General features: G+C 45.6%; 1 protein-coding gene across 1 annotated transcript; it reads right to left on the bottom strand.

The window, feature by feature from the left end:
* Positions 1 to 21,501: 21,501 nt before the first annotated feature.
* LOC137359000 (probable G-protein coupled receptor 139) lies at positions 21,502 to 60,840 on the bottom strand. Its single transcript, XM_068025146.1, has 2 exons — positions 60,660 to 60,840; positions 21,502 to 22,400 (listed from the first exon to the last, which is right to left on the bottom strand). Exons 1-2 carry the CDS (start codon positions 60,838 to 60,840, stop codon positions 21,502 to 21,504), a joined length of 1,080 nt encoding a protein of 359 aa, XP_067881247.1.
* Positions 60,841 to 72,089: the final 11,249 nt, after the last annotated feature.

Here is a 72,089-nt window from a genome sequence, read left to right as displayed (position 1 = left end):
CATGGTGTGTCATTGCGACTCAGTACCATACAGCTGGGATAACAGTATCACAGAATCACAGAATAATACAGTGCAGAAGAGGCCATTCGGCCCATCGAGTCTGCACCGATGCATTAAAGACACCTGACCTGTCTACCTAATCCCATTTGCCAGCACTTGGCCCATAGCCTTGAATGTTATGACGTGCCAAGTGCTCATCCAGGTACTTTTTAAAGAATGTGAGGCAACCAGCCTCTACCACCCTCCCAGTCGGGGCATTCCAGACTGTCACCACCCTCTGGGTAAAAAGGTTCTTTCTCAAATCCCCCTTAAACCTCCCGCCCCTCACCTTAAACTTGTGATCCCTCGTAACTGACCCTTCAACCAAGGGGAACAGAACCTCCCTATCCACCCTGTCCATGGCGCTCATAATCTTGTACACCTCGATCAGGTCACCCCTCCATCTTCTCTACTCCAGCGAAAACAATCCAAGCCTATCCAACCGCTCTTCACAGCTTAAATGTTCCATCACAGGCAACATCCTGGTGAATCGTCTCTGCACCCCCTCCAATGCAATCACATCCTTCCTAGAATGTGGCGACCAGAATTGCACACAGTACTCCCGCTGTGGCCTTACCACAGTTCTGTACAACTCCAACATGAACTCCCTGCTTTTGTAATCTATGCCTCCATTGATAAAGGCAAGTGTCCCATATGACTTTTTCACCAACCTCTTAACGTGTCCTTCTGCCTTCAGAGATCTATGGACAAACACGTCAAGGTCCCTTTGTTAATCGGAACTTCCCAGTGTCGGGACATTCATTGAATACTTCCGTGTCACATTAATCCTTCCAAAATGTATCACCTCACACTTTTCAGCGTTAAATTCCATCTGCCAATTTTCTGCCCATTTGACCATCCCGTCTGTATCTTCCTGTAACCTAAGACACTCCACCTCACTATTAACCACTCGCCCAATATTTGTGTCATCCGCGAACTTACTGATCCTACCCCCACCTCTCCCCCCGACCCCCCGAAAATAGTCATCTATGTCGTTTATATAAATGGCAAACTATAGGGGACCCAGCACAGATCCCTGTGGTACACCACTGGACACTGGCTTCCAGTAAATTAAACAGCCGTCTGTCATCACGCTCTGTCTCCTACAGCTAAGCCAATTTTGACACCACCTTATCAATTTACGTTGTATGCCATGTGCATTTGCTTTCTTGATAAGTCTCCCATGTGGGACCTTGTCAAATGCCTTTCTGAAATCCATGTAAACTACATCAACTGCATTACCCTCATTTACACACCTGGTCACATGCTCAGAACATTCAATCAAATTTGTTAGGTATGAACTCCCTCTGACAAAGCCATGCTGACTATTCCTAATCAAATTTTGCCTCTCCAAGTGGTGATAGGTTCTCCCCTTCTGAATTTTCTCCAATAGTTTCCCCACCACTGACGTGAGACTCACTGGTCAATATTTCCCTGGCTTATCACTACAACCTTTCTTGAATAGTGGGACAACATTATCTGTTCTCCAGTCCGCTGGCACATCCCCCGTGGCCAGAGAGGAATTAAAAATTAGGGTCAGAGCCCCTGCAATCTCCACCCTCGCCTCCCACAGCATCCTGGGACACAAATCGTCCACACCTGGAGATTTGTCCACTTTTAAGCCTTGCAAAACCTCCAATACCTTGGAGCCCCCCACTTTACTATCTTTTTCAGTCATTTTTAGTTATTTTTTCTTCCTTTTTTTTGCATTCCTTTTTACATTTTTGACAATTTTTTTTGCATTTATTTCATTTCATCTTAGTTTGTACAGTTTGCTTACCCACTGCTTTTTTCAGGTTGTTTTTCTTCAGGTTTGCACTTGCTGATGTTCAATATTCAGTATATTCACACCTAATCTGTACTAATGCTTTGTCTTTCAACACACCATTAACATATTGTTTGCCTTTGCTCCGTGACCTTTTGGTCAGCTATGTGGCCTGGTCCAATCTGCACCTTCTCCTTTGTTATCTCTTGCTCAACCCCCACCTCACTTGTTTATAATCTGTGACTTTTCTAATATTTGTCAGTTCCGAAGAAGGGTCACTGACCCGAAACGTTAACTCTGCATCTCTTTCCACAGATTCTGCCAGACCTGCTGAGTGAATCCAGCATTTCTTGTTTTTGTTTCAGATTTCCAGCATCCGCAGTATTTTGCTTTTACTCCAATACCTTGTCACTCCCTATGACAATTTGCTCAAGAACCTCACTGTCTCTATCTCTCCGTTCCATATCTACATCGGAATTCTGTTGGGTGAAGACAGATGTGAATTATTCGTTCAACACCCTACCAATGTCCTCTGGCTCCACCCACAAATTTCCCCCTTGGTCCCGAATGGGACCTACTCTTTCCCTGATTACCATAGGACTGATATGAATTGGCCCCTTCCTATTGCGTGAGCGGAGCTCAGTGCCACTCCAGCTGGGATTAACAATGGCTTGGTTTAAAATGACTCTTTCCAAATGTGTGAGTGGGACTCGGTACCACTTCAGCGGGGTTTACCATACGTTTGGTATGAATTGGCTATTTTCTGGGTTGTGAGTGGGACTCAGTACCACACCTGCTGGGACTGAAACAGCCGGCTTTTATTTGGCTCTATCTTGGAGTGAGAGTGGGACTCAGTACCACTCCAGCTGGGAGTAACACAGGCTTGGTTTGAATTGACACCTTCCTGGTGTGAGTCTGGCATTTAGTGTCAATCCAGCTGGGAGTAACAGAGGCCTGATTTGAATAGGCGCGTTCATGGCTGTGTGTGAGTTGGACTCAGTACCACGCCAGATGGGATTAACACAGGCCTGCTATGAATTTGCCCCTTCCTGTTGTGTCAGTGGGACTCAGTACCATTTCAACTGGTAATAACAATGTCCTGTATCAATCGGCGATTCCTAGCATGTGAGTGGCTTTCAGTATCACTCCACCTGCGAGTAACACAGACCTTGTTTAAATTGGCACTTTTCTGGTGAATGAGTGGGATTCAGTGCCATTCCAACTGGGATTAACACAGGCATGTTTTTAATTGGCAGTTTCCTGGTGTTTGAGTGAGGCTTAGTACCACTCCAGCAGGGATTATCACAAGCCATGTTTTATTTGGCTCTATCCTAGTGGTGAGTGGGACTCTTGACCATTCTAGCTGCGATTAACTAAGGCCTGGATTTAATTGGACCTTTACTTTTGTGTGAGAGGTACTCAGTATCATCCGAACTGGGATTAGCACAGACCTGGTTTGAATTGGTCCTTTCCTGGTGTGTGAGGGGTACTCAGTGTCAATCCAGTTGGGATTAATACAGGCCTGGTTTGAAGTCGACCTTTCCCATTGTGCGATTGGGGCTCAGTACTATTCCAGCTGGATCAAAATGGGCCTGGTTTGAAATGAAACTATCCTGGTGTGTGAGTGGAATTCTGTACCACTCCAGATGGGGTTAACAACAGCCTGGTTTGAATTGCTCACTTCCTGGTGACTGTGTGGGACGTAGTGCCACTCCACCTTGGATTAACACAGGCCTGGATTGTATAGGCATTTTCCTGGTGTGTCACTGGGACTCAGTACCAATCCAGCTGAGGTTAACAAAGGTCTGGATTGAATCGGCGCTTCCTAGCGCGTGAGTGGGTTTCAGTATCACTCCACCTGCGGGTAACACGGACCTTGTTTAAATTGGCAGTTTTCGGGAGTGTGAGTGGGATTCAGTACCATCACAACTGGGATTAACAGAGGCATGTTTTGAATTGGCACTTTCTTGGAGTATGGGTGAGTCTTAGTACCACTCGAGCTGGGATTATCACAAGCTGGGTTTCATTTGGCTCTATCCTGGTTCGCTGGTAGGACTCAGTGAAACTCCAGCTGCGAGCAAAAAAGGCCTGGTTTCAAATGGGCCTCTCCTAGTATGTGAATGGGACTCAATGGCACTCCAGCTGCGATTCGCACAGGCCTGTCTTTAATTGGATCTTTCGTGGTGAACAAGTGGTACTCAGTACCATTCCTGATGGGGTTAACAAAGGCCTGGTTTCAGTCGGCATTTCTTGCCGTGGGAATGGGACTCAGTGCCACTCCAGCTGGGATATACGTAGACCTGGTACGAATTATCCCTTTCCTGCTTTGTGAGTGGGACCAATACCACTCCAGCTGGGATCACGACCGGTCTGGTTTTAATTGGATATTTTCTGATATGTGAGTGGGTGTCAGTATCACTCCAGCTGGGGTTAACTCCGGCCTGGTTTCAATCGGACCATTCTTCCGTGGGAGTGGGACTCCAGCTGGGATATACGTAGGCCTGGTATGAATTGACCCCTTCCTGATGCACGTCTGGGACTTAGACACAATCCAGCTGTGATTTACACAGACGTGCTATGAATTGGCCCCTCCCTCTTGTGTGAGTGTGATTCAGTACCATTGCAACTGGGATTAACAAAAGCCTGGATCAATCGGCTCTTCCTGGCGTGGGAGTGAGTTTTAGTACCACTCTGGGTGGGATTAACAAAGGCCTGGATTGAATTGGTGTTTTCCTGGTATGTAAGTGCGACTCTGTACCATTGCAACTGGATTTAACAAAGGCCTAGATGTATCTGCGATTCCTGGCGTGGGAGTCGGTTTCAATATCGCTCCAACTGGGAATAACACAGGTCTTGTTAAAATAGGCTCCTTCCTGGTGGCTGTGAGTGACACAGGCCTGACAAAAATTGGCTATTTTCTGGACAGTGAGTGGGAATCAAACCCTCCAATCGAAATTAACAGAGGCTTGGTTTGAACTGAACACTTCCAAGTGTGTGAGTGAGACTCAGTACTACTTCAGCTGGCATCAAAACCGTCCTGGTTTGAATTGGAAATTTTCTGGTGTGTGAGTGGGATTCAGTACCACTCCTGCTGGGATTAACACAGGCATGACTTGAATTGACTCCTTCCTGGTGTTCATATGGCATTTAGTGCCAATCCAGCTGGGATTAACAGAGGTCAGATTTCAATAGGCGCTTTCATGTTTCAGTGTGAGTTGGACTCAGGACCACTCCAGCTGCGATTGACACAGGCTTGCTTTGATTTGTCCCCTTCCTGTTGTGTCAGTGGGACTCAGTACCCTTTCAACTGGGATTAACAATGTCCTGTATCAATCTGTGCTTCCCAGCGTGTGAGAAGATTTCAGTATCACTTCACCTGCTATTAACACAGGCCTTGTTTAAATTGGCACGTTTCTGGTGTGTGAGTGAGACGCAGTACCATCCCAACTGGAATTAACACAGGCATGGCTTGAATTGACCCCTTCCTGGTGTGTGTGTGGAAGTTGGTACCAATCTAGCTGGGATTATCGCAGGCTGGGTTATATTTGGCTCTATCCTGGTGTGTGAGTGGGACTCGGTATCAATACAGCTGGAATTAACAAAGGCATGAATTTAATTGGACCTTGCTGTTGTGTCAGTTGGATGCAGTACGATTTCGACTGGGTTAACAAAGTCCTGGATCAATCGGCTCTTCCTAGCATGTGAATGGGTTTCAGTATCCCTCCACCTGGAAGTAACACAGGCCTTATTTAAATTGGCACTTTTCTGCAGTGTGAGTAGGGCTCAGTACCACTCCAACTGGGATTAAGACAGGCATGTTTTGAATTGGCACTTTCCTGGAGTATGATTGAGTCTTAGTACGGCTCCAGCTGGGACTATCAAAAGTTGGGTTTTATATAGCTCTACCCTGGTGCGTTAGTGGTACTCAGTCCCACTGCAGCTGGGAATAAAACACGCCTGGTTTCAATTGGAGCTTTCCTTGCATGTGAGTGGGGCTCAGTGTCACTCCATCTGGGGTTAACACAGGCCTAGTTTGAATTGGATCTTGGGTGGTGTCTGTTTGGTACTCAGTACCACTCCTGCTGGGGTTAGCAAAGGTTTGGTTTCAATCGGCCTTTCCTGCCATGGAAATGGGACACAGTGCCACTCCAACTGGGTTAATACAGGCCTGGTATGAATTGTCCCTTTCCTGCTTTGTTAGTGGAACTACTGTCACTCCAGCTGAGATTAAAACATGTCTGGTTTGAATTGGCCATTTTCTGGAATGTGCATGGGGCACAATACAATTCCAGGTGAGATTAAAACAGGTCTGGTACGTTTTGGCCCTTTTCTGGTGTTTAACCGGGACTCAGAACAATTCCAGCTGAGATTACCCAAGGCAGGGTTAAAATTGAACCTTTCCTGATGTGTGAGTAGGATTCTGTACCACCTCAGCTGGGATCAACACAGGTCTGGTTTGAATTGGCCATTTCCTAGAATGTGCGTGGGACTCAATACAATTCCAGCTGAGATTAAAACATGTCTGGTTTGAATTGAGCCTTTCCTGATGTGTGAGAACAATGTTGGACTATTCAATCTGGGTTTAACACGGGCCTCGTGTGAATTGGCGCTTTCCTGATGTGTGAGTTGGTTGCAGTACCAGTTCAACTGGTATTGTCACATGGCTGTATTCAATTTGCCCTTTCCTGGTGTTTTTCTGGAACTGAGTACCACTCCAGCTGGGATTAACACAGGTCTGGTACGTTTTGGCCCTTTTCTGGTGTTTAACCGGGACTCAGAACAATTCCAGCTGAGATTACCCAAGGCAGATTTAAAATTGACCCTTTACTGATGTGTGAGTAGGATTCTGTACCATTCCAGCTGGGATCAACACAGACCTGGTTTGAATATTTTTTTAGAATATTACAGCGCAGTACAGGCCCTTCGGTCCTCGATGTTGCGCCGACCTGTGAAACCAATTGGCTAATTCCTGGTGGATGGGTGGGATCAGTGCCAATCCATCAGGGATTGAAACAGGACTGCATAGAATTGGAATTTTCCTGGTGCGTAAATGGGATTCAGTACAACTTCAAATGGGATTAACACATTTGGTATGAACTGGCCCTTCCCTGGTGTGTAAGTGGGCCTCTGTAGAACTCCAGCTGCGATTAACCAAGACTGGGTTAGAATAGACCCTTTCCTGATCTGTGAGTGGGATTCTGCACCATTCCAGCTGGGATTAACAGAGGCCTGATGAGAATTTGCCCGTTCCTGTTGTATGACTGGGAATCAGTACCAATCCAGCTGAGATTAACACTGGCATGCTTTTAACTGGCCTTATCCTGGTATGTGAGTGGTCTCAGTACCACTCCAGATGGGATTGATGCAAGTTTGGTTTGAATTGGCCCTGTCATGGAGTGTGAGAGGGGCTCAGTATCACTCCAACTGGGATTAACAGAGGCCTGGTTTGAATTGACCCTTTCCTGGTTTGTGGTAGAGACTCACGTCCATTTTAGCTAGGATTAACAGGAGCCTGACTTTATCTGGTCCTTACTTAGTGTATGTCTTTGGCATTCCGTACTACTCCAGATGGGATTAAGACAGGCCTGGTTTGAATTGGCGCTTTCCTGGAGCATGAGCGGTTCTCAGTACCACTCCAGATGGGATAATCACAAGCCCGATTTTATTTGGCTCTTTCCTGACTTGTGAGTGGGATTCAGTACCTCTCCAACTGGGAGTAACAAAGCCTGATTTGAATTGGATCTTTCCTGTTGTGTGAGTGGGGCTCAGTACCAATCTGGCTGGGGTTATCACAGTCCGGGCTTTATTTGGCTCTACCTTAGTGTGCGAGTGCGAGCACGACTCAGTACTACTCCGACTGGGAGTGGCACAGGCCTGGTTTGAATTGGCCCTTTCCTGTTGTGTGACTGGGGCTCAATTCCACTCCAGATGGGATTAAACCTGCCTGGTTTGAATGGGACCCTTCCTGGTGTGTGAGGGGGACTCAGTACCACTCCAGATGGGATTAATACAGGCTTGTTGTGAATTGCACCTTTCCTGGAGTATGAGTGGGTCTCAGTACCACTCCAGCTGGGATCATAACTGGCCGGGATTCATTTGTCTCTATCCTGGTGTGTGTCCGTGGGACTCAGTCCTACCCGAGTTCGGATTAACAGAGGCCTGGGTTTAATTTGCCCTTTCCTGGTGGGTGTCAGTGGGACTCAATACTACCCTAGGTGGGATTAACACTGGCCTGGTTTAAATTGGCGCATTACTGGTCTGTGAGTTGGACTCAGTAGCACTTCAACAGGTATTCACATATGGCTGTTTTCAGTTTGCCCTTTCCTCGTGTTTGAGTGGGACTCAGTACCACTGTAGTTGGGATTAACTCAGTCCTGGTTTGAATGGGCCCTTTCCTGTTATGTGCGTGGGACTCAATACCACTCCAGCTGAGCTTAACGCAGACCTTATTTGAATTGACCCTTTCCTGATGTGTGAGAGCGATTTTGTACCACTCCAGACGGGATTAACACAGGCATCGTTTGAATTGGCCCTTACCTGGTGTGTGAGTGGGACTCCACACCACTCCAACTGGGAGTAACAAAGGCCTCCTTTCCATTGGCTCTTTCCTGTTGCGTAAGTGGGGCTCAGTACCAATCCGGCTGGGATTAAAACCTGCCTGGTTTGAATTGGACCATTCCTGGCGTGAGAGTTCGACTCAGTACCACTCCAGCTGCGATTAAAATCTGTATGATTTAAATTGGACCTTTCCTGATGTGTAAGGGGGACTCAGCACCATTCCTGCTGAGAATAACCCAGGCCTGGATTGAACTGGCACTTTCCTGGTGTGTGCGTTGGTCTCACTACAACTCCAGATGATCTTCACACAGACCTGGTTGGAACTGACGCTTTCCTGAGATGTGAGAGGGAGTCAGTACCACTCCAGATAGGATTATCAGAGACCGGGCTTTATTTGGCTCTCTCTTAGTGTGCGGGAGGGTCTCAGTACTAATGCAACTGAGCGTAACACAGGCATGGTTTGCATTGCCCATCTCCTGACGTGTGAGTGGGTCTCAGTACCAATCCAGCTGGGATTATCACAGACCGGGATTTATTTGGCCCTTTCCTGGTTTATGAGTGGAACTCAGCACCATTCCAGCTGGGAGTAACACTGGCCTGTTTTGCCATGGCTTTTTCATGGTATCTGAGCGAGACTCAGTACCAATCCAGCTCGCAGTCACACAGGCATCTTTGAATTGACCCTTACCTGATGTGTGAGTGGTACTCAGTACCTCTCCAGATGGGATTATCTCAATTTGCGATTTGTGTGGCTCCATCCTGGTGTGTGAGAGGGACTGAATAGAACTCCAGCTGAAATTAACACAGACCTGGTTTGAATTGGCCCTTCCCTGGTGTATGGAACTCAGTGCCACTCCAGATGGGACTAACAGAGACCTGGGTTAACTTGTCCCTTTCCTGGTGTGTGAGTTGCATTCATGACCTCTCCAACTGGGACTAACACAGGCCTGGTTTGAATTGGACATTTCGTGGTGTGTGAATGGGAATCAGGACCGCTCGCGCTGGGATTGACGAAGGCCTGGTATGAAATGGATTTTCCTGCTGTGTGAGGTGGACTCAGTACCACTCCAACTGGGATTAACACAGACCTGGTTGGAATTTGCCATTTCCTGCTGTGTGAGTGGGACTCGTGCCTCTCCAGATGGGATTATCACAGGCTGGGATTAGGTTGCCTCGTTCATGGTGTGTGAGTGGGACTCAATAGAACCCCAGCTGAAATTAGTACAGGTCTTATTTGAATTGGCCCTGTCCTGGTGTGTGGAACTCAGTGCCACTTGAGATTGGATTAACAGAGACCTGGTTTGTTTTGTACCTTTCCTGGTTTTGAGTTGCAATCAGGACCACTCCATCTGGGATTAACACAGGCCTGGTTTGAATTGGATCTTTCGTGGTGTGTGAGTGGCAATCAGTACGGCTTCTGCTGGGATTAACAAAGACCTGGTATGAATTGGCCTTTCCTCGTGTGTGAGGTGGACTCAGTAACTCTCCAGCTGGGATGAACCCAGGCTTGGTTTGAATTGACACCTTCCTGGTGTGTGTGGGACTCTGCACCACTCCAGCTGGGATTGACACTGGTCTGGATTGAATAGAAGCTTTCCTGTTGTGTGAATGGGATTGAGCACCATCTGAACTTGGATAACTAAGGCCTGGATCAATCGGCCCTTCCTGCCATGGGAAGGGTTTCAGTATCACTTCATCTGGAAATAACACAGGCCTTGTTTAAACTAGTTCTTTCCTGGTGTGTGAAGGGGACAGAGTCCCATCCCAACTGGAATGCAGGCATGGTTTGAATTGCCTCTTTCCTGGAAAATGGGTGGGTCTCTGTCCTACCCCAGCTGGGACTGTCACAGGCTGGGTATTATTTGGCTCTCTCCTGGTGTGTGAGTGGGACTCAGTACAACCCCAGCTCAAATGAACATAGGACTGGTTTGAATTGACCCTTTCCTGGCGTGTGGGATTCAGTAACACTCCAGTTGGTGTTAACGGAGACCTGATTTCAATTGGCCCTTTCCAGGTGTTTGCCAGTGGGCTTCAGTCCTGCTCCAGCTGCAATAAACACAGGCCTGATTTGAAATGGCCCTTTCCTGGTGTGTGAGTGGCACTCAGTACCACACCAACTGGCATTAACCCAGGCCTGCTTTGAATTGGCCCTTTTCTGGTGTGTGAGTGGGACTCAGTACAACTTCAGCTGAGCTCACCCGAGGACTGGTTTGAATTGACGCGTTCCTGATGTGTGCGAGGGAGTCTGTGCCACTACAGCTGGGATTAACACAAGATAGATGTGAATTGGCCCTTTCCTTTTCTGCGAGTTGGACGCAGCACCACTCCAACTGTGATTAACACAGGCCTGGTTTGAATTGGCTCTTTACTGGCATGTGAGTTGGACTCAGTCCCGCTTCAGCTGGTTGTTTCTACTTTGCCCTTTACTGGTGTGTTATTGGGACTAAGTACAACTCCAGCTGTGATTAACACAGGCCTGGTTTGAATTGGCTCTTTCATGGTGTTTCAGTCGGACTCTGTGCACCTCTCCAGCTAGGATTAACACAGGCTTGGTTTGTATTGGCACTTTCCTGTTGCGTGAGTGGTCCTCAGTACCACTTCAACTGGGATTAACGCAGGCCTGGTTTGAATTGACACTTTACTGATTTGTGAGTGGCCTTCAGTACCACTCTAACTGCGATTAACACAGGCCTGGTTTTAATTGGCCATTTCCTGGTGTGTGAGTTGGACTCAGTACCATTCCAACCGGGATTAACACACCCCTGGTTTGCTTTGGCCCTTTCCTGGTGTGCATCTTGAACTCAGTACCACTCCAGCTGGGAGTGGCAGAGACCTGGTATGAATTGGCCCTTTCTAGCTGTGTGAATGGGACTCAGTACCACTCCAAATGGGCTTTACATTGACCTGGTTAATTGGCCTTTTCCTGGTGTCTGAGTGGGTCTCAGTACTAAGCCATTGGGAGTGACACGGGCCTGGTTTGACATTGCTCTTTCCTGATGTGTGAGCGGGACTCAAAACCACTTCAGCTGGTATTCACACAGGGATATTTTCAGTTTACCCTGTCCTGGTATTTTAGTGGGACTCAGTACCACTCCAGCTCCGAGAAACGCAGGCCTGGTTTGAATTGCCCTTTCCAGGTGTGTGTTGGACTCAGTACCACTCCCCCTGGGAATATCTTTGGTCTGTCTTGAATTTGACCTTTCTTGGCCCGTTAGTATGACTCAGTACCACTCCAGCTGTGATTAAAACAAGCCTGTTTTATTGGCCCTTTCCTGATGAGTGAGTGGGTCTCAGTTCCACTTCAGTTTTGATTAACAGAGTCCTGCTTTCAATTTGCCCTTTCCTGGAGAATGCCTGGGACTCAGTACCGCTCCATCTGGGATTAGCACAGGCCTGCTTTGAATTAGCCCTTCACTTGTGCCTGTGTTGGACTCGTTATCACTCAGGTGGAATTAACACAACCCTGGTTTGAATTTTTCCCTTCTTGGTGTCTGTGTTGGACTCAGTACCACCCCGACAAGGTTAATCACAGCCTGGTTCGAGCTTTCCCTTGCTTGCTGTCTGATTTGGACTGAGTATCATTCCAGCTAGGATTAACAGAGCCCTGGTTTGAATAAACCCATTCCTTGTGTGTACTGATGAGCTCAGACCTGATTTGAATTGACCATTTGCTGATGTGTGAGTGGGACTCAGCATCAGTCCATAAAGAATTAAAAGCGCCTGGAATAAACTGGCCCTTTCCTGGTGTGTGACCGGGGCTCAGCGACACTCCAGATGGGATTAGCACAGACCTGGTTTCAATTGTCCTTTTCCTGATTTGTGCATTGGACTCATTACTATTCAGATGGGATTAAAGCAGTCCTGTTTTCACTTTGCCCTTTCCGAGTGTGTGAGTGGGACTCAGTACTCCTCCAGCTGGTATTAACACAGGCCTGGTTTGACTGGCCCTTCCCTGTTTGAGAGTGAGACTCAGTACCACTCCAGTTGGGATTGCCACATGTTTGAATTGGCCCTTTCATTTTCATGTTTGTGCTTTGGGCCAGGCTGTTCTGTTTTTTTGTCCACTAATTGCCTCTCCGCACTAATGCTTTGTCTTTCAGCACACCATTGACATACCGTTTGCCTTTGTTCCATGACCTTCTGGTCAGTTATTCTCTTTGACCTTGACCTACCAACACCTTCTCTTTTGTTATCTCTTGCCCCACCCCTGCTTTACTTGCTTAAAACCTTGATCATTTCTAATATTTGCCAGTTCTGATGGTCACTGACCTGAAACCTTAACTCTGATTCTCTCTCCACCGATGCTTTCCGACCTGCTTAGTATTTCCAGCATTTCCTGTTTGCATTTTGAATGGCCATTTTCTTGTCTGCGAGTGGGACTCAGTAACACTCCAGCTCGGATTAACACAGAAATAAAAAGAAGAAATCCTGGAACCACTCAGCAGGTCTGGCAGCATCTGTGGAAAATAGAAGCAGAGTTAACGTTTCGGGTCAGTGACCCTTCTTCAGAACTAGCAAATATTAGAAATGTCAAAGGTTATAAGCAAGTGAGCCTGGGGTGGGGCAAGAGGTAACAAAGGAGAAGGTGTAGATTGAACAAGGCCACATAGCTGACCAAGAACTCATGGAGTAAAGGCAAATAATATGGTGTGTTGTAAGACAAAGCATTAGTACAGATATGGTGTTAACGAACTGAAGATTGAGCACGAGCAAGTATATGAAAAAAAGAAGTGAGTAAGCAAACTGAACAAACTACAATTAAATGAAATAAATCAAAGAATAAAAATTGTAAAAAATGCAAAAAAGAGAAAGGAAAAAGTAACTAAAAATAAAAGTAAAATGGGGGGGAGGGGGCGGGCCGTCATGCTCTGAAATATTGAACTCAGTGTTCAGTCCGGCAGGCTGTAGTGTGCCTAATCGGAAAATTAGACGCTGTTCCTCGAGCTTGCGTTGATGTTCAGTGGAACACTGCAGCAAGCCCTGCATAGAGATGTGAGCATGAGAGCAGGGGGGAGTGTTGAAATAGCAAGCAACCGGATGCTCAGGGTCCTGCTTATTTCCAGCATCCGCAGTATTTTGCTTTTATTATCGGATTAACACAGGCCTGGTCTGAATTTGCCCTTTCCTGGTATGCGTGCTGGACTCATTTGTACTCCAACTGTGATTATCACGGTCTGGTTCGAACTTTCCCTTGCTTTCTGTCCGATTTGGACTCAGTAGCACTCCAGTTGGGATTAATACAGGCCTAGTTTGAATTAGCCCTATTCTTGTGTATGACTGGTACTCAGTCCAATTCCAACCAGGATTAGCACAGGCCTGGTTTGAATTGGCCCTTTCCGGATGGGTGAGTGGGTCTCAGTACCACTCCAGATTGAATTAAAAATGCTTGGATTAAACTGTGTGTGTGAGCATGGCTCAGCAATAGTCCAACTGGGATTAACACAATTCTGGTTTGAATTGGCTGTTTACTGGCGTGTGAGTGGGATTCACCACCACTCCAGATGGGATTAACACAGGCCTGGTTTGAATTTGCCCTTTGCTGCTTTGTGAGTGGGACTCAGTACCACTACAGCTGAGATTAACACAGGTTTGCTTTCAGTTTGCCCTTTCCTGGTGTTTGAGATCGACGCAGTGCCACTCCAGCTGAGATTAACACAGGCCTGGTTTGAATTGTCCCTTTCCTGGTTTGTGAGATGGACTCAGTGCTACTTTAGATGGGATTAACATAGTCCTGTTTACATTTTGCACTTTCCTAGTGTGTGAGTGCAGCTCATCCCGCTCCAGCAGGGATTAACACAGGCTTGGTTTGAATTTGCCCTATCCAAGTCTGTGTGTGGCCCTCATTATCGCTACAACTGGTGTTAACAGAGGGCTGGTTTTAAATGGCCCTTTCCTGACGTGTGAGTGATATTCAGTACCACTCCAGCTGGAATCAACACAGGCATCATTTGATTTGACCATTTCCTGGTGTGTGAGGGGCATCCAGTAGGACTTCAACTGGGATTAAAACAGGCATCATTTGAATTGACCCTTTGCTGGTGTGCGAATGGGACTCAGGACGACTCCAGGTGGGATTAGCACAGGCGTTGTTTGAATTTGCACTTTCCTGGTGTGAGAGTAGGACGCAGTACCACTCCAACTGGGATTAACACAGGTCTGGTTTGATTGGGTCTTTGCTGGTGTGAGTTGGACTCAGTGCCACTGCAACTGGGATTAGCAAAGGCCTAGTTTGAATTGTCCCTTCCCTGGTGTGAGAGTGCGTCTCAGTATAACTCCAGCTGAGATTAACACAGGCCTTGATTTAATTTGCCATCTCCTGGTTTGTGTGTTAGACTCAGTACCAATCCACCTGGGATTAATGTTGGCCTGCTTTGAATTTGCCCTTTCCAGGTGTATTAGTCGGATCAGTACCACTTCAGCGAGGATAAAACAAGCCTGATTTGAATTGTCCCTTTCCTGGTGTGTGAGTGGTTCTCAGTACCACCCCAGCTGGGATTAACACAGGCCTGGTTTTAACTGGTCATACAGTCATAAAGCCGTACAGCATAAAAACAGGCCCTTTGGCTCACCACGTCCATGCCGACCATAATCCCTATCCATACTAATCCCACCTGCCTGCATTAATTCCATACCCCACTATGCCTCGCTCATTCAAGTACCTGTCCAGATGCCTCTTAAATGTTGCTACTGTTCCTGCCTCCACCACCTCCTCAGGCAGCTCATTCCAGATACCCACTATTCATTGCATGTGAAATTTACCCCTTTGATCCCCTTTAAACCTCCTCCCCCTCACCTTAAATTTTTGCGCTCTACTTTTAGTCACCCCGACCATGGGAAACGGAATCAGGCTATCTGCCCTATCTATGCCTCTCATAATTTTATATACCTCTATCATGTCCCCTCTCAGCCTCCTTCGCTCCAGGGGAAACAGACCCAGCCTATCTAATCTCTCTTTATAACTTAAGCCCTCCAAACCAGGCAATATCCTTGTGAATCTTTTCTGCACCCGCTCTAGCTTAATCACATCTTTCCTGCCGTACGGCGACCAGAATTGCACACAGTACTCCAAATGCAGCCGAACCAACGTTATGTACAACTGTAACATGACGTCCCAACTCTTGTACTCTGTGCCTCGGCCGATGAAGGCAAGCATACCACACGCCTTCTTCACCACACTGTCTACCTGTGTTGCCACTTTAGGGAAATATGTATTTGCTTGCCAAGGTCTCTCTGCTCAACAACACTTCCCAGGGCCCTGCCATTCCCTGTATATGTCCTGCCCTGGTTTAACTTCCCAAAATGCATCACTTCATACTTGTCTGCGTTAAATTCCATGTGCCAATCCCTTGCCCACTTTCCCAGTTTATCCATCTTCTTCTTCTTCTTTGGCCTACTTGTCTCAAGAGACAATGGTAAGCGCCTGGAGGTGGTCAGTGGTTTGTGAAGCAGCGCCTGGAGTGGCTATAATGGCCAATTCTCGAGTGACAGAGTTTTCCACAGGTGCTGCAGATAGAATTGGTTGTCAGGGCTGTTTCGCAGTTGGCTTTCCCCTTGCACTTCTATCTTTTTTTCCTGCCAACTGCTAAGTCTCTTCAACTCGGCACACTTCATCCCTGCCTTTATGGCTGACCGCCAGCTCAGGCGATCACTGGCGACTGACTCCCATGACTTGTGATCAATGTCACCGGACTTCATGCGCATTTGCAGACGTCTTTAAAGCGGAGACATGGACGGCCAGGGGGTCTGATAACAGTGACGAGCTCGCTGTACAATGTGTCTTCAGGTATCCTGCCCTCTTCCATGCGGCTCACATGGCCACGCTATCTCAAGTGCCGCTGGCTCAGTAGGGTGTATAAGCTGAGTACTTCTGTGTTGGAGATACGGCCCTGGCACCTGATGCCAAGTATTCTCCGGAGGCAGCGAAGATGGCATGAATTGCGACGTAGCTCTTGGCTGACATTTGTTGCCCAGGCCTCGCTTCCGTAGAGCAAGGCACTGAGGACACAGGGTTGAGGCACTAGGACTTTTGTGTTACGTGTCAGTGCACCATGTTGCCATACTCCCTTCGCCAGTCTGGACATAGCAGTGGAAGCCTTTCCCATGTGCTTGTTGATTTCTGTAACGAGAGACAGGTTACTGGTGATAGTTGAGCCTAGGTAGGTGAACTCTTGAAACACTTCCAGAGCGTGGTCGCCGATATTGATGGATGGAGAATGCCTGACGTCCTGTCCCATGATGTTCGTTTTCTTGACGCTGATGGTTAGGCCAAATTCATTGCAGGCAGCTGCAGTCCTGTCGATGACTCTCTGCAGAAACTCTCAGTGTGAGGTGTTAAAGCAGCATCGTCAGCAAAGTGGAGTTCCCTGATGAGGAATTTCCGTACTTTGTTCTTCCCTCTTAGACGGGCAAGGTTGAACAACCTGCCACCTGATCTTGTGTGGAGGAAAATTCCTTCTTCTGAAGACTTGAACGCATGTGAAAGCAGCAGGGAGAAGACGATCCCAAACAGTGTAGGTGCGAGCACACAGCCCTGTTTCACGCCACTCAGGATAAGAAAAGGTCTGTTGAGGCGCCACTATGCTGAATTAGGCCTTTCATATTCTCGGGGAATGAGGCGATGATACTTAGCAGCTTTGGTGGACATCCAATCTTTTCTAGCAATCTGAAGAGTCCACGTCTGCTGACGAGGGCAAAGGTTATGGTTAGATCAATGAAAGCAAGGTGGAGGGGCATCTATTGTTCGCGGCATTTCTCCTGCAGCTGACGAAGGGTGAACACATGTCACTGGTTGATAATTTATCTATATCCTGTTGTAACCTTAGACAACCTTCTTCACTGTCCCCTAGATCACCAATTTTGGCTTCACCTGCAAACTTACTAATCATGCCCCCTACATTCACATCCACGTCACTAATATATATGACAAACAACAGAGGGCCCAGCACCGATCCCTGCGGCACACTACTGGTCACCGGCTTTCAATCGGAAAAACAACCCTCCACTACCACCCTTTGCCTCCTATCACCAAGCCAATTTTGTATCCAATTTGCTAGCTCACCCTGGATCCCATGTGTTCGAACCTTCTGGTTCTGCCTACCATGCGAGACCTTGTCAAAGGACTTGCTAAAGTCCATGTAGAGAACGTCCATCGCCTTTCCCTCGTCAATACTCCAGGTCACCTCCTCGAAAAACTCAATCACATTTTTGAGAGATGATTTCCGACGCACAAAGCCATGCTGACTATCTCTAATCAGACCATGCCTTTCCAGATGCATATAAATCCTGTCTCTCAGAATCCCTTCCAATAACTTTCCCGCCACTGATGTAAGGCTCACCGGTCTGTAGCTCCCTGCCTTATCCCTGCTTTCCTTCTTAAATAAAGGTGCAATATTAGCTATCCTCCAGTCTTCTTGTACCTCACCCGCAGCTAACAATGATACAAAAATTTCTGCCAGGGCCCCAGCAATCTCCTACCTTGCTTCCCAGAGCATCCTGGGATACACATGGTAAGGCCCTGGGGATTTATCCACCTCAGTGCGCTTCAGAACCTCCAACACCTTCTTTGTAATGTTGTTATGCTCCAGGATATCGCTGTTCCAACCCTTGAACTCTTTAGCTTTCATGACCTTCTTCACGGCAAATACAGATGGGAAGTATTCATTTAAGACATCGCCCATTTCCCTTGGCTCCACACATAGATTACCACACTGATCCTTAAGGGGACCTACTCTCTCCCTAGCTACCCTTTTATTCTTAATATACATATAGAATCTTTTCGGACTCTCCTTTATCTTATCTGCCAGGGAAAGCTCATGTTCCTTTTCACCCTCCTAATTTCTTCTTAAGTGTAGTCCTGCATCCCCTATACTCCTCGGGGGACTCGCTCGATCCTAGCTCCCTATACCTGACATATGCCTCCTTCTTTGTCCTGAGCAGACCCTCAATATCCCTCGTAAACTAAGATTCCCTAAACCTGCCAGCCCTGCCCTTCACTCGAACAGGAACATGCCGGCCTTGAACTCTTCCTATCTCACTTTTAAAAGCCTCCCACTTGCCAGACGTTCCTTTTCCTACAAACAGCCTCTCCCATTCAACTTTTGAGAGTTACTGTCTGATGCCATCGAAAGTAGTCTTCCCCCAATTTAGAAATTCAACCTGAGAACCAGTCCTATCCTTTACCATAACTATCTTGAAGCTAATAGAGTTATGATCACTGGTCCCAAAGTGCTCCCCCCTGACATATACACCACCTGCCCATCCTCATTTCCCAAGAGGAGGCCGAGTGTAGCCCCGTTTCTAGTAGGGCCATCCACATACTGCTTCAGAAAACTATCCTGGACACACTTAACAAATTCTTCCCAACCTGATCCCTCAACACTAATGCAGTCCCAGTCAATATTGGGGAAGTTAAAATCACCTACACTTATCTGTGATTTCCCTGCATATATGCTCCACCCCTTCCCTCTGATTATTGGGGGGCCTTTTGTATAATCCCATCAATGTCATCACCCCTTTCTTATTTCTAAATTCTACCCATATGGCCTCGCTGGACGTTCCCTCCGGGATATGGCCCTTTCCTGGTTTGTGTCAGTGTGGCTGATTACTATTCCAGCTGCGATTAACACAGTCCAGTTTTCAATTTGCCGGATCCTAGTGTGTGAGTGGGAATCATTACCGCTCCAGCTGGGATAATCACAGGCCTGGTTCGAACTTTCGCTTACTTGTTGCCTGATGTGAGCTCAGTACCACTCGAGTTTGGAATATCAGAGGCATGGTTTAAATTGGTTAGTTCCTGCTTTGTGAGTGGGAAACAGTTGGTTAGTTCCTGCTTTGTGAGTGGGACACAGTACCACTCCAACTGGAATTAACACAGGCCTAATTTCAAGTAGCCCTTTCTGGGTGTGTGAGCGTGTCTCATTACCATTCCGGCTGGCATTAGCAAAGGCCTGATTTGAATTGTCCCGTTCCTGGAGTGTGTGTGTGTGGGCGGGGGGTGGGGGGGGAACTCATAACTACTCCAACTGGGATCAACACAGACCTGATGTGAATTGACTATTTCCTGGTGAGTGATTTGGACTCAGTAGCACTGCATCTGGATCTAAAAGAAGCCTGGTTTGAACTGGTTATTTCCTGGTGCATGTGTGGAAATCTGTTCCATTCCAGCTTGCCTGACAGAGGCCTGATTTGAATTGGTCCTTTCTTGGTTTGTGTCTGATCGGCAGTTGGATCATTTGACGTGCAATTTGGAATTGCCATTTTAAATGACGTGAACTCTAGCCCTTTTGTGTGATATGCGTACGACTATTTTTAGTGACAGGCAGTGTGTCCATTTTATGTGATATGCCGTGCGACTATTTTTAGTGACATGCAGAGCAGGCATTTTAAGTGATGTGCACTGTAACCATTTTAGGTGACATACACTGTGCCCCTACAAAGTGACATGTATTGCTGTCATTTTAAGTGCTATGCAATACCACCATTTTACTTGATAAGCACTACGGCATTTGAAGCAGTATGCAGTGCAGCCATTTTAAGTGACATTCACTGCAACCGTGTTAAGTGATCTGCTTTGCAACCATTATAAATGGCATGCTTTGTGCCTATTTAATGATATGCTATGCGACCATTTTATGAGACACGCATTGCACCCATTTTAGTTGACACGCCGTGTGGCCATTTGAACTGCAGCGATGTTAAGTAATATGCACTGCCGCCATTTTAAGTGATCTGCGGTGTGACCATTTTAAATTGCATGCTCTTTTGGTCATTTTTATTATTCATTCAGGGATGTGGGCGTCGCTCGCTAAACCAGCATTTATTGCCCATTCCTAATTGCCCTTGAGAAGGTGGTGGTAAGCTGACTTCTTGAACCGCTGCAGTCCATTTGGGGTAGGTATACCCACAGTGCTGTTAGGAAGGGAGTTCCAGGATTTTGACCCAGCGGCAATGAAGGAACGGCGATACAGTTCCAAGTCAGGATAGTGCGTGACTTGGAGGAGAACTTGCAGGTGGTGGTGTTCCCATGCATTTTCTGCCCTTGTCCATCTTGTTGGTAGAGGTCGCGAGTTTGGAAAATGCTGTCTAAGGAGCCTTGGTGCATTGCTGCAGTGCATCTTGTAGATGGTACACACTGCTGCCACTGTGCGTCGGTGGTTGAGGGAGTGGATGTTTGTAGATGAATTGCCAATCAAGCGGGCTGCTTTGTCCTGGATGGTGTCGAGCTTCTTGAGTGTTGGAGCTGCACCCATCCAGGCAAGTGGACAGTATACCATCACATTCCTGACTTGTGCCTTGTAGATGGTGGATAGGCTTTGGGGAGTCAGGAGGTGAGTTATTCGCCTCAGGATTCCTCGCCTCTGACATGCTCTTGTAGCCATGGTATTTATATGGCTACTCCAGTTAAGTTACTGGTCAATGGTAGCCCCTAGGATGTTGATATTGGGGGTTCAGCGATGGTAATGCTGTTGAATGTCAACGGGAGATGGTTAGATTATCTCTTGTTTGAGATAGCCATTGTCTGGCACTTGTGTGACGCGAATGTTACTTGCCACTTATGAGCCCAAGCCTGGATATTGTCCAGGTCTTGCTGCATTTCTACACGGACTGCTTTCGTATCTGAGGAGCTACAAATGGTGCTGAACATTTAACAATCATCAGCGAACATCCCGACTTCTGACCTTATGATTGAAGGTAGATCATTTAAGTGATATGCGCTGCCACCATTTTAAGTGTCATGCACTGCGTCCACTTTGATTATAGGCACTATGGCCATTTTAATTCACTGACAGTGTGGCCATCTTAAGTGACCTGTACTGAGACCAGTACAAGTGATATGTGGTGTGGCCAGTTGAACTGACATGCACTATGACCATTTTAAGTGATATGCACTGCAGCCACATGCTCCGACCCCGCTCTGCCTCCTCAGTGACAGGCCCTGTCCCCGCTCTGCGTTCATACTGACAAGCCGCGCCCCTGCTCTTGCTGCATAGTGGCAGGTCCCGCCCCTGCTCTGCCTCCATCGTGACTGGTCCCGCAGCCGCTCTGTATCTGTAGTGATAGGCCCTGCCCACGCACTGTCTCCATTGTGACAGACTCTACCACCTGGCTGCTAGTAATAGTCAGTGATTCAGTTAATCTCATTATTGAATGAATTTAACAATTGTAGTGAAGGGATATTTCAGCACATTCTTCAACTGCTCTCTGAACTGAGTCTGGGTCACGGCATAAATTGCAATGTTTGTGCAGCAACTCAGGAGCTGCAGCATGAATCCCGACTCTCGCAGAAACAGAGGTAACCGGGCCGACACAGACACCAACCACCCCATCCGGAACCATATTGAAAATATCATAAACACTGCCCATAACATTATGAAATTCCCCGAGATAACTAACAGCAAAATTATGGATTTCCTCCGACTCTCCATCTCTGGGTCTCTGCGACTCTCCCCACTGCTGTGAGCTCGCAGTCTCCTGCGTCCTCTGCTGCTCACTAAAATGTGTCTGACGGTGAGAACGTTAAGCAGCAGAATCAGCACAAATGGGAGCCCCGGGGTTAGAATGTTGTGGAGGAGCTCGATTGTTCCCCAGACATGAGATTCCCGAATATCCAATGTCACAGAACAAAACCAGGGTTTGTTCCACAGCCGATATCGACCAGTTAACATAAAATACCAGGTGATGTTTTTTAAACAACTCAGCATAGTCACTGTCCCAAGAGCCACAGCCGCTGTTTGCGCACTGCAATATTTACTTTTCAGCTTCTGGCAACAAATGGCCACAAATCGATCAAAGGTGAACGTGACGGTGAACCAGACAGAACAGTCTGTGGCTGAATGAAGCAGGACGGCGTGGATATTACACATGGGGATGGACCGCAGGAACCGAAACTGTTCCCGATAAACAATGGGAATCTGCCTCAATATCACGTCCAGGATAATGACCAGTAGATCCGCCGCTGACATGGCCACCAGGTAGCGAGTGACACATTTGGAGAGACCGCACTTTCCCCGAGACAGGATCCCAATCGTCAGCAAGTTAACTGTGAGGAAGGGAAAAAACAGAGAATTTATACATCAGGCTGGGAGCAAAGCTACCAGTTTGTTTGAGGACATATTGAGATTTATAAATGTGTTCCTGTATCCAGTGATGTATTGAAATGTTTGTGCTTGAAGAAACAAATGGGAAGTTCTGTGATACCATGGAATACAGGAGAGATTAAATACCAAAAGGATGATATTGAAATTGTTAAACTCAATGTTGAGCATAATCCTCCCCCTCCCTCCTTTCCCCGTCTGATTTAAAAACTGTTCCATCTCCATTCTCTCCCAGTTCTGATGAAGGGCTACAGACCTGAAACATTAACTCTGTTTCTCTCTCCACAGATGCTGTCAGAACTGCTGAATATTTCCAGCTTTCTCTGTTTTTATTTCAGATTTCCAGCATCATCAGAACTTTGTTATTCTATAGAAAGTTAAATGTTGGACTGACTGACAAATTCTGTCTCAATGTTAGTGGTGTGATCGGTGTTTGTGTGTGTGCGTCTATCAGACTCAGTGTTTGTGGTGTAATGTGTGTTTGTGTGTGTGTGTGTGTGTGTGTGTGTGTCAGTGCTGCGGTGTGATCTCTGTGTGGCTCTGTGTGTTTGCATACATCAACATTCGAACATAAGAAATAGGAGCAGGAGTAGGCCATTCAGCCCCTCAAGCTTGCCCCACCGTTCAATAAGATCATGGCTCATCTGTCCCAGGCCTCAACTCCTCTTTCGGGCCTGCTCCGCCTAATCCTCAACTCCCCGTAATTTCAAAAATCAATCTACGTCCTCCTTAAATATATTTACTGACCTAGACTCCACAACTTTCTGAGGCAGAGAATTCCAGTGATTCTCCACCCTCTGAGAGAAGAAGTGCCTTCGCATCTCAGATTTAAATGTGTGCCGCCTTATTCTGTAACTATGTCCCCTAGTTCGAGATACCCCCACTACTGGAAACATCTTCTCAACATCTACCCTATCAAGCCCCCTTAAAATCTTATATGTTTCGATAAGATCACCTCTCATTTTTCTAAACTCCATTGAATAAAGGATTAACCTGTTTAGCCGTTCTTGATAGGACAGGCCCTTCATCCCAGGAATCAGCCTAATGAACCTTTTCTGAACTGCCTCCAATGATAGTATATCCTTCCTTAAATACGGGGACCAAAACTGTACACCGTACTCTAGGTGTGGCCTCACAAACACCCCATACAGTTGTAACAAGACTTCCCTATTTTTAAACTCTAACTCCCTAGCAACAAAGGCCCACATTCCATTTGTCTCCCTAATTATTTGATGCAACTGCATACTAACCTTTTGTGTTCCATACACATGAACATCCATATCCCTTTACACTGCAGTATTTTATAGTCTTTCTCCATCTAAATAATAATCTGCCTTTTTAGTATTTGTACCGAAGTGGATAACCTCCCACTTTCCCATATTGATCACTATCTGCCAAGTTTTTGCCCACTCACTTAAACTATCTATATCCCTTTGCAGATTCTTTGTGTCCTCATCACAACATGCCTTCCCGCCTATTTTTGTATTGTCAGCAAATTTGGATGAACTTCACTCTGTCCCTTCCTCCAAGTCATTCATATAGATAGTAAATAGTTGACGCCCGAGGACGGATCCTTGTGGCATCCCACTAGTTACGGCTTTACAACCTGAAAAAGACCCATGATCCCGACTCCCTGTCTTCTGTATGTTAGCCTGTCCTCAATCCATTCCAGCACATTATCCCCAATATCCTGAGCTCTTATTTTGTGCAATAACCTTTTATGTCACAAGTTATCAAACGCCTTCTGAAAATCCAAAAACACTACCTTTACTGATTCCCCTTTATCCACTCTGCTTGTTATATCCTCAACGAACCCTAACAAATTTGTCAATCGTGATTTCCCTTTAATAAAACCATGTTGACTCTGTTTGATTACATTATGTTTTTCTAAATGTCCTGCTATTTCTTACTTAATAATGGACTCCAGCATTTTCCCAATGACTGATGTTAAGCTAACTGGTCAATAGTTTCCTGCTTTCTGTTTCCCTCCTTTCTTGAATAGGCATGTCACATTAGTGGTTTTCCAATCCGCTGGTACGCTACCGGAATCCAGTGAGTTTTGGTATATTATGACCAATGCCTCCACTATCTCTGCAGCCACTACTTTTAAAACCCTTGGATGCAGACCATAATGTCCTGGCGACTTGTATGCCTTTAGTCCCATCAGATTGTCCAGCACCTTTTCCGGGGTGATAGAGATTGTTACAAGTTCCTTCCTCCCATTTACACCTTGCTCATCTGCTATTGTTGGGATGTTTGTAATGTCCTCCACCGTGAAAACTGATGCAAAATATTGGTTTAAATTATCTGCCATTTTCCTGATCCCTGTTATTAATTCGGCAGTTTCATCCTTTAAGGCTCCCACACTTAATTTAGCTACTTTCTTCAGTTTTTATATACCCGGAGAAGCTCTTACTGTTTGCTTTTGTATTTCTTGTCATTTTATTCTCATAATCAATTTTCTCCCTCTTTATTAGTTTTTTAGTCATCCACTGCTGGTTTCCAAAAAAAATCCCAATGCTCTGGCCTACCACTCGTTTTCTCCGCATTGCATGCTTTTGCTTTTGTTTGGATCCCATCCTTAACTTCCTTTGCTATACATGGGTGGTTCATCGTTCTCTGCGTTTCCTTCCTTCTGACTGGAATAAATGTTTGCTGAGTGGTATGAAATATCTGCTTCAAAGTCTGCCACTGCTGATCTACTGACTTTCCCTGTAGCCTATCTTCCCAGCCTGCTTTAGGCAAGTCTTTCATCATACCTCTGTAATTACCCTTGTATAAGTTGAAGAAACTAGTTTGAGACCCGAGTTGATGACCCTCAAACACAATTTTAAATTCTACCATGTTATAATCACTTCCCCCAAAAGGATCCTTAACTACGAGATCGCTTATTAATCCTAGCTCATTACACAATACCAAATCTAAAATAGCCTGTTACCTGGTAGGTTCTGAAACGTATTGCTCTAAGTAACAACCCCTGAGGCACTCTACAAATTTGTCCCCATGCTACCCTTGCTAATTTGATTTGTCCAATCTATATGCAGACTAAAATCACCCATGATAATTGCTGTGCCCTTCTTACACACCTACATTATTTCCTGATTAATATCTTCCCCTACAGAGAGGCAACTCTTCAGGGGCCGATGGACTACTCCCACCCATGATTTCTTTCCCTTGCTACTCCTTATTTCCACCCAAACTAATTCTATACCACGATGTATTTCACCTATATCATTACTCACAACTACATTGATCCCTTCCTTTAATAACAAAGCTAGCACACCTCCTTTTCCTTTTTGTCTATTCTCCAGAGCGTTGAATATCCTTGAACATTAAGTCTAGTCCTGGTCATCCTGTAACCATGTCTCTGTGATAGCTATCCAATCATATTCATTTATTTCTATCTGTGACGTCAGTTCATCTATCTTTTTATAAATGCTACGTGCATTCAGATAAACAGCCTTAAGCTTTGAGCTTTTACCATTTTTTACCTACTCTTGTTCTAATTTCTGCTGTACTCTTATGCTTGTATTCTGTGTCCCTTCCTGCCACTCTCTGATTAATGCATGATTCTGCACTACCCTGCACCTCTGCTCTCTCGTTACTTTTAGACTTTTTAAACTTCCCTTTAATTGAACCATCCCCCCACCAACGCCTCAGCTCCCCCACCCCCCCTCCCCACTATTTATTTTAAAACCTTATCTACAACCCTGGTTATACGATTCGACAGGACACTGTTCCCAGCATGGTTCAAATGAAGCCCAACCCAACGGAACAGCTGCCTCTTTCCCCAGTACTGGTGCCAGTGTCCGATGAATCGGAACCCATTTGTGTGTGTACATGTGTGCGTCTGTGTATCTCTGTTTGTATCTGGCTCAGGGCTTGGCGTGTAAAGTGAGTGTGTGTGTGTGTGTGTGCGCGTATGTGTGCGTGTGTGTGTGTGTGTGTCTGGCTCAGTGGCTGGGCTGTGATTTGTGTGTGTGTGTGCGCGAGTGTGTATGTGTGTGTGTGTCATGCGTCTGTGTATGTGTGAGAGAGAGAGCGTTCTTGTGTGTGCGCGTTTGGCTCAGAACCTGGGTTGTGATATGTGTACGCCAATGTGTGCGTGTGAGTGTGTGTGTGTGAGCGCCACATGTATGTGAGTGTGTGTGGCTGAGTGTGTGTGTGTGAATATGTGTGGGTCTACGCATCTGGTTCACTGCCTGGGGTGTGACGTGATGTGTGCGTGTGTGTGTGTCTGTGTGTCTGACTCAGTGCCTCGGGTGTGGTGTGTGTATGTGTTTGTCTGGCTCTGTGCCTGGGGTGCGATGTGAGTGTGCATGTGTGTGTTTGCGTGTGTGTACCTGTGTTTGTGTGGGTGTGTGTGTGTCTGTGTATCAGTCTGTTTGTTTGTTTCAGGCATGGGTTGTACTGTGTGTCTTTGTGAGATTGTGCGTGTGTTTGTGTGCGTGTTTGTTTGCGTGTCTTTGTGTGCGTGGGTCTGTTTATATCTGACTCAGTGACTGGTGCGTGAATAGAGTGTGTATGTTTGTGTGTGTGCGTGTGTATGTTTGTGTGTGTGTGTGTGCGTGTGTGTGCACACGCGCATGTGTGGGCGTCTGTGTGTCTGTCTGTGAGTCTGTTTATATCTGGCTCAGTGCCGTTCGTATAATGGGTGTGTGAGTCTGTGTGGCTTGTGTGCATGTTTGCATCTGGTTCAGAGCCTGGTGTTTGAAGAGGGAATGTGTTTGCTAAAGTGTGTTTATCTGGCTCAGGGCCTGGCTATGCTTTGTGTCTTCGTGTGTGTTATTGTGTGCGTGTATGTCTGACTTAGTGCCTTGGGAATTATGTGCTGTTGTGTGTGTGTCTCAGTGCTTGTGCTGTGCTGTGTGCATGTGTGTCTCAGAGAGTCAGAGACTGGGCTGTGCTCTGTGTCTGTGTGTGTGTGTGCATGTTTGTGTGTGTGTACGTCTGTTTGTATCTGACTCAGTGCCAGGTATGTAAGAGGGTGTGCATGTATATCTGTTTGTATCAGACAAAGTGATTGGCATGTAAAGAGAGTGTGTGCCTGTATCTGTGTGTGTGAGTGCCTCAGGGCCTGGGCTGTGTGTGTGTGTGTGTCTGTGTGTGCGTGTGTGTGTCCGTCTGTGAGTTTCTCTCAGGATTTGCGTTGTTCTCTGTGCCTGCATGTGCGTGTTTGAGTTTTATGTCTCAGGGCCTGTTTTGGGCTGTATGTCAGAGTGTCTGTATGTCTGGGTGCCTCCGTGCTTGTGTTTTGTCTGTGTGTGTGTCTCACAGGGCCTGGACTGTGCTGTTTGTCATTGTCTGTGTGTATTTGTATGTGGCTGTGTGTGCTTGCGTATCTGTCTTTGTATGTGTGTCTGTGTGTCTGCGTGTGCGTGTGTGAGTATCTGTGGGGGTGTCCTTGCGTGTGTTTCTGTCCGTTTGTGTGCATGTGTGTCTGTGTGCGCGCACCTCAGTCCTGTGTGTTCTTTTATCTGTGTGTGTATGTGTGTAAGTGTGCACGTTCATGTCCGTGTGTGTTTGTGCCTGCGTATGGATTTGTCTCACAGCCTGGGTTATGCTGTGTGTGTGTGTATGTGTGTGTGTGTGTGTGTGTGTGTGATTGTGTGTGTGTGTCTGTCTGTCTGTCTGTCTGTCTGTGTGTGTGTCTCAGACATGCGTTGTGCCCTGTGTATCTCTGTCTGTGTGTGTATGCGTGTGTGTGTTTGCCTCAGGACTTGGATTGTGCTGTGTGTGTCTGTGAGTGTGTATATGTGTGTTTGTGCAATTCTATGTCCCAGACTTGCTTTGCACTGTGGTGTGTTTGTTTTTGTGTGTTTTGCATCTCAGGGCCTAGCTTGCGCTGTGTATCTATGTTTCTGTGTATATATGTCTATGTGTTTGACTGGTTCACTGCTGTGGTGTGATCTGTGTTCTTGTGTGTGTGTGTGTGTGTGTGTGTGTCTATCTGTCAGTGTGTCGGTGTGTCTTTGTGTTTTTCTGTGTCTTAGTCAAGTGTTGTGCTTTGTGTCTGTGTGTATGTGCTTCCCTCAGGGCAGTGCCGTTCTATGTGTTCTTGTGTGTTTGTGTGATTGGCTCAGGGTCTGCGTTCTGCTGTGGTGCGTGTTTGTGTATCAGGTCCTCGATTCTTCTGTGTGTCTATGTGGTTGTGTGTTTTCCTCAGGGCCAGGGTTGTGCTATGTGTGTGTGCGTGTTTGTGTGTGTGTGTTTACCTCAGGCGTGTGCTGTGTACGTGTCTACATGTGTCTATGTGTGTGCATCTCTCACTCAATGCCTGGGTTCTGCTGCGCTGTGTTTGTGTATCTGGACTTTGACAGTGCTGTGTGGCTCTGTGTATGTGTTTGTGTGTGTGTCTGTTTGCCTCACTTCCTGGGTTGTGCTATGTGTGTTTGTGTGAGTTTGTGGGTGTGTGGGTGTGCGGGTGTGTGTGTGTGTGTGTGCATTTCTTTGCCTCAGACCTACGTTATGTTGTGGTGTGTTTGTACCTGCGTTTGTGTGTGTGTGTGTGCATGTGCGTGTTTGCATTTGTCAGGCTCTGCGCCTGGGCTAAAATGTATATGCTCCTGTGCGTCTATGCGTGTGATATGCCTGTGTATGTGCACGAGTTAGTCTGCATTCCTGTGTGTCTGTCTGCCTGGGTTGCAATCCCTGTGTGTGCGATTGTGTGTGCGTGTGCGTGTGTGTGTGTGTGTGTGTGTCTGTCTGTCTCCATGCCTGGGTTGTGATCCGTGTGTGTGCACGTGCGTGCGTGTGTGTATGTGTCGAAATGATGTGTTTGTGTCTCTGAGTGGGTGCCTCTGTGTGCATGTGTGTGTCAGTGTCTGGGTGTGAGTGAGTGCATGTGTCTGTGTGTGTGTGTGCGCATGTGTGTGTGTGTGTGTGTGTGTGTGTGTGAGTATGTACGTTTGTTTGTGTGAGTCTGGCTCAGTGCCTGGGATATGACCTCTGTCAGTACGTTTGTGCATGTGTGTGTGTGTGCTCATCAGTGCCTGATTTGTAATATATCTGTGTGTGTGTGTATTTCTGTGACTGCCTCAGTGTCTGTGGTGCGATCTCATGCATGTCGTTGTGTAACTGTGGCTCCGTAAATGTGTCTTAACTGTATGTGTTTGAGTATATGTGTGTCTGTTAGTGTGTCTGGAACACTGCCTGGAGTGTGATTCATATGTGTGTTTGCGTGTGTGCCTGTGTGTGGATTTGTCTGAGGACCGGGGTTGTGCTCTATGTGAGTGTGTGTGCGTCTGTATGTTTCTGCATTTTTGTGTTTGCCAGGGATTGGGTTGTGCTTTGTGTGTGCCTGGGATATGACCTGTGTTGGTGTGTGTGTGTGTGTATGTGTTTGTGTTCCTCAGTGCCTGCTTTGTAATCTTTGTGTGTCTGTTTCTGAGTCTGGCTCAGCGCCTGTGGTGTGAACTCATGTGTGTGTCCGTGTATCAGGCTCATTAACTGGGGTTAAACTGTGTTTGTGTGTTTGTGTCTGTGTGGATGTTTCTGTGTGCATGTGTGTTTTTCTTTCTGTTATGGGTGTGAGTGTGTGTGCACACACGTGTATGTGCATTTTGTGTCTCGTGGCCTAGACTGTGCTCTGTGTGTGTGTGTGTTCCTGTGCGGGGGTTTCTGAAAGACTGGGTTGTGCTCCGTGTGTGTGTGTGTCTCCCTTTCTATCTTTGTGTGCATGTCTAGATGTCAAGGCCTGGCTTGTTGTGTCTATCTATTTGTGTATTTTTTATTATTTCATGGGATGTGGGCGTCGCTGGCCAGGCCAGCATTTATTGCCCGTCTCTTATTGCCCTTGAGAAGGTGGCGGTGAGCTGCCTTTTGAACCGCTGCAGTCCATGTGAGGAACGAAAACCCACAGTGCTGTTTGGAAGGGAGTTCCAGGATTTTGACCCAGTGACAGTGAAGGAACGGTGATATAGTTCCATGTCAGGATGGTGTGTGACTTGGAGGGGAACTTGCAGGTGGCGGTGTTTCCCATGCATTTTCAGCCCTTGTTCTTTTATGTGGTAGAGGTCGCGGGTTTGGAAGGTGCTGTCTAAGGAGCCTTGGTGCATTGCTGCAGTGCATCTAGTATACATTACGCACTGCTGCCACTGTGTGTTGGCGGTGGAGGGAGTGCATGTTTGTAAATAGGGGTGCTAATGAAGCGGGGTGCTTTGTTCTGGATGGTGTCGAGCTTCTTGAGTGTTGTTGGAGCTGCGCACACCCAGGCAAGTGGACGGTATTCCATCAAACTCCAGACTGTTGCCTTTTAGATGGTGGACAGGCTTTGGGGAGTTAGAAGGTGAGTTACTCGCCCTTTGAGCCTGTTCCACCATTCATTATCATCATGGCTGATCATCCAACTCAGTAGCTTGTTTCGGCTTTCGTCACATACCATTGATCCCTTTCGACCCAAGAGCTATATCTAACTCCTTTTTGAAAACATTCAATGTTTTGGCCTCAACTTCTTTCTGTGGTAGCGAATTCCACAGGCTCACCACTCTCTGGGTGAAGAAAATTTCTCCTTAACTCAATCCTGAAAACTTTATGCTGTATCCTTAGACTATGACCCCAGGTTCTGGACCTCCTCACCATCGGGAACATCTTTCCTGCATCTACCTTATCAAGCCATAGAGAGAAACAGTACCAAAGCAGGCACCTCGGCCCACCGAGTCTGTCCCGATCATCAACCACCCATTTATATTAATCCTACTTCCCTCTCATATCCACACCTTCTCTCAATTCTCTTAACTACACTAGGGACAATTTATAATGGCCAATGTAACTATCAACCTGCAAGGCTTTGGTATGTGGGAGGAAACCAGAGCACCCGGAGGAAACCCATGTGGTCCCAGGGAGAATTTGCAAACTCCACACAGACAGTACCCAGAACCGAACTTGGGTCGCTGGAACTGTGGTGCTAACCACTGCGCCACTGATGTTAGAATTTTATCGGTTTCTATGAGATTTCCCCCCTCACTCTTCTGAACTCCAGCGAATATAATCCTAACCGATTCAATCTCTCCTCATATATCATTCCTGTCATCCCAGGAATGAGTCCGGTAAACATGTGCTGCACTCCCTGGAGACCAAAATTGCACATAACATTCCAGGTGTGGCCTCACAAAGGTCCTGTCTAATTGCAGTAAGACATCCCTGCTTCTTTACTCGAATCCTCTCGCTATGAAGGCCAGCATGCCATTTGCCTTCGTTACTGCTTGCTTCACATGCATGCTTACCTTCAGCGACTGGTGTACGAGAACACCCAGGTCTCGCTGCATATTCCCCTCTCTCAGTTTACAGCCATTCAGATAATAAACTACTTTCCTGTTTTTACTGCAGCTGCCATGCATTAACCCACTCATTCAACTTGTTCAAATCAGCCTGAAGCCTCTCTGCATCCTCCTCACAACTCACCCTCCCACCCAGTTTTGTGTCATCATCAAATTCGGAGATATTACATTTATTTCCCTCATCTAAATCATTAATGTATATTGTGAATAGCTGGGGTCCTAGCACCAATTCCTGTGGTACCCCACTAGTCACTGCCTGCCATTCAGAAAAATACCCATTTATTCCTAGTCTTTTTTTCCTGTCCACCAACCAATACACCACCCCCAATCCCAATGCCAGTGTTGCAGCTGTACTGGAACAGCTTGGCTAGGGGCGCATCACGTTCTAGAGCGCAGTCCTCAGTACTATTGCTGGAATATTTTCAGGGTCCATAGCCTTTGCAGTAAACAGTGTCTTCAGCCGTTTCTTGATATCACGCGAAATGAATCAAATTGGCGAAGCATCTGTCATGCTGGGGACTTCAGGCGGAGGCCGAGATAAATCATCAACTAGACACTTCTGGCTGAAGATTGTTGCAAATGCTTCAGCCTTATCTTTCCCACTGAAGTGCTGGGCTCCTCCATCATTGAGGGTGGGGATTTTTGTGGAGTCACCTCCTCCAGTTAGTAGTTTAATTGTCCACCAACATTCACCGTTGGATGTGGCAGGACTGCAGAGATTAGATCTGATCCGTTGGTTATTGATCACTTAGCTCTGTCTATTTCATGCTGCTTATGCAGTGTGACACACAAGTAGCCCTGTGTTGTAGCTTCACCAGGTTGATACCTCATTTTGAGGTATGCTTGGTGCTGCTCCTGGCATGCCCTCCTGCACTCTTCATTGAACCAGGGTTGGTCCCCTGGCTTGATGGTAACGGTACGTTGGGGCATCGGCCAGGCCATGAGGTTACAGATTGTGGTTCAGTACAATTCTGCTGCTGTTGATGGCCCACAGCGCCTCATGGATGCCCTGTTTCGCACTGCTTGACCTGTTCGAAATCTATCCCATTTAGCACGGTGATAGTGCCACTCAACATGATGGATGTTATCCTCAATGTGAAGGCGGGACTTCCTCTCCACAAGGACTGTGCGGTGGTCACTCCTACCACTAATGTCATGGACAGATGGCAGGTAGATTGGTGAGGACCAGGCCAAGTATGTTTTTCCCTCTTGTTGTTTCCATCACCACCTGCTGCATATCCAGTCCAGGAGCAATGTCCTTGAGCACTTGGCCAGCTCGATCAGCAGTGGAGCCAGCGAGCCACTCTTGGTGATGGACATTGAAGTTCCCCCACCCAGACTACATTTTGCTCCCTTGCCACCCTCAGTGGTTCCCAACATGGAGAATCACTGATTCATCAGTTGAGGGAGGGCGGTAGGTGGTAATCCACGGAAGTTTTCCTTGCCCACGTTTTACCTGATACCATGAGACATCATGGGGTCAGGAGTCGATGTTGAGAAGTCCCAGGGCAACACCCTCCTGACTGTAAAGTACTGCACTGACCCCTCTTCTGGGTCTACCTTGCCCGTGAGACAGTATATGCCTGAGGATAGTGATGGCAGTATCTGGGTCATTGTCTGTATGATTCCGTAAGTACGCCTATGTCTGGCTGTTGCTTGACTAGCCTGTGGGACAGCTCTCCCCACTTTGGCACAAGCCTCCAGATGTTAGCAAGGAGCAATTTTCAGGGTGGACGGGCTGGGTTTGCCGTTGTCGGTGCCGAGGTCGATGCCAGGTGGTCCGTCCAGTTTTATTCCTGTTTTATTGACTTCACAGCGTGAGATACAATTGAATGACTTGCTCGGCCATTTCAGAGGGAATTTATGCGTCAACTACATTGCTGTGGGTCCAGAGTCACATGTCGGCCAGACTAGATAATGACAGCAGATTTCCTTCCCGAAAGGACATTCGACTAGCCTTTAATTCCAGATTAACTAATTGAATTCGAATTCCACCGTCTGCTGTGGAGGGATTCGAACCCATGCCCCCAGAGCAATACCCTGGATCTCTGGGTTTTTAGTCCAGTGACAATACCACTGCACCATTGTGTGTTTCTGTGTCTGTGTCTGTGTCAGTGTGTATTTTTCAGGTCCTGGGTTTTGCTGTGTGGCTTCGTGTGTCTGTACATTTGTGTGTTTGTTGTCTCAGTGTTTCTTTTGTACTGTGCGTGCATGTGTGTGCCAAAGTGCCTGGGATTTGTTGTGTATGTGCCTGTGTCGCTGTGTTTGCAAGTCCGTGTGTGTGCATGTGTGCGCATGCCTGTGTGCATGCGTATGGGTTTGCCACAGTTTGGGTTGTGCAGTGCGTCTGCATGTGTGTGTGCATGTGTGTTTTATGTATCAGGGCGTGTGTTGTGCTCTGTGAGTATGCGTGTGTGCGCACATGTGCACATGTACATATTTGCTTCAGGGTCTGGGTGTGCTGTGTGTGTCAGAGTGAGTATGTGGATTGATGTGTCTCAGACCTGTATTTTGCTGTGGCATGTTTGTATCTGTGTGTGTGTGTGGTGTGTGGGTGTGGCTGTGTGTGTTTTTGTCTCAGGGCCTGGGTTTTGCTGCTTTATGTGTTTGTGTATCAGGACCTCGATTGTGCTGTGCTTCTATGCGTGTTGTGTGTGTGTGTTTATGTGTGCAAGTGTTTGCTTCAGGGCCTGGGTTTTGCTGTGCTGTGTGTTTGTGTATCAGGTCCTCGATTGTGATGTGCATCTATGCGTGTTGTGTGTTTGTGTGTGTGTGTGTGTGTGTGTGTGTGTGTGAGAGAGAGTGTTCCTCAGTGCCTGCTTTTAATCTTTGCCTGTGTGTTTCGTTCTGTGTCTGGATGTTTATGTGTGCGTGTTTGTGTTTGTGTATGTTTATGGGGCAGGGGCGTGCACGCGTCTGTATGCCTGTTCTTGAGTCTCAGGGCCTACATTGTTTTGTGTATGTTTGTGTGTGTGTGTGTGCGTGTGTGTGTGTGTGTGTGTGTGTGCGTGTGTGTGTGTGAGTGTGTCTTATGGCCTGGGTTGCCATGTTTGTGTGTGTTTGGGGTGGAAAGGGGTTGCGTGAGTGTGGGGGGTGAGTGTGTGTGCATGTGCAAATGTGTGTTTGCATCAGTGTCTGTGTTGATGTGTGAGTGTGTGTGTCTCAGGCCATGGATTGCACTCTGTGTTTGCGTGTGTGTGTGTGTGTGTAGTGTGTGTGCAGGTGTACGTGTGTGGCTGTCGCAGGGCCTGTGTTGTGCTACATGTCTGTGTGTATTTGTCGTTTGTGTGTACATGTGTGCCTTTGTGTATCTCAGTGTTTCTGCTGTGCTGTACGTGTGTGTGTTTGCGTCAGGGCCTGGGCTGTGATGTGTGTGTGTGTGTGTGTGCGTGTGTCCTTGTGTTTGTGTGTATGTATGCATGTGTGTGCGTGTGTGTCTATGTCTATGTGTGTATGTGTGTGCATGCGTGTGCATTTGCTTCAGGGCGTGGGCAGTGTGTGTGTGTGTCCCAATGTTTCTGTTGTTCTCTGCGTGCGTGTGTATGCCTCAGGGCCTGGGCTATGGTGTGTTTGTGTGTGTGTATGTGTGTGTGTGTGCCTGGATGTCTGTGTTGTAGTCTGTGTGTATTTGTGCATGTGAGTGTGTGCTTGTGTGTATGTGTCTCAGGTGTGAGTTGTGCTTTGTGTCTTCATGTACCTGAGTGTGTGTGAGTGCACACGCTTGTGTGTGTGTCTATGTGTGGGTTTGTCTCAGGGCCTGGGATGTGCTTTGTGCCAGTGTTTGTGTCTCTGTGATTATCTTGTGCTGTGTGTGCATGTATATCTCAGGACCTGAGCAATGGCGTGTGCCTGTGTTTGTGTGTGTGTGTCAGGCCCGAGGTTGTGCTTTGTCTTCCTGTGTGTGTGTTTGAATGTACCGGTGTGTGCTTGTGTGCCTCAGTGATTCTGTTGTGCTATGCCTGTGTGTGCGTGCCTCAGCGCCTGGGTTGTGCTGTGTGTGTGCATGTGTGGATGTGTTTGTGTGTGTTTGTATCCGTGTTTGGGTGCGTCTCTGCATGTGCACGTGGACGTGTGTGCTTGTCTTCCAGGAAGGCCTACCTTGAAGAAATTCTGTTCTTCTCTTCCAGAGCTTAGGGCCTCAGCAGCTGAAGGCACGGCCACCAAGGATGGAGTAATTAAACTCGGGGCTGCTCAAAAGGCCAGAATTAGATGAATACAGATAACTTGGAGGGTTGAAGGTCTGGAGGGGATTACAGAGATATCGAGGGATGAGGCAATGAGAGATTTGAAAAGAAGGCTGAGAGTTTAATATTGAGGTGTTGCTGACCAGGATCCAATGTAGGTCAGTGAGTACAGGGGGTGATGGGTGAACATGACTTGGTGTGAGTTAGGACAGGGGCAGCAGTGTTTTGGATAACCTCAAGTTTATGGAGGGAGACCAGCGAGGAGTTTGTTGGAAAAGTCATGTTTGCAGGTAAAACAAGCAAGGGGGAATGTTTCATCAGCAGAAGAGCTGAGAGAGGGGCAAAGTTGGATGATGATACGGAGATGGAAATAGGCAGTTTTAGTGATAGCGTGAATATTTGGTAGGAAGCTCATCGCAGGGTCAACTATGGCACTCGGTTTTGAACAGTTTGGTATAGTATCAGACATTTGCCAAGGAGAGGGATGGAGTCTGTAGCTAGGAAATGTTTGAAGTGGGGTTTGAAAACGCTGGCTTCAGTCTTCCTAATATTTAATTGGCATGGCGGATGTGAAGGAAATGTTATTTATATGATTGATTCATGGGATGTGGGTGTCGCAGGCTGGGCCAGCATTCATTGCCCGTCCCTAATTGCCCTTGAGAAGGTGATGGTGAGCTGCATGTGGATGAATGAGGAGAGATAATACAATCTAAATGGCACAACCTTCAAGGTGGTGAGAATAATCTGCTGTGTTTGTGTGCAATCTTTGACGTTAGCTGGGCAGCTTAACAAACAGTTAGGAAAGAAAATAGATTCCTAGGCTTTTATTAATAGAGAAACAGGGTAGAATAGTCAGGATGATATGCTAAAGCTATAGAAAAGACTTTTATAATATTCCTCACTATCCCAGGTCCCAAACACTCCTTTCAGATGAAGCAACGATTTACTTGCACTTCTTTCAATGTATTATACTGCATTCGCTGTTCACAATGTGGTCTCCTTTCCATTGGGGAGAGCAAACACAGACTGGGTGACCGCTTTGTGGAAAACTTCCGCTCAGTCCGAAAGCATGACCCCGAGCTTCCGGTTGCTTGCCATTTCAACACACCCCCTGCCCGCGTGCTCATATCACCGTCCTGCGATTGTTGCAGTGTTCCAGTGGACATCAACGCAAGCTCTAGGAACAACACCTCATTTATCGATTCGGCACACCACAGCCTGCTGGACTGAACATTGTGTTCAATAATTTCAGAGCATGACGGGCCCCTATTTGACTTATATTTTTAGTTATTTTTTCTTTGTTCTTTTTTATTTTTGTGTGTATATTTTATTTTATTTTTGTTCAGTTTGTTTCTACTGTGCCTAGCCAATGTTTTTTTTCATGTTTGTGCTTGCGGCTGTTCCGTTTACAATCCATTAAGACCCTATCTGTACCAATGCATTGTCTTTCAGCACACTATTAACATATTGTTAGCCTTTGCTCCATGTCCTTCGGGTCAGTTATTCTGTGACGTTGTCCTATCAAAATCTCTTTTGTTATCTCTTGCTGCACCCCGCTTTACTTGGTTAAAACGTTTTACATTTTTTATATCTGCCAATTCTGAAGAAGGGTCACTGACCTGAAACGTGAATTCTGCTTTTCTCTCCACAAATGCTGCCAGACCTGCTGAGTATTCCCAGCATTTCATGTTTTTACTTCAGATTTCCAGCAGCTGCAGTATTTTGATTTTATTATAGAAAAGACTACTTCGGCTCCACCTGGAGTATTGTGCCCAATACTGGGAACCACACTTTAGGAAGGACATGAATCCTTTGGAGAGGAGACAGAAGAGTTTTACTGTAACTTTTCCAGGGATGAGGGATTGCAGTTATGTAGCTGGGATTAGAGTCACCGTCATACCGTCTGAAGCAGTATGTTGATGGCCCTACTCGAGAAGGGGCTACACTCGACCTCCACTTAGTAAATGAGGCTGGTCAGGAGGTTGATGTGCCAGGATCCTTTTGCGATCCGTGACTATAGCTCTGTAAGCTTCAAATTAGTTATGGAAAAGGATAGGACTGGTCTCAGGTTGACGTCCTAAATTGGGAGAAGGAGAATTTCGATGGCATCAGACAGGAAAACTCAAAAGTTGAATGGGAGAGGCTCTTTAAAGGTAACGGGACGTCTGGCAAGTGGGAGGCTTTTACCAGTGAGCTAGGAAGAGTTCAGGGCCGGGATGTTCCTGTTAGATTAAAGGAAAAGGCTGATAAGTTTAGGGAACCTTGGTTGACGAGGGATATTGAGTGTCTGGTCAGGACAAAGAAGGAGGCATATGTCAGGAAAAGGCAGCTGGGATCAAGCGAGTCCCTCGAGGAGTACAGGGGATGTAGGAGCACACTTAAGACGGACTTTATTTTATTCATTCATGGGATGTGGGCGTTGCTGGCCAGGCCAGCATTTACTGCCCATCCCTAATTGAGTGGCTTGCTGGACCATTTCAGAAGGCATGTAAGAGTCAACCACATTGCTGTGGGCCTGGTGTCACATGTAGGACAGCCGATTTCCTTTCCTAAACGACATTAGTTATATAGATGGGTTTTTACAACAATCGAAAATAGTTTCATAGCCATCATTAGACTAGCTTTTTAATTAAAGATTTATTCATTGAATTCAAATTACTCCTTCTGCTGTGATAAGATTTGAACCCATGCCCCCAGAGCAATACCCTGGATCGCTGGGTTATTAGTCCACTGATAATACTACTGCGCCACCGAATCCCCCAGTTGAAAAGGGGCCATGAGATTTCCCTGACATATAAGACAATGGAGAGTCCTAAAAGATTCTATTGGTATATTAAGAGTAAAAGTGTAGCTAGAGAGAGAGTATGTCCACTTAACGATCAGGGTGACAATCCATGTGTGGAGCCACGGGAAATGGGCGCGGTCTTAAATGAGTATTTCTCGCCCATATTTACCATGGAGAAGGTCATGGAAGCTGGTGAGTTCAAGGGAGGGAACACCGATATCCTGGAACATATCAACAACATTTCTCTTTCCACAGATGCTGCCAGACCAGCTGAGTGATTCCAGCATTTCTTGCTTTTGTTACAAATGGGGACGTGCTGGAAGTTTTGAAGTGCATTAAGGTAGATAAATCCCCAGGGCCTGACCAGGTGTATCCCAGGATGCTATGGGAAGCAAGGCAGGAGATTGCTGGCGCCTTGGTAGATATTTCTGTATCATCGGCTGAAGTACTGGAAGACTGGAGGACAGATAATGTTGTCCCTTTATTTAAGAATGGCAGCAGGGACAAGCTAGGAAACTGCAGGCCAGAGAGCCTGGCAGCAGTGGAGGGAAAGGTATTGAAAGGAATTCTGAGAGACAGGATCGAAATGCATTTGGAAAGGCATCCTCTGATTAGGCATAGCCAGCATGGCTTTGTGCATGGGAAATCATGTCTCACGAATTTGATTGCGTTTTTCGAGGAGGTGACCAAGAGCATTGACGAGGACAGGCCGATGGAAATTGTCTACATAGACTTTAGCAAGGCCTTTGACAAGGTTCTGCATGGTAGGCTGGTCCAGAAGGTTCGAACATATGGGATCCAGGGTGAGCTAGCAAATTGAATATGAAAGAGGGTGGTAGATTGGAGTTCGATGACAAGTGGTGTGCCACAGGGATCGGCGATGGGCCCTCTCTTGTTCGTCATATATATTAATGACTTGGATGTGAATGTAGGGGGCATGATTAGTAAGTTTCAGATGACACCAAAATGGGCGGTATAGTGTACAGTAAAGAAGGTTGTACAAGGTTACTACAGGATATAGATAAACTGGGAAAGTGGGCAAGGGATTGGTAAAATGAATTTAACGTAGACAAGTTAGAAGTGATGCATTTTGGGAAGTTAAACTGGGGCAGGACATATACAGTGAATGCCAGGGCCCTGTGGAGTGTTGTTAAGCAGAGAGACCTTGGCTTGCAGGCGCATAGTTCCCTGAAAGTGGCAACACAGGTAGACAGGGTGGTGATGAAGGCGTATGGTATGCTTGCCTTCATCGGCCGCGGCATTGAGTACAAGAGTTGGGGCGTCATGTTGCAGTTGTACGTAATGTTGATTAGGCCGCATTTGGAGTACTGTGTGCAGTTCTGGTCGCCGCACTACAGGAAAGATGATATTAAGCTAGAAAGGGTGCAGAAAGGATTCTGCACCCAGAAAAGATTCTGGAGGACCTGAGGTATAAAGAGAGATTGGATAGGCTGGGTCTGCTTCCCCTGGAGCGAAGGAAGCTGAGAGGGGACATGATAGATGTATATAAAATGATGAGAGGCATAGATGGGGTAGATAGCAAGAATCTCCTACCCATGATAGGGGTGACTAAAACTCGAGGGCATAGATTTAAGGTGAGAGGAAGGAGCTTTAAAGGGGATCAAAGGAGTAAATTTTTCACTCGAAGAATAGTGTGTATCTGGAATGAGCTGCCAGAGGACGTGGTGGAGGCAGGAATAGTAGCAATATTTGAGAGGAATCTGGACAGGTACTTGAATGAGCAAGGCATAGAGGAATACGGAATTAACGCAGGCAAGTGGGATTAGTATAGATAGGCATTAAGGTCTGCATGGACGCGGTGGGCCGAAGGGCCTGTTTCTATTCTGTACGACTCTCTGCATCGATGACTCTAGAAGGGACTCTGGCACGGAATTTTCAATGGAGAGCTGATAGAGATGGTTAACATTGTGAAGGGTTTATGTAAATTAAATAAAGTGAAACTGTTTCCAATGTGTAAGGGGCCGTTAACCAGAGGACACAGATTTACGGTGATTAGAAAAACGAAGCAGAGGTGACACGAGAATTTTTTGTTGGATATTTCAGATTTGCAATGTATTACCTGATAGGCTAAAGGATAAATATTCAATAGTAGATTCCAGAAGATAAATATCTTAGGACAAAAAATGGAAGAATCTGGGTAAGAGCCATGGTGTAGGACTATCTGGAAACTCTTCAAAAGGGCCAGCACTGACTTGATGGACCAAATGGCCTCTTTCAGTGCAATGATATTCCCTGATTTTATGATTTTTTCCTGCCTGGAATATTTCACAGGTGTTTGATGACGTACCACATAACAGCTGTATTACCAAACTAGATACACTTGGGATTAAATGGCCAACGTCAGCGGTGGCTCAGTTTGTCGCTCTCTCCCTTTCAGTCACCAGCTTCGAGGATCAAGCGTCACTGCAGGACTTGATCATAAGAATCAAGACTGACACTGCAGTGACAGTACCGAGGGAGTGTTGCACTGTCGGAGATGCCATCTATCGAATGAAATCTTAAACCCAGACCCCTTCTGCCCTCTCAGGTGGATGTTACAAATCCCATCGTACTATGTAGAAGCAGAGCATGGGAATTGTTCCAGGTGTCCTGGTCAATATTTATCATTCAGTCAATATCACAAAACAGATCTGATCATTATCACATTACTGCTTGTGGGAACTTGCTGTGCTTCATAAATTACAAGAGTGACTACACTTTAAAACGTACTCATTGCATATAGGGTGCTTTGTGACCTTCGGTGGTCGAGAAAAGCACCGTATAAATACAGCTCTTTTTATTTTCAGTGCCAACATGACTCAGAATTAGCTCAGTGCCAGAAAGCAGAGAGTAGTGGAGAATGGTTGTTGTTCAGGCTGGAGGGAAGTACACCGTGGTGTTCCCCAGGGTCACTGTTCGGATCACTGTTGCTGTATGTTAATGCAATGGGCTTGAGCACAGAGGGGATAATGTCAAAGTTTTCAGATGGCAGATTTCCAAGAATGTTGACAGGGATTGAAATGCAGCTATGAGGAAAGATTGGATAGGCTAGGGTTTTCTTTTCTTTGGAACAGGGGAGGCTGAGGGACGACTTAATTGAGGAAACTCAGAAATGTTAAGAACCAGTGAAAAGGAAAGTAACAGACTTCAGGAGCAGAGAGACTGACTGGTGAAATGGGCAGGCACCTGGCAGATGTAACTTAACACAGTGAAGTAATACATTTGAGTCGGAAGTATGCGCCATAAAACCATAGAACAATTACGGCAGAGAAGGAGACCATTCAGCCCATCGTGTCCGTGCCGACCGAAATGAATTGCCGCACAATCTACTCCCACCTTCTAGTACGTGCTCCATAGCATTGCAGGTTGCAGCACTTCTGTACATATCCAGGGACCTTTGAATGAGTTGAGGGTTTCTGCCTCCACAGCCGTTCCTGGCAGTGAATTCCAGCCACCCATCACTCTCCGGGTACAAAAGTGTTTCCTCATGTCCCCTCTAATTATTCTAGCAATCACCTTACATCTGTGCCCCCTGGTCATTGACCTTCCGCTAGGGGGAACAGGTCCTTCCTCCTACTCTATCTAGGTCTCTCATAATTTTGTTCCCCTCAATTAAGTCGTCCCTCAGCCTCCTCTGTACCAAGGAAAAGAAAACCCTAGCCTATCCAATCTTTCCTCATAGCTGCATTTCAAGCCCTGTCAGCATTCTTGGAAATCTCCTTTGTACTCTCCAGAGCAATTATGTCCTTTCTATAATGTGGTGACCAGAACTGTATGCAATACTCCAACTGTGGCCCAACCAGTGTTTTATACAGTTCCAGCCTTACATCCCTGCTTTTTAATCTATACCTTGGCCAACAAAGGAAAGCATTTCTTATGCCTTCTTCACCACACTATCTTCCTATCCTGCCACTTTCAGGGATCTGTGGACATGCACTCCAACGCCTCTCACTTCTTCTGCACCTTTTAATATCCACCCATTATTGTGTATTCCCTCGATTTATTTCCCCTCCCCAAATCTATTACCTCACAATTATCTGGATTGAATTTCATTTGCCACTTTTATGCCCACTCAACCAAACCATTAATATAATTCTGGAGTCTACGGCTATCCTCATCACTATCAACTATACAGCCAATTATGTGCCATCAGCAAATTTCCCAATCATGCCTCCCACATTTAAGTACACGTCATTAATATATACCAGAAACTGCAAGGGACCCAACACTGAACCCTGTGGAAAGCACTGGAAACATATTTGCATTCACAAAAAATATCTGTCGACTATTACACTTTTTTTCCTGTCACTGAGACAATGTTGGATCCACCTGCCACATTCCCCTGCATCACATGGGCTTTCATTTTTCTGACCAGTCTGCCATGTGGGACGTTGTCAAATGCTTTGCTAAAATCCATGCAGACCACATCCGCTGCACTAACCTCATAAATCCTTCTTGTTACTTCCTCAAAAAAATTAATTACGTTAGTAAGACTTAAGCTTCCCTTAACAAATCCATGCTGACGATCTCTGATTAATCCGTGCCCTTCTAAGTAGTAGTTTATCCTATCTCTCAGAATTGATTGCAATAACTTAACCACCACCGAGGTCAGATGGACCAGCCTATAATTATTTGGCCTATACCTCGCATCCTTTCTAAACAATGGTACAACGTTTGCTGACCTCCAATCGTCTGGTACATTGCCTGTAACTAGTGAGGATTTGAAGATGATCCACAGCGCATCCGTTTTTTTCCTTTCCTTCATGGCTTCCTTTAACAACCTGGGATACAATCCATCCGGCCCTTGCGATTCATTCACCTTCCAGAATGTCAGACACTCTCGTGCTTCCTCTCTCATTATGCTGATTGTGTCTAATATTTCACACTCCTCCTCTTTAACTACAATGTCTGTATCATCCCGCTTATTTGTTAAGACAGAGACATATTAAGAAACATGCCCACATATTTTGCATCCACGCATAAGTTCCTTTGTACATCTCTGATTTGGGACTTTTCTTAGTTATCCTCTTGCTCTTAATGATAAATCATCTGAGGGTGTACCTTGATTTCACCCGCCGAGCGAGGGAGCCGTGGTTTACTAAAGAAGTTGAAGCGCTTGTCAAGAGGAAAAAGAAGGCTTATGTTAGGATGAGACATGAAGGCTCAGTTAGGGCGCTTGAGAGTTGCAAGCTAGCCAGGAAGGATCTAAAGGGAGAGCCAAGAAGAGCAAGGAGAGGACACGAGAAGTCATTGGCGGATAGGATCAAGGAAAACCCTAAGGCTTTCTATAGGTATATCAGGAATAAAAGAATGACTAGAGTTAGATTAGGGCCAATCAAGGATAGTAGCGGGAAGTTGTGTGTGGAATAAGAGGAGATAGGGGAAGCGTTAAATGAATATTTTTCGTGAGTATTTACAGTAGAGAAAGAAAATGTTGTCAAGGAGAATACTGAGATTCAGACTACTAGGATAGATGGGATTGAGGTTCACAAGGAGGAGGTGTTATCAATTTTGTAAAGTGTGAAAATAGATAAGTCCCCTGGGCCAGATGGGATTTATCCTAGGATTCACTGGGAAGCCAGGGAGGAGATTGCGGAGCCTTTGTCCTTGATCTTTATGTCATCATTGTCGACAGGAATAGTGCCGGAAGACTGGAGGATAGCAAATGTTGTCCCCTTGTTCAAGAAGGGGAGTAGAGACAGCTCTGGTAATTATAGACCTGTGAGCCTTACTTCGGTTGTGGGTAAAATGTTGGAAAAGGTTATGAGAGACAGGATTTATAATCATCTTGAAAAGAATAAGTTCATTAGCGATAGTCAGCACGGTTTTGTGAAGGGTAGGTCGTGCCTCACAAACCTTATTGAGTTTTTCGAGGTGACCAAACAGGTGGATGAGGGTAAAGCAGTTGATGTGGTGTATATGGATTTCAGTAAGGCGTTTGATAAGGTTCCCCACGGTAGGCTATTGCAGAAAATACGGAAGTATGGGGTTGAAGGTGATTTAGAGCTTTGGATCAGAAATTGGCTAGCTGAAAGAAGACAGAGGGTGGTGGTTGATGGCAAATGTTCATCCTGGAGTTTAGTTACTAGTGGTGTACCGCAAGGATCTGTTTTGGGGCCACTGCCGTTTGTCACTTTTATAAATGACCTGGAAGAGGGTGTAGAAGGGTGGGTTAGTAAATTTGCGGATGACACGAAGGTCGGTGGAGTTGTGGATAGTGCCGAAGGATGTTGCAGGGTACAGAGGGACATAGATAGGCTGCAGAGCTGGGCTGAGAGATGGCAAATGGAGTTTGATGCGGAAAACTGTGAGGTAATTCACTTTGCAAGGAGTAACAGGAATGCAGAGTACTGGGCTGATGTGAAGATTCTTGGTAGTGTAGATGAACAGAGAGATCTTGGTGTCCAGGTACATAAATCCCTGAAAGTTGCTACCCAGGTTAATAGGGCTGTTAAGAAGGCATATTATGTGTTAGCTTTTATTAGTAGGGGGATCGAGTTTCGGAGCCACGAGGTCATGCTGCAGCTGTACAAAACTCTGGTGAGGCCGCACCTAGAGTATTGCGTGCAGTTCTGGTCACCGCATTATTGGAAGGATGTGGAAGCTTTGGAAAGGGTGCAGAGGAGATTTACTAGGATGTTGCCTGGTATGGAGGGAAGGTCTTATGAGGAAAGGCTGAGGGACTTGAGGTTGGAGAGAAGGAGGAGGAGAGGTGGCTTAATAGAGACATAGAAGATAATCAGAGGGTTGGACAGGGTGGATAGTGAGAGCCTTTTTCCTCGGATGGTGATGGAAAACACGAGGGGACATAGCTTTAAGTTGAGGGGTGATAGATATAGGGCAGATGTCAGAGGTAGTTTCTTTACACAGAGAGTAGTAGGGGCGTGGAACGCCCTGCCTGCAACAGTAGTAGATTCGCCAACTTTAAGGGCATTTAAGTGGTCATTGGCTAGACATATGGATGAAAATGGAATAGTGTGGGTCAGATGGTTTCACAGGTCGCCGCAACATCGAGGGCCGAAGAGCCTGTACTGCGCTGTAATGTTCTAGTTCTAAAAATAATTTTCATGTCCTCTCTTTGATTTTCTAATTTCCGTTTTTACTTCCGCTTGCACTTTCAATACTCCTCTGGGCTTTCGAATGTATTAAGATTTCTGTGATCGTCATAAGCTTTCTTTTTTTCTGCTTTAACCTACGTTGTATGCTGCGAGATAACCGGGGGCTGTAGATGTGGCAGCACCACCCTTTATCATTGTGGGACATATCTACACTGTGCCTGTGGTGTCTCGCTTTTGAATGCCTCCCACTGTTTTGCCACTGATTTTCCTTCAAGTAGCTGCATCCGGTACAATTTCGACAGATTACCACTCAGTTTTATAAAATTTGCCTTCCCACAATTTAGAACTTCTACTCCTATTTTACCTCTGTCCTTTTCCAGGATTATGCTAAAACGTACTGTAATATGGTCACTATCTCCAAAATGGTAGTGCACTGTTACCTCCTCCACTTGCCCAGCTTCCTTACTGAAAACTAAATCTAGAATTGTCGCCCTTCTCGTTGGGTTTGTTACGTGCTGGCTAAAAAAGTTCTTTTGAATGTAATACAAGAATTTTGTCCACTATGTGCCTTTCAAACTGTTTGTCTCCCAGTTGATATTATGGTAGCTGAAATCCCCAACTGTTACTGCCCTACAGTTTTTGCACGCAGAAATTTGCCACATATTTTTCTTCTACCTCCGTCTCACTAACTGGGTAAATAGTACCACCTCGCTATTTGGGCGACAACAGTACATAGTCTATAGTATGAGGAGAAACAATATAAACTAAATTGTACAATTATAAAGTGGGTGCAGGATTAGAGAGACCTGGGGTGTACATACACAGATCTTTGAAGGTAATATGCAGTGTCCTTGGTGTTAGAGAGAGAGGCACAGGGCAATAAACTCAGGAGGAAACGCTGATATTTATACATCATTGGTTAGGTCCCACTGGAGAATTGTGTCCAATTCTGATCACCACACTTTGGTAAGGATGGCAAGGACTTAGTGAAGATAAAGACACAATTTACAAGAATGGTACCAGGGATCTGGGAATTCAGTTACGTGGAGAGATTGGAAAAACTGGGATTGTTATCTTTAGAACAGTGACAGGTAAGATGAGATTTAATATAGAATCCAAAATAATGGAGTGTTGTGATGGGGGAATTAATGTGAAACTGTTTCCTGTGTCAGAAAGTGTTATATTAAGAAGACACAGATTGAAGATAATTGGAAAAGAACCAGAGGTGAAGTAAGGAATATTTTCTTACACAGCGAGTTGTTGGAATCTAGAATTCACTGCCTGAAAATATGGTGGAAGCAGATACAGTAATATCTTTCAAAAGGAAATTGAACAAATACTTTAATAGGAAAAACTGCAGGCGTCTGGGGAAAGAGGAGGGGAGAGGAAATAATTAGAGAACACTTTCAAAGAGATATCACTGACATAAAGGGCCGAATATCCTCCTCCTGTGCTGCATTAATCTCTGATTTTCTGAGCAAAAGCCAGAGAGTGAAGAGAGAGAGAGGGAGGGAGAGAACGTGAATGAGGGAAATAGAAAGGGAGAGAAAATCGGGCTTGCATCGCGTTTTGGGCAGCGGGGGTTATGATCTGCTCGTGCTCGTTCGCTGTTGAGGCAGGTGACACACAAACGTCATGCTGCCTCCTCATTTCCGTGAATTCTTCGTGCCGCCCAGGGTGACCCACAATACTGTCTGTCTGCACGATTAACAGGGGCGTAACTGTGTGTGAGGCTGGCTCGTGTTTCAGCCACGGTTCAGCTCTAAAAGGCAGTCTGTCCCTCTTAAAGGAAAGCTACACTGAATCACAGGAGGCTGCTGCTGCTGCTGACTGTGACTGCTGTAATTGGACACAAGGTAATTGGAATACTAGGACAGAGACAGAGCTCTACGGTGCACATATGAAGCTCTGGAGGCCTTAGTCATGGAGGTTGACAGGAGGAGAGAGACCATGTTTCTGTGGGGTGGGGTGCAGACCCACAAGGAATGCCATCCGAATGGAATGGGAGCAGGTGGCCAGGGAGGTCAATGCAAGAAATCTGGCCCCGAAGATCGGGCAGCAGAGCCAGAAGAAGTTTAATGAGCTCATACGGGTGGTCGATGTCAGTGAATTTATCTCCACATGGCAGCATCTCCTACCCCCAACACCACCAACCTCTCACACTGCTCAATGTACCAAACCCCCACCAGTCACCTATCAACAGTCCCTAAGACTCATTACACAAACGTAACATTCACCTACTCCATCTCAGCCTCATACATATTCCCCTGATATCACCCTCATACACAACTCTCACTGCCTCCACGTACCTCCAGCTATTCAGCTATGGCAGGCACATCACTTAAACACAGTGCAACACAATCACTGATATTCTGCCCACTCCTACGGGACAAGGCGGCCCATAATCATAGGGAGCACCAGTGAAGAAGCAGGGGCCAGGGCTACCTTCATCTGCTGAGCCAGAGTGAGGATATGGTTCTCCACATCATGGGACTGGCTGTGGCAGAGCCCGTAGCATCCGGCATTACCGACGGCATTCAGGATGATGCTGTATTCATGCCGTATGTTCCTTCTTAACTCCCACCTCCTCCTCATCCTACTGTCTGGGATGATGTACAAGCTGCAGATCCAGGGACCATGGACGTACTGGTTTCCATCCCACCCACAATCCCTCACCCCAAACCTCCCTTTCTGATTTTATACTTTCCAATGGCAACGCAAAACTGCCAACAGCCCAGTCACAGCAGCTCCAGGTGACCGAGAGAGAGCAGCAGCACAGCACTGATGGTGAAGCCCCATCACTTGGTCTGATACTCACCAGATCAAATACTTACACTGCGATAACCTTAGAGGCTGGTATAGAGACGGAATCTGCACGCGGTGAGTCACCGAGCAGGAGTGAGCTGCAGCCTGGCCAGGGGGAAAGGATAGTTCATGTGTCAGCTCACCGGAGGGCTGGGTCACAAACGAGTTATAATACATAGGACTCAGATGTCACCATTGCTGGAGCTGCTGCCCATGTCGAGGTGGTGCAGTCAGAATCCGAGTCCTCAAGGCCCAGAGCTGCTCAAGGACGTCCAACAAGGCCACCTGCAGTCTCCCCCATTGAAAGTCAGCAGCCTTCCACAAGCCATGCTGCAGCCACTGGGGAAACACTGTCGGAGCACTAGGCATTTCGAAGGGACCCACAAGACAAGGACTATGGGAATAAATGACGGTGAACAGTTCAGTTTTCTTTGTATAATTGGATGTGTTGTTGGATCAAAATAGAGTCAAAGAGAGATGCAGCACTGAAACAGGCCCTTCAGATGTGAATGAAAAGGTTTTTGTTGGTGATTTTTATTGCAGGATGTTGACCAAGGGGGCACTGTGATGGGCCGTTTCAGATGGGTGTAATGGTGGAGAATGGGGCATGCATGTTGGGAAAGGGATGTTGTCCGATGGGAAACAGAATCTTAGCAGGAACTCTCTGACAGCGTTTCTGGGTCAAAGCCATCCAGGGAATATCCTCCCTGCCTCCTCTTCCTCCTCCTCCTGCGGTCGCCTCCGGATTCCTGGTGCCAATGCCTGTGTCGTCATGACGGTGATGATATGAAGGGTGCAGCAGAACACCATGAACTTGGACATCTGCTCCAGTGTGTACTGGAGGGCTCCCCCCGAGCGGTTCAGACATCGGAAGCATTGCTTCATCTGGTGGTGTTGTGTGGGGGAGGGGATTGTCTAGAGATGAGAGGACATGAGCCACATTCTGGATCTGCATGGAGACCCAAAGTGTTGGGACCGGCTGACTGCTTCAGAATGAAGTTTTCGGGGCTGCTGCCAGGACAGTGGACATTCACCAACATGAGGTACTTGCGCATGCTCACACATCAACTGTACATTAATGGAATGAGAGTACTTTCAGTTCCACCGTTGACATGGGGGCCCCGCAGAAACTCCTGCACCATCAGGAGTCCCGATATCCTGACAAAGACACGGGACCTCTCTTCCAGCTTCTCCCAGCTAATTCAGAAAATGATATATTCACCTCACTTGACATAGATGGCTTCCATCACTCAACAGATACAGCAATGGACAGCATAGAGAGAGATAAAGGATGCATCACCCACTCCTGCCTGGAAAGTTCCAGATACATAGAAGTTCAATGAAACTGTGACATTAACGGCTACCAACAGATTCGTCCACGCCATGGTGTGAGGCTCCAGGTCGTGTTGCAGGAGGTGACACAGCTTTGTAACCACCTCCCTATTGAATCAGAGTCGCTTCACACACTGCTCCCGGGTTGAGTGTCGGTAGGAAATGTTCTCTTGGAAAAGTCGGGGTGGGTAGGGCAAAGCCACCTCATCCTCCCTCATTACAGAGCTCCCCCTCTCTGCAGCCTCTGCTCCATTTGTTGGTCATGTTCCAGACCCAGAGACACTGTAACTGCAGTCCTTATACATCGTCCAGAGTTGTGTCACCAAATCCTCTGTTCTGCCTAAATGTCTGCAGCAGCTCACAACACAACCTCCAGAAAACCATCCACAGCACCTCCACTAACTTTGCATTAACAGGAGTAAGTCAAATGCCACTCACCTGTAATTTGGATGCCTGGTCCTTTTAAATAACACTAGAGGGTGTTTACCGTGCTGTTGAATGTGGGATCAGCTGAGAGTGACTAACACAGACTGTCAGTGGACATACGCAGACCAAGTTTCAAAGAAGTACATCAAAGCTGCTGGAATGGTAAACTGACGCCAATTCAAAACCCTCCTCACACTAATGTTATACCCAGACAAGGTCCCTGTCCAGCATAAGGCACTGTGATGGCCACACTAGAAGTGGCTGGCTGTGCAGTTCACATCATTTTATGGATGCAGGTATCCATAATGTTGGCACCAGTGGCAGCAGAGCGTGAAAATTATAGCAGGGGAAGTTATAGTGTGAAAGAAACTCACTTTGAAAATGGAAGTGGAAAAATACTTTAAGGCATATGATTATGTGAAATCGACAGGGGAATGGAACTAATTGGAGGGGTGAGGCCATGGAGAGATTCAAACACAAGAATGAGAATATTAAAATTGAGGAGCTGCTAGACTGGGAGTCAATGTAGATCAGTGAACACAGGGGTGATGGGTGATCGGGATTCGGTGTGAGCTCGAATACCGGCAGCAGAGTTCTGGATGGGCTGTGGTTTATGGAGGTTTATAACTGGGCGGATGGCCAGGACAGAATTGGAATAGTCAAATGTGGATTTAAGAAAGGCACAGATGAGTGTTTATTCAGCAAATGGGCTGAGGCAGAGCTGGAGACAAGTGCTATGACAGAGGTGGTAGTAGGCAGGTTTGGAGATGGAGAGCATATGGAGATGAACTCAGCTCAGGTATGAATAGAACACGGAGGTTGCAAACACTCTGTTTCAACTGCAAATTGGGCAGGGAGGGGAATGCAGATAGTGGATAGGGAATAGAGTTTGTGACAGAGAATGAAGACAAAGGCTTATGTCTTCCCAAGATGTAGATGACAAGGACATTAAATCAGTGAAATATGGTTTATAGATCTAATAGCGACTTATAAAGGACACCAATAATAGCGAGGATGGGATAGTAAATTTTTTTAATCATATTCAGTGCAAAATAGTTCTGATAAACTAATGTCCTCCAAAAATAATTTGCAGTAACTGCGCCTAACCAATAGGATAAACTCCTTCTGCCCATTGTAACATTCCAATCTATTCATTGCATCCTCTCCGTCTCTCTGCAACCCTGGATCTCTGTTATTGCTGGGGTGACAATCCCACTGACACAATGTGATAACACATTGAAATGAGTCCCTTTTAAATCGAACAGGGAATTCCTCCAGTGGCACAATTAGGATCTATGGTGACTGACATTAATTACAGTCACTGAACAAACAAGTTCAGCTAACTCCTTTCAATCCAACACTTTTTGTTCCACAATAAAGTAGAAGATGTATCCTGTCCAGATGGGATATATGAGGTTTGTTGAGAGAAGGAGTTGTGGAAATAGCAGAGGCACTGGCCAGAAGCTTTGAATCCTCCTTGGATATGAGAGTGCTATCAGATGACTGGAATACTGAAAATGTTACACCCTGTTTACAAAAGAAGACATTAGATCAACCCTGCAACTACTGACCAGTCTAATGTCGGTGGTTGGAAATTTCTGGAGGCCGTAAAAATGCATCTCTCTCTTGGAAAAACATGGGATAATAAATAACAAACAGCACAGATAGGTGAAACAAAATCATGTCTGATAATCTTGATCAAGTTTATTGACGACATAACTGTGAGTGTTGGTAAGGCTAGCATGTTTCATGTTATTTCATGGACTTTCAGAAGGCTTGTGATCAAATGACATTTCATAGACTTGTTACGAAAAATGGAACACATAGATTAATGTGACATTGATAGCGTGGGTATGACAGTGACTGAGGGACAGAAAACAGAGAGAAGTGTTTAATATGTCATTATTAAGTCTGGTGGGTTTACAGTACTGTTTCTCAGGGGTCGGCATTAGAGTCAGTGCTCTTTCTGACATATGATAGATAGATAAATGACATAAAATTATATGTAATAAAATAATACTTTCAAATCTTGCAGATGACAGAAACTCATACATACGGGTGCCAAAGGCGCAAACCATAGAATTATCCAACCTTACTGACCCTGTTTATTTTTAATTTATTTTGGATTCTAATCCAACCACAAATGTAATTTATTCATATGTAATTTTCGTGTGAGTGTGCTTGAATTTGTAACGTACATTTTTATTGTTTTATTTAGATCCAGTTTAGATTGTTACGTATAATAAACTCACTTCTTGCTGAAACTCAAGAAAGCCTGTCCTATTGGTCCTTTCACAATCACAACAAAGGTAAATGTGTAAAATACTTATTGAGGTGGTCAGCACGTCCACTGCTAAAAAGTAAAAAAAAACGTTGTGATCAAATAAAAGATAGGACAAGAGGGGAACCTGGGACCCCTCCTTACTTGGCTGTGACAGAAATCCGGAGGTTCTGGTGATCGTAACCCGGCCAGAAACGAGAAATTGGAAGTGTCATAGAGTCATACAGCACAGAAATAGGCCCTTCAGCCCACTGTGTCCATGCCGGCCATCAAGCCTATTTATTCTGATCCCATTTTTCAGCAGTTGGCCCGTAGCCTTGTATGCTATGGCTTTTCAATTGCTTATCTAAATACTTCTTAAATGTTGTGAGGGTTCCTGCCTCGACAGGCAGCATGTTCCCGATTCCAGCCACCCGCTGGGTGATTTCCTTTCCTCAACACCCATATTAACCTCCTGCCCCTTAGTTTCAATCTATGCCCCTGGTTACTGGATACCTCCACTGAGGGAAAAGTGTATTCCTATACACCCTATCAATGCCCCTCATAATTTTGTATCCCTCAGTCAGGTCCGGACTCAACCTTCTCTGCTCTAAGAAAAAAAATCCGAACCTATCCAATCACTCTTCATGACTGAAATGCTCCAGCCCAGGAAACATCCAGGTGAATCTCCTGTGCTCCGTCTGCAGCTCAACCACATCCTTCCGATAGTGCGACGACCAGAACTGTACACAGTGCTCCAGCTGTGGCCGAACTAGCATTTTATACAGCTCCAACATAATCTCCCTGCTCTTATATTCTTTGCCTCGGCTAATAAAGGCAAGTATCCCATATGACTTCCGAACCAGCTTACCTACCTGTGCTGTTGCATTCAGTGATCTATAGACTAGTACATCAATGCCCCTCTGACCCTCTGTACATCCTAGGGTCCCACTATCCATTGTATATTCCCTTGCCCTGTCACTCCTCCCAAAATGCATAACCTCAGAATTGCAAGGATTAAATTCCATTTGCCACTGCACTGTCCATCTTATTAGCCCATCTTTATCGTCCTGGAATCTAAGGCATTCCTTCTCACTATTTACGACACTACCAATCTTTGTGTCATCTGCGAACTTACTGATCATGCCTCCTATATTCACGTCTAAACCATTAAAGTACACTACAAACAGCAAGAGTCCCAGCACTGATACCTACGGTACACCACGGGTCACAGGCTTCCACTTGTAAAAACAACCCTTGTCCATCACGCTCTGCCTCCTGCCACTAAGCCAATTTTGAATCCAATTTGCCAAATTGGGCTTTTACCTTCTTGACTAATTTCCCATACGGGACCTTATCAAAAGCCTTACTTAGGTCCATGGAGACTACATCAACTGCTTTAACCTCATCTACACATCTAATCACCTCCTCGAAAAATTAAAATCAAGTTTGTTAGACATGGTCTCCCCCGACAAAGCCATGTTCACGATCCTTGATTAATCCCTGCCTCTCCAAATGGAGATTAATCCTGCCCCTCAGAATTTTTCCAATATTTTCCCTGCCACTGAGGTTAGACTCACTGGTCTGTAATTACCTGGTTCATCCCTAGTCCCCTTCTTGAATAATGATACGACAGTCGCTGTCCTCCAGTCCTCTAGTTCCTCTCCTGTGGCCAAAGAAGTGTTAAAAACAATTGATCCTTAGAAAAAACTATAAACATTTCATTGAAGGTTTTATTGTGGTTTTCACTGCCAGGGCACACTAAGAAATATGAACGTACAATTAGGAGCATGAGTAGGCCACTCGTCCCCGACAGCCTGCTCTGCCATTCAATACTATCATGGCTAATCTGATGTAACCACTACTCCACTTTCCCTTCTACCCCCGATAAACTTTCACCCACTTCCTTATCAAGAATATATCCACTTCTGCCTTAAAAATATTTAAAGACTCTGCTAGCATTGCCTTTTGAGGAAGAGATTTCCAAAAATTCACGACGATCTGAGAGAAAAACATTCCCCTCATCGCTGTTTTAAATGGGCGACCCCTTAGTTTTAAATAGTGACCCCTAGTTCTAGATTTTCCCACAAGGGGATACATCCTTTCCACATCCACCCTGTCAAGACCCTTCAGAACCTTATACGTTTCAATCAAGTCACCTCTTACTCTTCTAAACTCAAGAGGATACAAACCTGAGCTTCCGGTTGCTTGCCATTTCAACACTCCCCCCTGCTCTCATGCTCACATCTCAGTCCAGGGATTGCTGCAGTGTTCCAGTGAACATCAACGCAAGGTCGAGGAACAGCATCTCATCTATCGATTAGGCACACTACAGCCTGAACATTGAGTTCAATAATTTCAGAGCATGACAGCCCCCCATTTTACTTTCATTTTTAGTTATTTTTTCTACCTTTTTTTACATTTTTTTTTGCATTTATTTCATTTCATCTCAGTTTGTTCAGTTTGTTTACCCACTGTTTTTTTTTTCAGGCTTGCACTTGCTGCTGTTCAATATTCAGTGTATTAGTCTTTGTCTTTCAACACACCATTAACATATTGTTTGCCTTTGCTCCATGACCTTTTGGTCAGCTATGTGGCCTGGTCCAATCTGGACCTCCTTTGTTATCTCTTGCCCCACCCCCACCTCACTTGCTTATAACCTGTAACTTTTCTAATATTTGTCAGTTCCGAAGAAAATTCACTGACCCGAAACGTTAACTCTGCTTCTCTTTTCACAGATGCTGCCAGACCTGCTGAGTGGTTCCAGCATTTCTTGTTTTTATTTCAGATTTCCAGCATCCGCAGTATTTTGCTTTTATTATTAATAGGATACAAACCTAGCCTGTTCAATCTTTCCACATAATTCAACCCGCTCATTCCAGGTATTCTTCTAGTGAAACCTTTCTGAACTGCTTCCAACGCATTTACATTCTTCCTTAAATAAAGTGTCCAATACTGTACACTTATGTGGCCTCACCAATGCCCTGTAAAGCTGAAGCATCATCTCCCTTGTTTTGTAAACAATTCCCCTCGCAATAAATGATAATATTCCATTAGCTTTCCTAAGGACATGCTGCACCTACACACGAACATTTTGCGTTTCATGCATGAGGACACTCAGATCCCACTGCATCTCAGAGCTCTGAAATACCTCATCATTTAGATAATATGCTTATTTTTAATTCTTCCTGCTAAAATGGGCCATTCCATATTTTTCCACGTTGTATTCCATTTGCCAGATATTTCCCCATTCGCATAAGATATCTATATCCTTTAGTAACCTCCTGAAGTCCTCTTCACAACTTATTTTCCTACCGATCATTGTGTCATTAGCAACTGTAGCAACCATACTTTAGGTCCCTTCATCCAAGTCATTCATATAAATTGTAAAAGGTTGAGGCCCCAATACAGATCCCTGTGGCACACTACTCGTTTCATCTTGCCAAACAGAAAATGATCCATTTATGCCTACACTCTGTTTCCTGATAGCTAACCAATCTTCTATCCATGCCAATATGTTACGCCCTACACAATGAGCTTTTATTTTCTACAATAACCTTTGATGTGGCACCTTATCGAATGCATTCTGGAAATCTAAATACAGCACAACCACTGGTTCCCCTTTATCCACAGCACATGTTACTCCTTCAAAGAACTCCAGTAAGTTGCTTATCATGATTTACCTTTCATAGAGCCATGTTGACTCTGCCTGATTACCTTGAATTTTTCTATAACGACCTGAAGAATAGTTTCTAACATTTTCCATAAGGCAGATGTGAAGCTAACTGGCCTGTAATTTCTCTCTTTCCTCCCTTTTTGAATGAAGGAGTTACATTGGCAGTAAAGGAGTAACATACAGAGTGAAGAAACTTGGAACAGGTTAAAATCCCTGTCTGTTGAAAAGTTGAGTAATGTAGCTGGACTGTTAGGGATTACTCTCTGTCCAGAAGTTAGAAAACCCGAAATCCTAAAACGTGTGGCCAACAATTTTTCACTTGAAGCTGAAGACTCAAACAGGATTATAATCACTAACAGATAGAGTAATGTTAGCTAAGGTAAAACTAGAACAGAAGAGACTAGAATTAGAATTCCAGAGAGAGTGAGAAAGAGCAGTGAGTGTTAAGAAAGGAAAAAAAAGTAAGAGTGTTCCAGAAGGAGAAGTAGGAAAGAGAGTTAAGGCGGCTCAAACAACTAGAGGAAGAGCCAGTACATCCAGTGAAGGCACAGCTAGTGAGGGAACTACCCCTAACTCAGGACCGTATGCTGAGCTCTTAAACTTCTCCCAATTCATTCCAAAGTTCAATGAGGAGAATGCTGCAGAATTTTCCGTCACTTTTGAAAAGTTTGCAAAGCAGCTAAAATGGCCGGCAGAGAGCTGGACGCGGTTTTTATGAAGCAAAGTAACAGGAAAAACCCATCAGGTTTATTCACTGTTGCCAGATGAAAGTTCACCAGATAATGAGGTGACTAAAAGTGCTATCCTGGACGCATCTGAGATAGTACTGGAGGCGTACCATCAAAAATGCTGAACCCTCCAAAAGCAGCCTGAACAAAATTACCACGTATTTGAAAGAGTTATGCAGCTTAGGAACATAGGAGCAGGAGTAGACCATTCAGCCCATCGAGTCTGTTCCACACTATCCTTAGATCCCCTGATGTCATTGGTATTTAGAAATCTGTCTATCTCTACTTTAAACATTCTCAATGACTGAGCTTTCACAGCCCTCTGGAGTAGAGAATTCCAAAGATTCAAAACCCTCAGCGTGAACAAAGTTCTCCTCATCTCTGTCCTAAATGGCTCTTCTCTAACTATGACATTGTGTTTACTGGTTCTAGACTCCCGAACCACGGCAAACATCTTAGCTGCATCGACAATGTATATCCCTTCAAATATTTGGTAGGTTTCAATGAGATTCCGACACATTCTTTGAAACTCTAGAAAATACAGACCAAGTTTCCCCAATCGCTCTTCATAGGACAGTCCCGCCATCCCGGGAACAAGTCTGATGAACTTTTGTTGCACTCCCTCCATGGCAATAATATCCTTCCTAAGGTAAGGGGACCAAATCTGCACACAGTACTCCAGGTGTGGTCTAACAAAGGTTCTATACAATTGAAGCCAGACTTCACTACTCCTGTACTCAAAATCTCATGCGATAAAGGCTTACATTCCATTAGCTTTCCTAATTGCTTGCTCCACCTGCATGGTACCTCTCAAAGACTTATTGAGAAGAACATCCAGATCCCTTTGTAATAAAAACAAGAAATGCTGGAACCACTCAGCAGGTCTGGCCGCATCTGTGTAAAGAGAAGCCGAGTTAACGTTTCGGGTCAGTGACCCTTCTTCGGAACTATCAAGTATTAGAAATGTCAAAAGTTACATGCAAGTGAGGCGGGGGTGGGGCAAGAGATAACAAAGGAGAAGGTGTAGATTGGACAAGGCCACATAGCTGACCAAAAGGTCATGGAGCAAAGGCAAACCATATGTTAATGGTGTGTTGAAAGACAAAGCATTAGTACAAATAGGGTGTGAACGGACTGAAAGTTGAACAGCAGCAAGCCCAAACATGAAAAAAACAGTGCGTAAGCAATCTGAACAAACTAAGATGAAATGAAATAAACATGAAAAAAGTTGTAAAAAATGTAAAAAAGAAAAAATAACTAAAAATAAAAGTAAAATGGGGGTTCGTCATGCTCTGAAATGATTGAACTCAATGTTCAGTCCAGCAGGCTATAGTGTGCCTAATCGATAAATGAGATGCTGTCCCACTTGCTTGCGTTGGTGTTCACTGGAACACTGCAGCAATCCCAGGACAGAGATGTGAGCATGAGAGCAGGGGGGAGTGTTGAAATGGCAAGCAACCGGAAGCTCAGGGTCCTGCTTGCGGACTGAGTGGAGGTGTTCCGCAATGCGGTCACCAAATCTGCGTTTGGTCTCCCCAATGTAGAGGAGACCAGGTCCCTTTCTACATCTACACTTTCAAATCTCTCACCGTTTAAGAAATACTCTGTACATCTGTTTCTCATACCAGAGTGGATAGCCTCACATTTTTTCACATTATATTCCATATGCCATGTTCTTGCCCACTCAATAAGTCAGCCCAAATCCACTTGAAGCCGCTTTGCATCTTCCTCACAACACACATTGCCACCTAGTTTTGTGTCGTCTGCAAACTTGGAAATATTACTTTGTTCCCCACATCCTAATCATTGATATATATTGTAACAGCTGGGGCCCAAGCACTGATCCCTGCGATATTCCACGAGTCACAGACCGCCAAGGTGAGAATGCCTCACGTAGTCGAAGTGCCTCATGGGAGTGCAGTGAAAGCTAGACAGCCACCTGCGAGCAGAAATGTCCCAAAGGACATAGGGTCGATTAGAAAAAAGATCCTGCCCATAGTAAAGGGAAAAAGGGAAGGGAAACACCCTAAAGTAAACAACACTCGTGGACCCCACCAGAAAGCTAAAAGTAAGGCCAGTGTGCATCTCCCACTGAAGAACCCAATGATCAGGTCCCAAACCCAAAGCTAATTAAACCCATCAATTTTAAATCAGAACGTAGCAAGATCAAAGGCCCAGAGATTTTTTTCTTCTTTAAATATTCATAGAAACTTTTACTATCAGTCTTTATATTTGCCACCAGCTTTCTCTCATACTATATTTTTTCCATCCTTATTAATCTTTTAGTTGTTCTTTGATGCTTTTTCATATTCTATTCAATCCTCTGACCTTCCACCCAATATTGCACCATTATATGCTTTTCCTTTAAGCTTAATATTATCTTTAACTGTTTTCGTTAACTACGGATGGTGGGTCCTGTCAGACTTTAGGTGTAATAATTTTCCCAGTACTTTTACTCTGGCAATAGTGATTGTTTTATGTTCCTCTCTCCCTTTTGACTCCTGATTTGGGTATCTTTGGAAGATTTTCTTAGTCTTCTACGGTGAAAACAGACACAACATACCTGTTCAATGCCTCTGCCATGTCCTTGTTTCTCACTAATTCCCGAAACTCACTCTCTGGAGGACTAACACTTACTTTAGTTCCTCTTTTCCAATTTAAATACCCGTGAAACTATTACTCTGTTTTTATTTTACGAATTGGTTTTCTCCCACACTCTACGTTTCTGTCTTTATTTTGTTTCGTCATCCGTTGCTAGTTCTTAACATCTGTCCAATTTTCAGACCTACCACTAATCTTTGCAAATTTAAACAGTGTTTCTTTCAATTTAATATTATCCTTAACTTCCTTATTTAGCCACGTATGATTTAACATTCTCCAAGACTTTCTTTCTCACTGAGATAAATCTTTGCTAAGAGTTGTTAAATATCTCCTTAAAAGTCAGCCATTGTACCTCTACTCTCCTAATTTTCAACCTAGATCCCCAGTTAACCTTAGCTAGCTCTGTCTTTATAGTCTTATAAATACCTTTAATTAGGTTTAACAATAACTAGTTTTAGACCCGCAGTTTTCCCTTCAATCAGAACAGTGAAATGCTATCATGCTATAATCATTGTCTTCCAGAGTTTCCTTTACTATGGAGGTTCTTGATAAATGCTGTCTCATTGCACATTTCTAGTTCCAGAATAGCCTGTTCCCTGGTTGGCTCTAGAATGCACTGCTCTAAGGAATTATCAAGAACACACTCAATGAACTAATTCTCCAGGCTACCTTTGCCAATCTGATTTGCCCAATCGACATGCGGATCAAAGTCACCCATAATTATTGTGGTACCATTCTTACACACCCCATTTACGTCTTCCTGTCTACTCTTCCCTACAGAAGCCAATGCAGGCCACTGAGCACAGGGATGTTGGGTGAACGAGATTCAGTGTGAGCTGGAATATGGAGAGCAAAGTTTTAGATCGACTGTGATTTATGCCGGTTTGTGATATGGAGGGTGACCAGGACAGCATTGGAATAGTCCAGTCTGGATTTAGCAAAGGCAGAGATCAGGGTTTATTTAGCAAATAGGTTCACATGGAGGACGATATTCCGGAGGTTGTAGTTGGTAAGAACAGTAAAACAGTTAATCACGGTTTACACAATTAATAGATGGCTAGAGACACTTACCAGGGACACCAACAATCGCGAGGATGGGATAATAAATGTGTTGCATCATCTTCAGTGCATAATAAATTCGATTCGCTAAAGTTTTCTTATAATAATCTGCAGTAAGACGGTCAAACCAGTACGATAAACTTCTGCCCGTTGTTGTAACATTCAAATCTATTGTTCTCAGATTCCAATCCATTGCTGTAGCATTCCAATCTATTGTTTGCAAATCTTGACCTATCCTCTCCTTCTCTCTGGAGCTGCTGATCCCTGTTAGAACCGGGGGTGATGCTTCGACTGACACGATGTGATAACACATTGAAAGCAGTCCTGTATTAACAGAAGAGGGAAATCCTTCAGTGACACAATTAGTGTCCAAGGAGACTGACATTAATTACAGTCAATGAACAAACAGGTTCAGTTAACCCCTTTCAATCCAACACCTTTTGTACCACAATAAGGTAGAACATTTAGCCAATCTGGATGGGTTATATGAGGGTTACTCAGAGAAAGAATGGTGGAAATAGCAGAGGCACTGTCCATAATCTTCCAATCCTCCTTGTATATGGGAGCGATGACACAGGACTGGAGGTTTGCAAATGTTACACCCTGTTCAACAAAGGAGAGATGGATAAATACTGTTATTGTAGACGAGTCAGACTAACATCGATAATGGAAGCATTTCAACCATCAACCAAGACAAAGGTACCTGTTGCTTTGAAAAACAAGGATTTATAACTATCAATTATCATTTACTTGCTAAAGAAAACTTGTAGCTTACAAACTTGAAGGATTTATTTGATTAAGTAATAGAGGCGATTGATGAGGGTGGCACAGTTGGTGATGTATATAAACTTTCAAAAGGCGTTTTATCAAGTGTCATTGAATAGACTTCTACGAAAACTGAAACCACTAAATCAGAGTGACAGTGGTTGTGTGAACATTCAATTGGCTAAGGCACAGAAAAAAGAGAGAAGTTGTGAGCCATTGTGTTTTAGTCTGGGGAGCAGCACACAGTGTTGTTCTGAATGCATCAATAATACCAATTTAAATTTAATAGCACCTCTGCCTCTCTGACACTGAACGTTCTGTATTCAGCAAAGGATTCAGTTTTATCCCCTTACGCCCTCACCTCAATGAATTTCACGCTCGGCATGACGTTGAGCTTTTCTTCCATCGCCATCACCTCTCGCTCACGTCTTGGACCAGAAGTCCTCCCCGACCAGCAGACCCATTCAGCCACCTCCAGTATTCTCCCTCCACTTGGATCCCTCCCTCTGGCCTCTTACCCACTCTTGATCTTTTCATTGAGAACAGTCAGCGACTACATTTCTCTACTTCCCTCACTCTGGCTAATCTCTCTCCCTCTGAATTTACTGCACTCCGTTCTCAGGTGTAACCCCGACATAATGATCAAACCTGCTGACAAGGAGTGGCGGGGGGCGGGTGCTGTTGTTGTCTGGCATACCGAACTCTACCTTGCAAAGGTTCAGTGCCAATTCTCATACACTTCTTCCCACATCCCCACTGAACCGTGGCCCCACCACCGAACATCAAGCTATTGTCCACAGACGGTTATTGTCCTCATCTCCTCTGGAGATCATCCATCTATGGCGTCCAACCTTATAGTCCCACAACCGCAAACAGCCCGCTTCTACCTCCTTCCTAAAATACACAAGCAGGACTGTCCTGGTAGGCCCATTGTTTCAGCCTGTGCCTCTCCCACTAAACTTATTTCTTCCTATCTTGACCTCTTCTTTTCTCCCCATGTCACGTCTCTCCCCACCTACGTCGGTGTAGCATCACTACTCTCGGTAGCACCACTACTGACGGAGCTGGCCGAGTCCTAAAGGACATAGCTGCTAAGCTGGATATGCGGCAGGTGCTCAGGGAACCAACAAGAGGTAACAACATACTTGAACTCGTCCTCACCAATCTGCCTGCCGCAGATGCCTCAGCCCAAAACAGTATATTGGTAGGAGTGACCATCGCACAGTCCTTGTGGAGACGAAGCCCCGCCTTCGCATTGAGGATACCATCCATCGTGTTGTGTGGCACTACCACCGTGCTAAATGGGATAGATTTCAAACAGATCTAGCAATGCAAAATTTGGCATCCATGAGGCGCTGTGGGCCATCATCATCAGCAGAATTATACTCAACTGCAATCTGTAAACTCATGGCCTGGCATATCCCCCACTCTACCATTATCATCAAGCCAGGAGACCAACCCTGGTTCAATGAAGAGTGCAAGACGGCATGCCAGAAGCAGCACCAGGCATACCTCAACGAGGTTCAAACCTGGCGAGGGTACAACCCAGGACTATTTGCGTGACAAACCTCCTCAGCAGCATGCGATAGACAGAGCTAAGCGATCCCATAACCCAAAGGATCAGATCTAAGTTGTGCAGTGCTGCCACATCCAGCTGTGAATGGTGGTGCACAATTAAATAACTAACCGGAAGAGGTGGCTCCACAAATATCCCCACCCTCAATGATGGGGGATCCCAGCACATCGGTGTGAAAGATAATGCTGAAGCATTTTCATCAATCTTCAACCAGAAGTGCCAGGTTGATGATCGATCTCGGCCTCCTCCTGAACTTCCCAGCATCACAGATGTCAGACATCTGCCAATTCGATTCACTCCACGTGATATCGAGAAGCGACTCTCATAAGGTCCGAAGTGGTTTTGTTTGCTGATGATTGCAGAACGTTCAGCACCATTCGCAACTCCTCAGATACTGAAGCAGACCGTGTAGAAATGCAGCAAGATTTGAACAATATGCAGGTTTGGGCTGATAAGTGGCAAGTAACATTCGCACCACACAAGTGCCAGGCAATGACCATCTCCAACAAGAGAGAATCTAACCATCTCCCCTCCACATTCAATGGCATTATCATCGCTGAATCCCGCACTATCAACATCCTCGGGGCTACCATTGACCAGAAACTGAACTGGAGTCGCCATATAAATACCTTGGCTACAAGAGCAGGTCAGAGGCCAGGAATTCTGCGGCGAATAACTCACCTCTTGACTCCCCAAAGACTGTCCACGGTCCAAAAGGCACAAGTCAGGAGTGTGATGGAATACTCTCGACTTACTTGGGTGGTTGCAGTTCAAACAACACTCAAGAAGCTCGACGCCATCCACGACGTAGCAGCTCGCTTAATTGTCACCCCATCTGCAAACATTCTGTCCCTCCAACACTGACGCACAGTGGCACAGTGTGTACCATCTGCAAGATGCACTTCAGCAATGCACTAAGGCTCCTTAGTCAGCACCTTCCAAATCCGCGACCTGTAACAACTAGAAGGACAAAGGCAGCAAATGCATGGGAGCACCACCAACTGCAAGTTCCCCTCCAAGTCACACATTATCCTGACTTGGAACTATATCGCCATTCCTTCACTGTTGCTGGGTCAGATTCCTGGAACTCCCTTCTTAACAACACTGTGGGTATACCTACCCCACATGGACTGCAGCGGTTCAAAAGGCAGGTCACCAGCACCTTCTTAAGGGCAATTTGGTATGGGCACTAAATGCTGGTCTGGCCTGCGATGCCCACATACGATGAATAAATATTTTTTAAAAAACTAATGTTGCCATACACCATTTCGACAATTTTCAGTTTTCTGGTACCAACCACCTTTCTTCACCATGGGCGTCCAATCTCGACACCTCCATCAACCGCCATGACGGTCTGCGGGCTCTTTGCATCTTCCTTGAACAGACACTCAACCAGTCCCCATCCACCACCACCCTGCTCCGCCTCACTGAACTTGTTCTCACATTGAACAACTTCTCCTTCAACACCACTCACTCCCTTCAAGTAAAAGGTATTGATATGCGTACTCACATGGGTCCTAATTGTGCCTGTCATATTATCGCAAATGACAAACATTCCTCGTTCCAATCCTACTCAGGCCCCCGCCGCAAGCTCTTTTCTTTTTCCTGTACATTGATAACTGTATTGGTTCCGCTTCCTTCTGTCGCCCTGAACTGGAAAACCTCATCACCTTTACTTCCAATTTCCACCCATTGCTGTCCTTTACGTTGTCTATCTCGGACACTTCCTTTCCTCAACTTCTCGTGTCTCCATCTCTGGGGAAAGGCTATACAATACTATGTATTATAAGCCCACCGACTCCCACGGCTATCTTGACTACATTTCCTCACAGTCTGCTTCCTCTAAGGACTCCATTCCATTCTCGGTTTCTATATGCATCTTCTCTGATGATGCACCCTTCCACAATAGAGCTTCTGATATGCATTTCTTTCTTCCCCAACATAAGACTCCCCCCTCCCCTCCACCCCCCCAACCACCCCCCACACACACTCCAAACAGTGGGTTGACAGGGTCCTCAACTGTGTCTGGTCCATTTCCAGAACTTCCGCCCTCACACGCAGTGGTTAGCACCGCAGCCTCACAGCTCCAGCGACCCGGGTTCAATTCAGGGTCCTGCCTGTGTGGAGTTTGCAAGTTCTCCCTGTGTCTGCGTGGGTTTCCTCCGGGTGCTCCGGTTTCCTCCCACATGCCAAAGACTTGCAGGTTGATAGGTAAATTGGCCTTTATAAATTGCCCCTAGTATAGGTAGGTGGTAGGGACAGGTGGGGATGTGGTAGGAATATGGAAATGTTGTCGAATTAGTATAAAATGGGTGGTTGATGGTCGGCACAGACTCTGTGGGCCGAAGGGCCTGTTTCAGTGCTGTATCTCTAAACTAAACCCCTTCTCCTCCCTCCAAAAACCGTGACAGGGTTCCCCTTGTCCTCACTTCCCATCCCAAAAGCCTCCACATCCAAAGGATCAACCTCCGCTTTTTGCGCCATGTCCCGTGTGATTCCACCACCAAACGCATCTTCCCCTCCCCTGTCAGCATTCTGAAGGAATCAGTCCCTCCACGACGCGCTTGTTCACTTCTCTATCTCCCCTGACACATTGTTCCCTTCCCACGGCACCCTTCAATGCAATCACAGGAGGTGTAAATCTGTCATTTTACCTCCTCTCTCCTCAGTATCCAAAGCCCCGAACACTCCTTTCAGGTGAAGCAGCGATTTATTTGCACTTCTTTCAATGTGGTATACTGTATTCACTGCTCACAATGCAGTCTCCTTTACATTAGGGATGGGCAGTAAATGCTGTCCTAGCCAGTGACACCCACGTCCCATGAACGAATAAAAAAAAATCACTGGGGCGACACTATACAGATTGGGTGACCACTTTGAGGAACCTGTCCACTCAGTCCACAAGCATAACACTGAGCAGCTGGTCACTTGCCATTTTAATTCACTGAGCTGCTCCCACTCCGACGTTTCTGACCTCGACCTGCTGTGTGTTCCAGTAAAGCTCAATGCAAGCTTGCGGCACAGCGCCTCATCTTTCACTTAGGCACTTTAGAGCCTTTGGATCAACACTGAATTCAACAATTTCACACCGTCAACTGGACTTAAACTTGTTTTTCATGCTTTTGCTTTCGGACAGAGCTGTTCATTATTCAGCCATTAACACTCTCTCTGGACAAATGCATTGTCTCTTGCAGCAAACGTTACCACTCGCTTTGCCTTGTTCTTTGTAACTTAATCTCTCCGCCTTCGGCCCAATCACAGGCCTCACTTTTGTTGTTCTCCCCACCCCCGCCCTTTCACTTGCTCAAAACGTATTACATTTCGAACCATGGCCGGTTCTGATGAAAGGTCATCAACATGAAACGTTAACTCTGCTTCTCTCTCCACAGATACCACCCGACAAGCTGAGTATTTACAGCACGTTCTGTTGTAATTTTAGACATGAATCGAAACTGGCCAAATAGAAGTCAATGGGTAAAACCTTCAGTTGACTGGAGTCATACCTAGCGCAAAGGAAGATGGTTGTGGTTGTTGGATGTCAATCATCTGAGCTCCAGGGCAACTGCAGGAGTTCCTCAGGGTATTGTCCTAGGCTCAACCATCTTCAGCTGCTTCATCAATAACTATCCCTCCATTATTAAGTCAGAGTGGGGAGGTTCGCTCCTGATTATATGATCCTCAGCACCTTTCGCAAATCCTCAGACATTGAAGACTGGCATATGCAGCAAGATCTGGACAACATGCCGGCTTGGGTTGATAAGTGGCAAGTAACATTCGTGACACAAAAGTGCCAGGCAATGACCATCTACAAAAAAAAAGAAAATCTAACCATCTCCCCTTGACATTTAATGGCATTGCCATCGCTGAATCCCCCACTATCAAGATCCAGGAGTTTACCATTGACCAGAAACTGAACTGGAGTAGCCACATAATACCATTGCTACAAGGTGAGATCAGCGGTTGTGAATTCTGCAGTGAGTAACTGAGTTCCTTACTCCCCATCGTGTTCCACCATCGACAATACACAAGTCAGGATGTGATGGAATACTCGCCACTTGATTGGATGAGTGCGGCCCCAACAAAACTCAGGAAGCTCGACACCATCCAGCACAAAGCAACCCGCTTGACTGGTACCCCATCCATACAAATTCACTCCCTCCACCACCAACCCACAGTGGCAGCAGAGTATACCATCTACAAGATGCACTGCAGCAACTCAACAACGCTCATTAGACAGCAGCTTCCAAACCTGCAACCTCTATCACCTAGAAGTACAAAAGCAGCAGATGTATGGAAACACCACCACATGCAAGTTCCTCTCCAAGTAGCATACCAGCCGGACTTGGAAATGTATCACTGTTCCTTCACTGTCTCTTGGTCAAAAACCTGGAACTCTCTTCCTAACAGCACTGTGGGTGCTCCAGATGTCTGCAGTGGTTTAAGAAGGCAGCTCAAAGGCAATTAGGAATGGGCAATAAATGGTGGCTTTGCAATCAGCGACCACATCTCATGAAATAATAAAATAGGTAATAGTAATATATTCCAGCTGGATAACAGTGGAGAGGTGTTGGAGGAAGATGGTGTCACCAACATTGTCTCAGGCAGCAGTAAGTTTGTGAAGGACAAGGAGGAATAGTTTGCCTTTGTAACAGTCACATAGCATGTTACTTTTAACAATCCTAACATGTCCTGCCGTGGAAATATGCACATTTATCCACTGTTGATGCACACCCATTAAAATTACACGCTTTAATTGCCATTGCCTCTCCGCTCCATCCTGCAACAATGCACCAATTTGCGCTTCTCTCTGTTGAAGTTATTCTGCCCGTTCCACCAACCTGTCTATACATGAAGCCTATCACTATCATCCTCACTGCGCAATACACTTCCAAGTTTTGTGTTCATGCAAATTTTGGAATTGTTCCATTTACACTCAAGTCCAAGTCGCATATATATAATCACAAAAAGTAGCAATCCTAGTAATGATCCCTGGTGAAATTTGCTCCACCTAAAAAAACAACAACCGTTCACTGCTTCCTGCCTCTGCTTCCTGTCATGCAGACAACTTTTTCCCTTTTATTCCATGGGCTCCAACTTTGCTGACAAACCTGTTAAGTGACATTTAATAAAATGCTGCTTGAAAGTCGATGTACAACTAATCAACTACAAGACCCTCATCAACACGCTCTGTTACTTCACGGAATATACTCAAGTTAGTTAAACTCAGTTTGACTTTGACAAATCCGTGTTGGATTTCCTTAATTCGTCCACATTTGTCGCAGTGAGTGAATTTTGTCCCGGATTATTCTTTTAAAAGTTTTCCCAGCACCGAGGTTTCTTGGTTAGGCTTGTCCTTACACCCTTGTTTGGACAATGGTGTAGCATTTGCAATTCGCCAGTCCTTTGGCACCATCTGCCTGTAATGAAAATTATGGTCCAATTCCTTTACAATGTCAACCCTTATTTCCCTCAGCAACTCGGATGCTTTTTGCTTTCACATTTTTAAGTACAGCCAGCCTTTATACTACCTCCTGTTGAGAGAACATGCTTTGCTGAATGAGGATTTTTAATTCATCGGTTGGAAACCTACATTAAACTTCGAAAAATGAAAGCTGGAATCTTACTTTTAACTTTTAAAATAGCTGTCAGCCAAGATGGCCACCACAACGCGCATTGAAATGCCTCACATTCCAAGACATTACAGTGAAGATGCTTGTCTTCAAAGCTCCCACCTCGGACAATGACTTGGAAAGTTGAGTAGATTATCTGTGATCACCCTCATTAGCAGGAAACTTGAAGCCACATTGGAGATTTCACTGGTTGAGACGAACCTGCAGGGGTAAATATTGACACAATACAATTTGAGAGAAAGTTGGGATTCTTAGAATTTGGACCCCATTAGAGAAATAAAGGTCCTGAGAGAATGATGTGACAGTCCCCCTCCCCTCCCCTCCCCTCTCCCCTCCCAGTCTGTCTAAACTTGGAGTTCGTTTTATTTTGTTGTTGCACGCAGCAGGCAAGTTTTGTTAGCTAATCCGGGCAAGACCCTCTTGTGGCTGTCTCCCTCGCTCTCTCTCTCCAGGCAACATTGCAAGTTTTGGAACCTGTCTGTGATTGTGGAGCATCCAAGTCCACCGTTGCTACAGACAGAGACCCGGGAGAAAGCCACACACCATTAATTTCTCAAAGAAACGAGGCAGACCGGCTGCACGTGCACTTCTACTAGCCAGAGAATTTAGAACTATGAATTCAGACAGAAGTCACCTGAATTACCAGACTTCACAGACGGTATATTAGTTTTAGTTGTTCTGGACACTAATCCAACCCAAACTACTCTTCATCACTATGTCACCTATTATTGTGTGTGTGCGATTCCTGTGTCTGTGTGAGTGTGAATGTTGGTGCGTAATTTATCATTTTACTTGAATTGGGATCTGATTTTCACTACAATAAACTAACCTTTTTGTTGTTAAACTCAAGAAAACGTGGGACAGGTCAAATGCTCCATCTGTTGAAGAGTTGAGAAATGCAGCTGGACAGTTATTGATTACTATCCGTCCAAAAGCTTGGAAACCCGAAATCCAAAAACATGTGCTAACCATTTTACACTTGAACCTGAAGACTAAAAAACAAGTCGGAAACAGACAAAGTAACATTAGCTGAGGAACAACTAGAACAGAGGAGACTAGAATTAGAATTCGCAAGGAGAAAGAGCAGAGAGAGTTTCAGAAAAGCGTAAAAGACAGAGCTTTCCTGAAGGAGAAATAGAGAGCACATCAGAAAGGGGAAAAAAAAGAACTTTCCAGCAGAAGTAGAAAAGGGAGTTTAGGCAGCTCGAACTAACCAGGGGAGTACCCAATGCAACCAATAAAGATACTGCCAGTGAGGGAACTAGCCCGAGCTCAGGACAGAGTGCTCATCTCTTAAAGTACTCCAACTTAATACCAAAATTCAATCGGGGAATGTTGAAGCATTTTTCATCTCTTTTGAAAAACTTCCAAAACAGCCAAAGTGGCCAGTAGAGATCTGGACCTTGCTATTGCAAAGCAAACTAACAAGAAAAGACCACGAGGTATTTTCACGGTTGTCTGATGAGAGTTCGTCAGATTATGAGATGATTAAAATGATACCCTGAATGCATACGAGCTGGTGGTGCACCGCAAACAGTTCTTAACTCTCTGATAGCAGCCTGAACAAACGTACCTCGGGTTTGAACGGGTGAAGCAACTCGGTTCTAGCTAATGGATATGGACGCTCAATATCAGCCCACATATGAAACCCTCAGAGATGTGATCCTTCTCGGGGAAATCAAAATCTCGCTTTCCCTTTTATTTAAAACCCACGTGGAGGAACAAATGTTTCTAAAAGCCTGGGAGGCAGCAATCCTCGCTGATGAATGTACGCTAGTACACAAGCCCTTGCCCCAGGGAAACCCTTCACTCGTCACCTCCAAAAACCTGGAAAAGGCTGGAAGGTGGGAGAGTGATAGGAGGATGAATAGCCACGGGCAGAAAGAGATAAATGGAAACACAAGGGGCACCCCTCAAGCCAGAACAGACGGTTCTGAGAACGGAAGTAACGCCCAAAATCACGCGTCTTTCCGTTGCAATAAGTCAGGTCACCTTTGAACTGACTACTGGAAGTTACAATGAAAAGCTGTAGGATTATTGAGTGTACACCAGACCAGTGCAGGAAAGGGGGTCCTGATTGGAAGAACAGAAGACCAGGCTGTAGCCTTAACTGTATCAGTAAGACACAGTATGCCCACCACTGAGAGTGCGGGACAATTTAATAAAATCCCTGAGAGATACCAGGATTTTGTGTCCATGGACACGTGACCCCATACCCCTCGAATGCGGCAAGGAAACGCAAAGCCATGTTTGTGATACAGGGGCCACGCAATCCCTCCTGCTTGGAAAAGATATGACATTTCCCCAGAGAGTGCACTGAATGCTCATGTATCAGTAAACAGTATCGGGCGAAAGTAAATGCCCATTCCGCTATATTGGGTGCACCTGGCATGCAGGTTTGCTTTAGGACTGGTAACCGTGGAGATTGTCCCTAGTTCACCTGTGGACAGGGTTGACCTGTTCCTGGGCAATGAACTGGTCAGGGTGAAGGTGCTGGCTTCCCCAGCAGTTTGAGAGGGACTGAAATAGGTCAGGGAGACAGGGAAGTTACAGGAGAAGGCCCCTGGCATTTTTCCTGTCTTTGTGGTGTGCTAGTCCAGGGCCAAACAAGCTCCCATCAGAGGTTGCTTAACTGACTTTTGCAGATGAATGACCCTCCTGTCTAGTGATCTGAAACATTCTTTGGGAAGTTAGAGAACAAAAAGGATGTGTTAAACAGATCTTCTTTGGCCCAGGCTGAGCAAGCAGAGCCAATGTTAAAAAAAAGTTAGCACAGACTTAACTCTAAAGTTAAAGTGAAGCAGAGGGCCTCCCAGAGTGTGACTATTTCAAGAATGAGGTGCCGATGAGGAAATGGAGACCTCCTTAGAGAACTGCTGATGAATAGTGGACAGTGGTTCTGCCAGGTACCGTAAGGAAATACTGAGAATAACCAGGAATTCCAAGGTCGACATCAGAAAATCACAAGTCTGCATAAGACAGCATTTCGACTGGCCACAAAGCGACAACGATGTGGTGGAGTACTGCAAAACTAGTCACATGTGCCATGTTGTGGGGAAACCCCAACCTGCACTAAAAACTGCAACGCTAATTCCCATGCCATCTTCTAATGAATCCTACAGCAGCATGTGCGTGGATTGAGTGGGATGTCTGCCGAAAACAAAAGAAGATTATCAGTATCTTCCCACTATTCTGGATGTGGTGAACCGATTCCCACAGGCCATCCCCCAAAATAAAATCTCTGCCAAGGTAGTGGTACAAGGGCTAACCCAATTTTTACACAACATGTGTTGCTTGCTGAGATCCAGAAGGACCAGGACTTGAATTGCACTGTTATTGGGATGATGTCGAACTGAACAATTAACCAAAATACTATACCTATGAATTAAGAATCATATCGAATTTAACAATTAACCGAATGTCATAAACCTTGCTTTAAGGAAAAAGGCTAATTTAACAAATAATCAGAAT

The sequence above is a fragment of the Heterodontus francisci genome, unplaced genomic scaffold, assembly GCF_036365525.1.
Source record: "Heterodontus francisci isolate sHetFra1 unplaced genomic scaffold, sHetFra1.hap1 HAP1_SCAFFOLD_300, whole genome shotgun sequence".
Lineage (NCBI taxonomy): Eukaryota > Metazoa > Chordata > Chondrichthyes > Heterodontiformes > Heterodontidae > Heterodontus > Heterodontus francisci.
This window is presented reverse-complemented; position numbering and strand designations above follow the sequence as displayed.

What these genes read in the sequence shown, in the direction of transcription:
- LOC137359000 (XM_068025146.1), bottom strand. Translation starts at nt 60,840, where the DNA reads ATGGATTGGAATCTGAGAACAATAGATTTGAATGTTACAACAACGGGC. An exon ending in CGCGATTGTTGGTGTCCCTG is followed by an intron (nt 22,401 to 60,659) that starts GTAAGTGTCTCT and finishes CCTTCCTCACAG; the next exon opens with TTAACTTGCTGACGATTGGG.